General features: G+C 36.2%; 6 protein-coding genes and 2 pseudogenes across 6 annotated transcripts; all 8 read right to left on the reverse strand.

Annotated features, from left to right (window-relative positions):
* Nucleotides 1–7,587: 7,587 nt before the first annotated feature.
* Nucleotides 7,588–8,523, reverse strand: OR5L1 (olfactory receptor family 5 subfamily L member 1). Its single transcript, NM_001388617.1, is given in 1 exon segment — nucleotides 7,588–8,523. A coding segment is annotated over 1 exon segment (936 nt).
* Nucleotides 8,524–16,547: 8,024 nt separating this feature from the next.
* On the reverse strand, nucleotides 16,548–17,489 carry OR5D18 (olfactory receptor family 5 subfamily D member 18). Its single transcript, NM_001388618.1, is given in 1 exon segment — nucleotides 16,548–17,489. A coding segment is annotated over 1 exon segment (942 nt).
* An 8,523-nt stretch (nucleotides 17,490–26,012) lies between these two features.
* On the reverse strand, nucleotides 26,013–27,061 carry OR5D14 (olfactory receptor family 5 subfamily D member 14). Its single transcript, XM_038564481.1, is given in 2 exon segments — nucleotides 26,013–26,347; nucleotides 26,350–27,061. Coding segments are annotated over 2 exon segments (1,047 nt in total).
* A 7,604-nt stretch (nucleotides 27,062–34,665) lies between these two features.
* On the reverse strand, nucleotides 34,666–35,610 carry OR5D15 (olfactory receptor family 5 subfamily D member 15). Its single transcript, NM_001388905.1, is given in 1 exon segment — nucleotides 34,666–35,610. A coding segment is annotated over 1 exon segment (945 nt).
* Nucleotides 35,611–40,338: 4,728 nt separating this feature from the next.
* Nucleotides 40,339–40,438, reverse strand: LOC119864332 (annotated as a pseudogene).
* Nucleotides 40,439–43,075: 2,637 nt separating this feature from the next.
* Nucleotides 43,076–44,026, reverse strand: OR5D13P (annotated as a pseudogene).
* Nucleotides 44,027–56,027: 12,001 nt separating this feature from the next.
* Nucleotides 56,028–56,978, reverse strand: OR5D17 (olfactory receptor family 5 subfamily D member 17). Its single transcript, NM_001388620.1, is given in 1 exon segment — nucleotides 56,028–56,978. A coding segment is annotated over 1 exon segment (951 nt).
* An 8,793-nt stretch (nucleotides 56,979–65,771) lies between these two features.
* Nucleotides 65,772–66,644, reverse strand: OR5D3 (olfactory receptor family 5 subfamily D member 3). The gene is given in 1 exon segment (NM_001388621.1): nucleotides 65,772–66,644. A coding segment is annotated over 1 exon segment (873 nt).
* Nucleotides 66,645–72,089: the final 5,445 nt, after the last annotated feature.

Raw genomic sequence — 72,089 nt, forward strand, 5'->3', positions numbered from 1 at the left:
GCTTGTTTTCTTTCTCTCTCTCTCTCTCTCTCTGTCTCTCTCTGTCAAATAAATAAATAAAATCTCCAAGAAAATAATAAAAAAATAATAAGATTACATCTTGGAGGTGGTATTTGAAAAAAAAAAAAGAACGAACACCAAATAGTACACTTGCTGCATATACGTAGATGTAAATAAAGGTTCCACCCAGAGGTATGAATTCATATGATAGAGTTCTATCTATAATTTACCCACATTAAAAAAGAGGTAAGTGAAAACTCTCCCGGATTCTGTATTGGTTGGGAGAAAGAGTTACACTGTATATCCTATACAAGGGGAATTGAGACTCCGCAAGATCTTTCCTTAAAGAAAAGGCAAACTAACATTGAGGGATTTTATTCTCTGCCCTCCCTTCTAGTCAGCAGGAATATACTCATGACTTCTACACATATGTGTAATGAAAACTGAGGGAAGACGCTCAGGACTAGAAGAATAACTTGGTATTTTCTCCATATATTAAACTAACTTTAAAGAAGTGGGAATATATCACTTTCCTGAAGTCATTTTTTTTCATCACCCAACCAACTACAGAAACAAAACAAAATAAAATATTTGAGTTATTTGATTGCTTCTCAGTCAACAAGAAAATCAACATGGTAAATTTTCTTCCTAAAGTTCTAGGCTGATAATGAGAACCTATTTCATGGCAACCCCAAAACAAATCCAAAAGAAGTCATCTCATTTTCTGAGCAGAGAGAGCTCACAGGTCCTGACTGTCCAAGACCATCTGGCAGGCACATAAATTCAAACCTCCATATTACTATGACAATGAAGGGAGCTCCTCCATCATCATAAATTCTTGATTTCATGACAGAAACTGGTCTGTTAGGAGGAAACAGAAAGAGAGAGAGAGAGAGAGAGAGAGAGAGAGAGAAGAGGGGTACCATTTGCTCATTCTGTATTCTTTCATACACACCCATGTTTGATGTGACAGGGAAAACTGTTCTAAATTCACCATTAACTGTTTCTAAATGTTAAAACACAAAAGCATTTTAAACAGTAACTGCACACAAATAGAAGTCCTGTTAGAACATTCTCTAATTAGAAGAGACATGAGTTCCATACATTTTTAAAATAATTGTTGACATTTCTATTTTCAAGTAACCGGAGCCTAGTTCTAGCTAACAGACCTGAGTGACAGACGTTTTCTCCCTGGTGCTGAAGACGTTAAGACGTGTATATCAGACAGAGACTTCTATGTAGGGAATGAGCTCCTTAGGCCCCCAAACAATTACTAATCTCTATGGAATAACAAAATATATAAAAATGAAGCTGAGACTACATGTGATACAACACAACTAATAATTACTCTCTATGGCATAGCATCAGGAGATTTATTGTTTAAATTATCCCAACTTGGGAAACAACTGCTCAAAAGCAAACATGCCTCTTTCCAGACAGATTTCATGGTGCCATGAGATTACATCTCAATGTCATATGTGTGTGGGACACAGCTTATAAGGCCATTATGAAAAAATGTGACTATTTCTTGGGAATTCTTTCTTTCTTATAACTTGATAGAATCCCCTGGATTCCTGTAGGACACAGTGACCAATGCCACATCAGAATTCCTTTAAATACCATAAAAGTAGTGATCTAACTTGTCAGAAAACTATATGATAGTTCACGCTTATTGAGCCCTTGTTTTGTATTGTAATCTAGACTAAATACTATGCAAGTATTAAATCCTTTTAGTTTCATAGTAACGAGCCAGGAGAGAGTTCTGGGTTTCATGCCAATCTTACATAGGAGATGATGGAGACACAGACAGTTGGCACTTGGATAAATTCAAAATAAATTGCCAACAAAGCAATTGTGGTTTTTCCACTCCTATGAATGTACAGAAGAAAAAACAAAGCCAGGGAGGCTTCTGAGGTTTCATTTTTCCTAGTGCATGTCCAATGCTAGAAGCCATCAAATGAGACTGCATCAATTATCTGTTCTAGGTGTGTTCTTCTGACTTTATAATATCAATCCAGGCCACAGGATTCCATTTGTTTTTGTGTATCACTGGCTGTACACATAAAATTTAAAAAGTATATATGGTCAGAAAGTAATTTCAAGTAAATTAATTTGTATACTCTATAATATGTTCCTAAAATTGCTGTGCCAAGGACTGCACCCAAGGCTGAGGAGATACTCCCTTTGGATCTCTATTCCCAAATCACCTTTCACAATTAACAAAAGAGAAAAAAAATTCTCATCAACTACCTTTTTTGAAGTTGCCCACTAAGTGGGAATCTGTAGGCCAAAACAAAGAGATAATGTGAATATTGGTGTTCTTAAGGTCATCATTCAGGGCACTGGCAAATCAATCAGGCATCTCTCCCTTTTTCCATCTTATACAATTTTTGTTTCAGATTATATCTTCTATAAATGTCAAATCAAATATCTGGCCTATTTAAAAAAATTATTTGCTTTTCTATTCTCTATTTGTAAGTGTTCTTTATGTGTCACGGGCACAAAACCTTCATCAGATATATAACTTGCACTTTTTGCTCCCAAATTTAAGTCTCAGATCTGTTTTGAGTTGATGTCTGTATATGATGTGAGGTAAGATTGAAATTTATCCATTTACTCATCAGCATTTATTGAAAAGACAGACCCAGGAGACTTCCTGGGCAGACTGTCAGAGTCAATCAACCATAAATATCTTTACTTTTGGACTCTCAATTCTATTATGCAAAAATAATATGCTCACCATATATTAGTACCAATTACAACATTTTCTAATTTTCAGGTTCTCAGTAGGAGTCTTTTGTTATATATTTTTCAGCGTTGCCATCTTTCTGGTGTTTTCAGGAACTTATTTTCTTAGTTTTACTTTGGGATTTTGTTTTGGTACTATGAAAAAATAAGATAATTTTGGCATTGGATGCTGTATTTTTTCATCATGATGAATTCATTTATTCGTCCTAATAGTTCTAGTAGGGTGAGTGTATGCATGTGTGTGTGTGTATGTGTGAATTGCTTAGGATTTTCTTCTTAACATATCATGGATAATGTGAATAAAATCAGTTTACTTCAAATCTGGATGACTGGTGGACCTATTGATTTATTAACCTATGTATCTATCTTTCTATGTATATTTACCAATCTATTAATCTCCCAATCTGTTTGTGAGCACTTAGTGTAGGCATCTTGCATAAATTAGTGGAATTTCCTCTGTTTCTACCCTTTTACTTTACCCTCCACAAAAACAGCTAATTTTTTCTTTCTATATATAATTTACTGCACTAATTTGGGCTTTATCCATAAACAGAGTACAGAACAAAAGATATATGAGTAATTCAAGCAAAATTAATGATAGAAGAAAGATAAATATAATTGGTAAAATTTTTGAAATGTAAGGACCTGTGTCTACAAGGCCATCTTATAATAAATATTACTAGTACTAGAGAAAAATTAATCCTTCCTAATAGATACAATAATCGAAGTTTGATTACTTATTTGTTTAGATTATAGTTTTAAATGACAGTTAATTTAAAATGACAATTAAGAAAAGCAAATGACTCTTGAGATTTTTTTTTTACATTTTTGTTTATTTGAGAGAAAGAGAGAGCACCAGCTAGGAGAAGGGCAGAGGGAGAGGTAAAGGCAGATTCACCTGCCCTGAGTAGAGACCTCAATGCAGGGTTCTATCCCAGGGTTGTGAGATCATGACCTGAGCCAGATGCAGATGCTTAACCCAGTGAGCCACCCCAGCGCCCCTGAATGGCTCTCAGTATTTACAAGAAATATATTCAATTATTTTATGAAGACTGCCTAAGGAGTTCTGATGAAGAGAATTGGACATGAATTTGGTCAATTGGCCCTATAATTTAATAATATATCTATGCTGATTGATAGGTGATGAAAAGGAAGGATAAAACATAGGACATGAATATATTTTCTTTGCTTTTGTTCTAAATATTCTGAGAAACAAGCTAATATTTCTAAAATTCTTGTAAATATTTGTATCCTGTGCACTTGCATTCCTTCTGAATTAGTAATTTTATTTTGTGCAAACTTCTAATCCTTCAAGCACCTAACATGATATCTTGTGTGCTTATAGCATAAAATAGTAGCTCAAAATTATTGTTGAATCATTGACTTAACTATATATGCTCACCACTTGAATATTGTTCATGTTCTTTACTTCTGAATAAAATTTGTGTTTTTCTTTTGTTTCTCCTAAAAACTTGCCCACTCTTCAGGATCAAGCAAAAGAGGCATGCAATTATGAGACAATCTCTCTGATATCCACAAATGAGTTTGAGGTGTCTCCTTACCAAACCTATTATGATATTTACTAACAACACTGGCTTGTGAGTTTCTTGAACCTGAGACTATGTATATCTTTCCTTGTCATCTATTTCATTAAATTTAAAATACAAAGGTGCTTATTTAACACCTACAACCTATCCATTAGCAAGGAAGAAAAGAGAATAGAACTAGAATTTCTTGCACACATATAAGCCAGATATGTTGTCTACCTTTATTTTGTTCCACATACCACTTTATGAACTACATCACATACCACTTTTGTAGATAAAGATGGACTCCAATAAATCAACTGGTCTAGCTTATATTATCAGAGCCAGGTATAATTTCTCTGACCTGAAATTCATATTTTTTCCATTGTAAATGTTTTGTCTTTTTTTATTTGAAGTGATTTTTATTTTTAAATGAGCTTGGGGTGCCTGGGTGACTTAGTCAGTTGAGCATCTGACTTTAACTCAGGTTATGGCTTCAGGGTCATGGGATTGAGCACCTGCTCCTAGCTCAATGGGAATTCTTGTCCCTCTATCCACCCCTTTCTCATGCTTGTGTGCATGTGTGTGCTCTCTTTCTCTCTCAAATGAATAAAAATCTTTAAAAAATGAGATTGATATGCAGGTCATTCAAAATCACAGAAAGATGTTCTATAATAACAGAAATAAATATTTACCAGTGCATGCATTCAATATGAAAAAAGAAAAGTGTTTATTATTTCCCCCCCTTTTTTTTTCTTTTTCCTTTTTTTCCCTTTTCTTTGTTTTTGACTTTCTTATTTATCAGGCTGAGATGAGAAGATTCAACATGAGTGTCACCACTGGGTATAGCAGAGATACTACTTTGTGTGCTTGGAGTTTTGGGAGTTATGGCACACAGTAGGAAAAGAGAATGGTGCTGTGCAAAATTGTGAGGGCAGTCAGGTGTGAAGCTGACAGGTCAAGATGATTCTGTGCATCTACCTGCTGAATGCATCTGTAGGCTGGTGGCAATGTAAAACACATAAGACAGATTGAAGAGGACTGTTCTCATCTCTTCATAAGTTGTGGCAGTAAAAAGAAGCAACTGGCTCAGAGCAAGAAAAATACATTAGTGAAGAGATCTAACAGAAGAAGTGATTGATTGTGTTGAAACACAAAAAGATCTTTTCAAAGTAGAACATGTGAGGATCAAAAAATATGTTTGTTACTCCCCATGCACATGATACAACCACTAGCATGGCACAGAGTTTCTGGGACACAGCAACTGGTGTAGTGGAAAGGGTTGGGAATGGCCACGAAGCTGTCAAACACCAACAGAGTAGATAGAATGAATGCAATAACTACAAAGATGATTGAAAAAGAGGTGCATTATGCACCCTGAAAATAAATTTCTTTAATTCTTTTTTCTTCAAGTTTTTATTTAAATTCCAATTAGTTAACATACAGTGTAATATTAATATCAGATGTAGAATTTAGTGAGTTATCATGTACATACAACACTCAGTGCTCATCACAAGTGCCCTCTTTGACACCCTTCACCCATTTATTTTTTTTATTATTTTTTTTAAGATTTTATTTATTTATTCATAAGAGACACACACAGAGAGAGGCAGAGACACAGGTCGAGAGAGAAGCAGGCTCCATGCAGGAAGCCTGAAGTGGGACTGGATCCCAGGACTCCAGGATCATACCCTGGGCCAAAGGCTGGCGTTTAACCATTGAGCCACCCAGGCGTCCCCCCTTCACACATTTAAAGCATCGCCTGCCCACCTCCCCTCCAGCAAAGCTCAGTTTCTTTCCCTTTTTTTTTTTAAGATTTAATTTATTTAATTAAATACAGAGAGAGGCAGAGACACAGAGAGAGGGAGAAGCAGGCTCCACGCAGGGAGCCTGATGTGGGACTCGATTCCGGGTCTCCAGGATCACACCCCGGGCCACAGGGGTCGCTAAACGGCTGCACCACCCGGGTTGCCCTTTTTTTTTTTTTTAAAGATTTTATTTATTTAAAAGCTCAGTTTCTTCTCTGTAGTTAGGAACCTGTTTTCTGGTTTGCCTCTCTTTCCCCCCCATGATCATCTGCTTTGTTTCTTAAATTATATAAGTGAAATCATGTGATGATTATCTTTCCCTGACTGACTTATATCACTTTGCATAGTACAGTCTAGCTCCATTCACATCATTGCAAATGGCAAGATTCCATTATTTTTGATGGCTGAGTAATATTTATATATATATTAATATATATGTATATCTCCTATCTTTATAATATACATCAGTTGATGGACAACTGAGCTCCTTCCATAATTTAGCTCAAAAATTAAATATTTATGTGTTCTACAAATAGATTAGAATTCCACTTCTAGTGGCAGCATCTTATCCACAATGGAGAGTTAGAATGGAGACACAAATTAAAAAAACAAACAAAAAGTGGGATGAGTGACCTAAGTCAGAAATGCAGGTACTGATAGTACTGATTATTCAGTAATGGCAAGTTTATGTGTGTCTGGAGATTTTATATATATCCACACTCATATATACTGTCTGTCTCATAATTTCACTCATATATATGTGTATATATGAGTGTGTGTGAAGTTATGAGACAGGCAGTACATATGTATAGAAGTACAATATAAGAGAGGGAGGGGGAAGAGAAGGAGAACTAAATGTGTGCCAGGGATCATTCTAGGCTCTTTGCACATGACATGTACTTTAGTTTTCCTAACGTTCATGGGAAGTCATCATTAGTACTATCCCCATATTTTCACATGAGATCATATCTGAAGTTCCAAAATCACTGGACACTGCAACAACAACAGCAAAAATAATAACAAAAACCAGATATAGGCAATAAATCTTAAAAAAGATACAAGCATATCATAGACCCATATCCATGTGGAAATCTCATTCTGTACATAAACTGTTGAACAAAGATGTGTACTTCATTGAAAACTAAGAAAAATTCAACCTTGGAAAAGACCAAGGTTCCATAATAGGTACTGAAAGAAAGTGTTATCCTCAAGTGTTCTTCATTAATTTCATGAAGGTTTTAGAGCAAACTAAATGCGTCTGAAGAGTGCATTACTCATATCCATTTAAGACACTAGATTGAAGGAAAGCAAAGAAGTAGGCTTCAAGTTTGAAATGTGGTCAGTCCTAACCTGGAAGCAAATTGAAGAGGCACAAAGGCAAGATAATAAAAAAAGGATCACTCCTACATCCTGGCTCTTCCCTCCACTCCAACATTACAACCCACCCATTCACGTGTCCACCAGCCTCCACTTTGGGACTCTGAGTCCTGCTAAGAAAAGATTTTCTAGGAAAACATTTTGGAGCTCACCACTTTCCTGAGAGCTTCTTTCACATCCTTATTCCTCAGACTATAGATGAGGGGGTTCAGCATGGGAATCACTATGGTGTAGAACACTGTGGCCACCTTGTCAGCATCCATACTGTTGCCCGAACCTGGCCGACAATAAATGAAAAGGATTGTTCCATGGAAGACAAGGATGGCTGTGAGGTGGGAGGCACAGGTGGAAAAGGCTTTGCGCCTTCCCTCTGCAGAGCGCATCCTCAGGATGGTGATGAGAATCAGCAAATAGGAGGTAAGGATGATCAGGATGGTGGTGAGCTCGTTGAAGGTGGCCACGATGTACAGCAACAATTCATTCATAGTGACATCAGAGCAAGCAAGAGATAAGAGAGGGGGTAGATCACAAAAGAAGTGGTTAATCACATCTGATCTATAGGATGGGATCTGAAGGGCTAAACACAAGTGGATCAGAGAACAGGCCGTCCCACAGAGGTAGCAGCAGGACACCAGCTCCATACAGAGATTCCGGGACATGGTGACCATGTACAGCAGTGGGTTGCAGATGGCCACGAAGCGGTCATAGGCCATCACAGCTAACAGGAAGACCTCAGTTACCACACATGTACAAAATAAATAGAACTGCACCATGCAACCGAGGAAGGAGATGACTTTGTCCCTGTTTAAGATATTGGGCAGCATCTTTGGCACGATGATCGTGGAGTAGCAAAAATCCACAAAGGACAAGTGGCTGAGGAAAAAGTACATGGGAGTGTGAAGCTGAGAGCTGACCTGAATCACTGCGATCATGCCCAGATTTCCCAAAACCGTGACTCCATAGATGAGAAGAAACAGCAGGAAGAGGAAGACTCTCAGCTCTGGGGCATCTGCTAATCCAAGCAGAATGAATTCTGTCACACTGGTGCAGTTCTCCTCACCCATGTTTTCACTTTATTGAGGCTGGAGGAAAATATTAATAGTTACTCTCCATTATATGATCCCAAATTCATTTTTTGACTATCTTCTAAATAAAGATGTGATAATAGGTAAGGTAATTAATTTTTGTGCACGTGAAGAAACAGGACATTGCTTTTATAAAGTTTAGGAAATGTGCAGGCGTTGTAGCAAAGATGCATAAGGTCACAGTCTGAGAGATCACACAAAAACATTCATATCCATTACATCTTATATGATTGCTTAAACGAGTCCTACCCAATTTTGAGCTTGAAGTTGAATCATTAGAAAAACATCAAACATTATTGAATTAGCCAGATTGTTTCATGAAATTCAAATCCCTCTTTCCAGGCAGAATGTTTAATGAGTACTGAAAATGTTGAGATCGCAGGAAATAAATTTTTGAAATACACAGTATTCTCTGTTTTCCACTGAAATGATGAAAATTCTTTGGTATTGAAGATTATTAATCCATAAGTGTTCATTTTTTATCAATATGGTTTAGATGGAGAAGTTGCTTTTGTGCTCCATACCTGCATTTTTTTTCTATAAAATTAACATAGTGATTTTGTCAATTATACTTTTCAACACAGGCCATTACTGAGGGAATTTGTGCTTAGATTCAAAGTTCCTTGGGAGGCCTGGGTGGCTCAGCGATTGAGCGCCTGCTTTCGGCTCAGGTCATGATCCCAGGATCCAGGATCAAGTCCCTCATCAGGCTCCCTGCAAGGAGCCTGTTTCTCCATCTGCCTGTGTCTCTGCCTCTGTGTGTGTGTGTGTCTATCATGAATAAATAAATAAATCTTTAAAAAAAAAGTTTCTATGACTCTGAAGCCTTATAATGACCTATATGACAAATGCATTCACTGCTTTAAATTTATTTGAAGAACCAATCAGAGATGTATATATGAAAGCATTAAATATTTGCTGCTGCATTGTAACACTGTTTATGATAGTAAAACTCAGAAATTAAGTGTCAAGTAAAAGGCAAAGGGTCAAAGCTATGACACATATATATTATGGAAAACTATGCAACTATTAAGGTGATATTTTTGAAGAACATTTAATGACCTGACAAGTAACTATGAAAAAATGATAAGTTTAAAAATAGTAAGCCAGATTGCACAGATAGAATATTATATATGTATATATCAGTTTCTTCGCATATTTAATCCTCACAAAATCCATGAACCATGAATATTTTATTTTAATCCTTTAAAAAATGTAGAAACGTACTTTAATTCATGATGAGGAGATACATTGATGATTCCCGGAGGAAAGACAGTCTGCACTAAAATTCAACATGGTCAGATATTTCCTCCTTAATAAAATGATTTCAAAGAAGCAAAGCATATATATGTGCCTTAAGAAATCCCACGGTGAAAACAAATAATTGTTCTGATAATACGGTTTTCTCTCTTCAACAGCCAGTTAAAAAGGAGTTGTCTTTTTCTGAGCTCAATGTTGTATATGATTTTGAAAACATTGCCTGTTTACAAGTCTAAAGGTGAAAAAATCAGACTGTTGGTTATTTGTAGAGAAGTAGTTCTTAACCAGGAGGGATTTTGATCCCTCTGGGACAGTTGGCTCTGCTGAAGACTTTTCTGGGTTGTCACCCTAGGGAGGGATGCTAGTGACATCTAGTGGGTAGAAACCAGGGATACTGCTGACCACTCTTAAGATGCACCTGGCAGCCCCAGCCCTGCCTCCCCCAACCCCACATACCAACAACACACACAAACACACAAATATTATGTGGCCCAAAAGGTCAATGGTACCAAGGTTGAGAAACTTACAATAGGATAATATTTCTAAGTGTGGTGCCCAAAACCAAAATAATTCCTCTCTTTTCTGCTTCACAGGTGGTCCCCATGTCTGTGCCTCTCCACAAACTGGATGGAGGGCCCCTTCCGGCTGCCCTCTGCATCAGAGTAACCATGCAGTCTGCCAGGTTCCATCCATTCTCCATTAAGATTGTTTCTCAATGCACAAAGGAAAAATGTTTTCATAAGGAAGCGATCCAAACATGGCATTTCTTAAAACAATTTCTAATTAAAGAAAGAGCCAAACACATGTTTTTAAAAATATATGTTTAGTACTACAGTCTTGTATACATGACTATAATAAATTACTCTTATAAGAAAAAAAAAAGATAAAAAGCTTCTAACTCCCAGAAAATATTTATCTCCATTCCCAAGGAAAGAGAGTGTAGCCCAGCTGACCTGTGGGTAAAAGTTGCTTCCTCTGTTTCTGAAGATGCTATCAGGGAAATGCTTTATGTTTTTGTGTGTATGTGTCTCTGGGACTCATAATATTCCTTAAGCTTCCCAAAACAATTACTGATCTCTGTGGGATATCAATGAGATCTCAAGAAAACCATACCATCCCGAGACTCAAACAACTAATGATTTCTATGAGATATAAACAGGGAGAAAAGTTATTCCAGCTTGGTACACATTATTATAATCCAACAAAGTTCTTCTCAGAGTTCATGATAAATCGCAGAGCATCGTATGCTGCAACCAAGCGCTGCTCTGAGAAGCAGGGATCATACCGTCATTATGAAATATATGAATAGGTCTTATTGACTCTGCCTGTATTGTACTCAAAAGCTTTTTCCTGGAAGGCGTAGGGTCTGAAGTCAAGTCAGAGTTCCATCAAATACCAGAAACAGGTATTTACTGAGAATATTAAAATATTCACATTACTGGCCACTTTCTTTGTCCTAGGTACTATTCTGAATACAACTATTAACACATTTTATCTTTATAAAATTATAAACAGGTCAGTGTAGTTACACGCCTTTATGATAAGGTCACTGAGGCACAGACTGTTGTAACTTGCCCAAAGTCACACAGGTAATCTCTGATAAAATGAGACCACGTGCTGCTTTTTGATCTGTGCCACCCATATGACTGAGTGAGGAAGAGCAGAACTGTCGATGGTGCTGGGATGGCATCTCCCTGCTGGACACCAGAGTCCATTAAACAGAGTTGGCTCAAGGGTTCTCCTAAGTCTGTTCCTTCACTGGATATATAATGCCTTCTAAACCAAGGGGGTGCAGACTGCTGCCTGTGGTTTGTGCCCTTGCATACAGTCAAGCATTTCAAGAGTTCCATGGATATAATTAGTTAAGATAATCAGTTTTCAATAATGTACATGCATTTTCCTAAGATTGATTCATCTGATAATTCCCTGAGTTTGAAGTATGTTTCTGCATGTCCTTTCCACCTACCACTTTCATTAATTCTTTTCTTTTCAGAAGCAAAGATCCCTTATTTAAAAAAAATAGCAAACTTCCAAAACCTAAAACATAAGAACATTTTGAAATATTGTTTTCCAGGCAGTTCTGAAGTTTGCTTACACTTCAAAACCCATGTTAGGACCTCTTGTTTCTCTATGGCATATATATACCCTTCCAACATCAACATCAGATTTAGATGCAGCTTAAAGCACTTAAGATGCTGCTTATGCACTTCCCTGTTTAATATATGCTCCTTTTCATGATAATTAATGGCTTTAGGACATGTATTTTAACCAATATAGAGATGTCATGAAATCAGACATATAGTAGATCAATGACAATATTTGTTTAACACCTATTCATTTTCTTCTTAGTGCACCCTCCGGCTATTGTCATAAAAATCATCCTCCTGAAGGAGACAGTCTCATGACAGCATCTATAAAGAGTATCTTTGGTAACGATGCTCTACATCATCCGGGCAACCCACTCAGAGGAAAGTGGCTTTATCTATTTTTATTAGACTTAAAGACATGGCAAGTATTTTTTTTTAATATAAAAATTCTAGGGGTGCCTGGTAGGCTCAATTGGTTAAGTCCCCAACTCTTGATTTCCGTTCAGGTCAGGATCTCAGGGTCGTTAAGACCAAGCCTCATGTTGGGCTCTGCTCTGGGAGTGGAGCCTGCTGAAGATTTTCTCTGTCTCTTTCTCTCTCCCTCTGCTCTTCCCTGCTGCTGGTGAGCTCTCTCTATCCCTCTCTTTTAAAAAAATTATTGAAATTGATTTCTTGGTCTCATCCAAAAATTTAATAAAGATGAAGCTCTAAGTTTTTGATGAAGTGTGTTTAAAACACATAATACTATTTTAGTAAACTGGATTGGCGAATTTATTTGTTTTTTTTTTCCTCTTACTTCCCCAACACTCTTTTCTTTCTTTCCTTTTTTTGGAAAAAACATTTTTATTTATTTATTCATGGAAGACAGAGAGAGAGAGAGAGAGAGAGAGGCAGAGACACAGGCTGAGAGAGAAGGAGGCTCCCTTTGGGGAGCCCTATGTGGGACTCAATCCCAGGACCCTGGGATCATGACCTGAGCCAAAGGCAAACGCTCAACCACTGAGCCACCCAGACTCCCTGTATTGGTGAGTTTTAATGAAATCAAATTTCCCAATTTTTAAAATTATATTATTTTACTCAAGGTGCTTCCAAGTGGAAAATGGAAGAATAGCAGACATACTTAACTGTTAGATGAAAAGTCTTGGGAAGGTCTTTGTGGTAACCTTCTCAGAAATTAAGAATGTGAGTGGTTCCATGCATGTATGACAAATCACCCTGAAACATATTAGTTAAAAACAACAACTACTAATTGCATGGGCCAGTATTACCGGAGTCAGTAAGTAAGCTCTGCTGATCTGATCCTGACATGGCTGATCTAGGCTTGGTTGGTTTATGTGTATGATACCAGCTTGGCAGTGTAGGTGATCAAAGAGGGCTGTACGCCCGGGTGAGGTTGTTGGCTGGATGCCAGCTCCCATGCTGAGGTATGGAGATACGTTTCTCATTATCCAATATGCTATTCTGTGTTTGTTCACTAGGCAACTTTATCACAAGAGATTGTGAATCAGCCACAATGCCTCTCAGAGGCACAGTGTCACATCAGCTACCCTCTGTTAACCAAAGTTAGCCATAAAAGCAGACTCCCTTCCAGGAGTGGAGAAATTGATTCCACCAGGTGTTCAGTAGAGCTGTACACGGGCATAGACACCAGGGGACTAGAGAATTTGGACCATGTTTGCAATCTACCAAACTGGGTAACAAATCCTTTTGAAAGATATAATTCCCCCACCTCCCAATTTTTTGACAAAATTGGAGGAACTCAGTCTAAGTTTGTTTAATGCATTGTTTTTAAAAATTTCTGATGAAAAAAAATCATTGTGAGAAATTGGAATCATAACCTGAATGGAGTTGAAAGACTTGAGTGACGTTACAATGATGGAAGAATTCCTGACAGATTCTAGTCTCACTGATCCTTAACGTAACCAGTCTTGGTATTTTCATCTATTAAAAAGTAGAAGTAGAGGTGATGTTAAACCCTCTTGCTCTCTAGAATTAAGTGATGTCTTTCCAAGGATGCATTTAATTAATTGAAATAAAAATCCAAACATATAATATTTCTCATAAAAATAAATATTTGCAAATGCATTTTCTTTAATTGATTAATTCTATTTTATCCAAATTTGCAATACAATTATCTTTTTGATTAGTGGCACAATAATTATTGCAACATTACAAGGTTAGCTTACTCCAGAAAAAGAAACTTTCGATATTGCCAAAAGCTTTATGATTATGGGAAATAAAAAGTATGACTATGATTAATAAAATTATAATATTCATTGGAGGAGAGTAGAAGTTGAACATGAGTTCAGGAAGATGAAAGACACAAATCTGCCTCAGATGTTCTTATTTATGTTTTTTAAATGAATTATGCTTTGCAATGGAAATCACAATTTTTGCTGCTATTTAAATTTATGATGAAATATTTTACATGCAAATTAAATGCTTTCAAAACTGAGAGGCCCATGACCAAAACATGTGTAGATTACTAATATGTCATGTTCTATATAGAAGCAACGGGATCTACCATAAACAGTCGCATATGTGACAGCTTGAAAATGAAAAAAATAGAAGGTTGTATACTAGTGGTTAGTGGGGAAAAAATGCTTGCTGATGTGTCTGGAGTCTTAACTGACTGCTTTAATTCTGTCACCAATTGCTTGTACAACCTTGGCCAGGTCACTTTAGTGTTATGGGCTTTGGTTTCTCCAGAGTAAAATCTAAATGGCTGGTGTTACTTTTACCACAAAATAATCATCCTTTGTCCAACCAGGACAGAAGTAAAATAAAATTCTCCCCAATGAGGGATTACCCATTGTTGATTCAATTTAAGATGCATACAAATAATTTCCTGAATTTAAAGTAACATGAAGGGCAGCCCCAGTGGCTCAGTGGTTTAGCGCCGCTTTCAGCCTAGGGCCTGATCCTGGAGACCCGGGATCAAGTCCCACGTCGGGCTCCCTGCATGGAGCCTGCTTCTCCCTCTGCTCTCTCTCTCTCTCTCTCTGTCTGTCTCTAATGAATAAATAAATAAAATCTTATAAAAAATTTTTTTTAAAAAGTAGCATGAAGAATCGTATAAGTGCAGATGTGTAGTGGAAGATAAATTTGAGGATACTCAGAGAAACAGAAGTCAATAAAAGAGAAAAGCATTCCTTCATCAGACATCTAATATCTAAAACACGGTCTCTTATGTATTTTATCTTTCCATATAAAATGGTTATTTAATTGATTCCTCATTTTAAAAATCATATGAACAGAAATTTTAATAATGATCAAGTTTAAAACAATATCTACATTTCAAGTAACTTAATTGAGCCCATATAAAACTGTTACCCAGATTATTTTTCTCCCTTGCCAGAACACCTGGAAAATTATTTTTATTATATTAATGATTTGTTTGGAATTTTAACTAGCCATATTGAATAGAGAGAAAAATAAACATACAAGGTATTCAAGTAAGGTGAGTTATTAATGTTACAGAGATCTGATATTTTTAATTTGCCAGATTAAATAGGCCTTTATGCTAATCACTATTTGGTTTTTATTGTATTTTTAATAAAGTTAGGTAACCAGTTGGTTTACAGTACTTTTTTTTAAAGTGGGAGTTCAGTTGAGAAGGATTCAGAGATTATGATCATGTTCAGGAAAAAAATAAAGGATTGATAATATTTTTGATGTCTTCATAGGCAGAACAATAGTATGAAATATGGGCGAGGCAGACACTCATTATGTTTACTTTTTGCATATACAATTTCTGAGATCTGGTCTCACATCTTTAAGCCTTTGGTGGAACCTCTTATAGTTTATCACACTGCCACCCTGGAGCTCCTTTGAACACATATTCAGGATACAGACCATGTTTCTCTCATCAACTTTTCACTCATGCCAAGTAACCTATACATACAACACACAACCACACATGTTACATAGTAGTCACTCAATAAAATATTTGTTGGATTACTGACTCAGTATTACATTTTGACCTCCTTGATTTTTGTCGTGGTTTGGTCTTCTGAATAAAACTTGTACCTTGTTTGCTCCCAAAGCTTTGTTCATCCTGTTATCCAAAGCTAAGTTCAAACAGTACCTATTTTTTTAAGGCATTACTCTAAAGTCCCCAAATGGACTTGAACTTTTCTTTCTTTCAAACACTCTATGATACCTTTCATTTTCTACCTTCTACAAGGGCCTCTTTCTTCACTGCCTTACTGTCAACACTGGTTTTGCCTTCCTTGAAGATGAAGACTGTGTCTCATTTTAAATATTTGTAATATTATGAGATAAATTCATGTGATTATTGAGAGCCTAGTCTATTCCAGGTGTTCCATAAGAAAGGGGATGAAATTAATGTTTATTAAGATTTATACAAGGTTTTCCAAATGATATCTATATTAACTTTAGGTCTTCACAATCAGATTAGGAGCTAGCTCATGTTACCATGATTATTCTAGATTGAAAACCAAAGATGGGAGAGATTATTGATTTTTTTCCCAATAAGCAAGAGATAGAATCAAGAGTAGTCTCTGAATCAAAATCTACATCCTTCCCATTGTACATTAACTCTTCATTAATTTTAAAGATATCTTTACAATCAACCAACCTTTATGGGCACACTTTATTTACATATCAGGGACAAATGCTCCTAGAATAAAATGCTCAAAAAGAAAATACTTTAGTACCTATTAACTTACTGACTGTACCCTTGACATCCTTATTTCTCAGACTGTAGATCAGGGGATTCAACATGGCGATCACCACTGTATAAAACACAGATGCCACTTTGACTGTGTGCCTTGAGTTTTTGGAGTTGGGCACACAGTAGAGAAAAAGGATGGTCCCATGGAAGATCGTGATGGCAGTCAGATGGGAGGCGCAGGTGGAGAAGGCTTTGCGGCGACCACTGGCTGAACGCATCTTGAGGATGGTGACAACGATAAATACGTAAGACAAGAGAATGATGAGCAGTGTGCTGACCTCATTAAAGGTGGCAAAAATGAAAAGCAGCAACTGACTGATGTAAGTATCAGAGCAAGACAGGGAGATCAATGCAGAGAACTCACAGAAGAAATGATTGATGGTGTTGAAACCCTGAAAAGATAATTTGACCACAGAGCATGTGAGTATCAAGGAACATGCTACTCCCCATGCATATGATCCGACCACCAGCATGGCACAGAGCTTCTGGGACACTGTCACTGTGTAGAGCAGAGGATTGCAAATGGCCACAAAGCGGTCATAGGCCATCACAGCTAATAAAAAGGATTCAGCTACCACAAAGGTACAAAAGAAAAAGAACTGTACTACACATCCTGGAAATGAAATGGTTCTGTCTTCTGCAACCAGGTTTGCCAGGGCCTTGGGAGCAATGATGGAGGAGTAGCAGAAATCCACCACTGAGAGGTGGCTGAGGAAGAAGTACATGGGGGTGTGCAGCTTGGGGTTAATCTTGATTATAACTATCATCCCAAGATTACCTACAACAGTGACACTATAGATGGCCAGAAAAATCAAGAAGAGAGGGATTTGCAGTTCTGGGTAATCTGAGAAGCCCAAGAGAGTGAATGTAGCCCCACTTTTATTTCTCTCTGACAGTAACATGATGGTTTCTGCTTGTCAGAATCTGGGTCTGTCCTGAAAATAGAAATATTAAGGAGAGTCAGGATGTAAGAATCTTGCTTTACCCTTTACCAAGACTGGAAGAGGAAGCAAAATATCTTTTCATAATTTCTCTATGTGTTTATTATGCAAGATAATGCTAAATGTCTAATATTCTAAAAGATGAAAATCATTTTTAAAATTTTAAGTAAAAAAGCAATATAATTATTGACTTTTAAGTCAATTTTTAAAGTTCTCAACTGTTATGTTTAATATTTACAAATTAGAATATGAGATAAAAGGTTTTACGGTTATTTTAAATGAAATCTTCCTATAATAGTCTCAGCTCTCCTTGAACATTATAAGTTGATAAAAGAAATGGCTAGTAAAGTATGACTGATGACATCAGCCTTATAATCAGTACAGACATGAGGAATTTCCAAACAAATTAATTTTTATACCATAGGTTCACATTGTGACATTAAGAATAAATACCCCTAACACTTTATAGTTGTGCCTTCATTATTAATTTCATATAACACATTTTTTCTGGCTCAGCAAATCTGATATAAAAATTAATATATAAATCTGATATAAAAGAATAAGTCTCAGGCAGCCCAGTGGCTCAGTGTTTTAGCGCCGCCTTAAGCCCAGGGCCTGATTCTGGAGACCCAGGATCAAGTCCCATGTCGGGCTCCCTGCATGGAGCCTACTTCTCCCTCTACCTGTGTCTCTGCCTCTCTCTCTCTCTCTCTCTCTCTCTCTCTGTGTGTGTGTCTTTCATGAATAAATAAATTAAAAATCTTTAAAAAATAATAAATCTTAATTAGTTTTTTCAGAGCTTTCTTCTCAAGTAGTGGGTTCCCAATTGTCAATCCTACCTCATTGCTTGATGAATAACAAAATTAGAATAGATGATAAAGATAATCATGTCTATTCCCTTATTCTGGAGGTGACAAGACAGAAACTAGACAAACCTTGACTTTCCCAATGACATGCAAATAAGGACCAATCTACACATCTGTGACTAGAACCCTGATTAGAATCCCAGCCACATCAGACTCTGATCCATGTTCTAGTAATAGATACTGATATACTTCCTTTATTAATGATCATACTTGCCATTTATGACAAGCCAGGGTCTCTGGACTTATAGGAAAGGGTTGTCTGACAGTGTACAGACCACAGAGCCACCCTAGAAAGCAGCACCAGGATGAAATAAAAATGAAATTTGGGGACGTGTGCTCTCCCAGAAATAACTAAGTGTAGTAAAGACTGATTCTGAAACTTTCAAAGTCAGTCTGGGACGCCTGGGTGGCTCAATGGCTGAGTGTCTGCCTTTGTCTCAGGTGGTGATCCCAAGGTCCTGGGATTGAGTCCTGCATCGGGCTCCCTGCAGGAGGAGGGAGGGCTTTCTGCTTCTTCTCTGTCTATGCTTCTGCCTCTCTGTGTCTCATGAATAAATAAATAAGATCTTAAAAAAAAAAAGAAGAAGAAGGAACTTTCCTTGCCTAGGACTCTGTCTCTCTCTGTCTCTCTCTTTCCCTCTCTCTCCCCTCATCTCTCCTCTCTCTTCAAGATGTGGAGAATATTCATTCTGTCCCAATATTATCTTGAAGGAGAAAATATTCAAAACTTGAGGTAGTAATGCACAATGAAGACATTTTAGGAGAAAATAGTAATACAAAAGAATCGTTATATCTCTTCAGTTGGTACCCAACACCTCTGAGATCCTACCATACAAAGAAACTCTTTTTTTTCTAAGATTTTATTTATTTATTTGAGAGAGAAAGAGAGGGGAGGAGCAGAGGGAGAGGAACAAACAGACTCTGCACTGAGCATGAGCTGGATCCCACGACCCTAAGATCATGACCTGATCCGAAATCAAGAGTCAGATGCTCAACTGACTGAACCACCCAGGTGCTTCCATACCAGGAAACTTGTAATCATCGCTCCAGTAAGATTATCTCTGATCTCACAACCCAAGAAATAGTTTTAGATGGCCCATCAATAAAGATGTCAGATCATATTTGATACTGAGACCTCAGTGGCCCTCTCTGTCCCTATACTCCTACATCTGAGTATTAAAGACAACCTCAAAAGATAATCCATTAGGAAGCCAGACATTCTGATTATTATGTTTTTGGCTTAATACAATATTTAACTTATCTAAAGCATTTAAGAATTTACTTTAAACTAATGTTACATTTAACGTGATGGTTCTTGCATCCCAAATATTGTCGTCAAATTATTAGTAAAAATCTTCTACATCATTGAATCCAAGAAATATAACAGCTAAAATCTTCATACCTATGTTTTCCCCATTTTGTTGTAATTTTTGCTCAGACACGTGTTTCCTGCTTTAGAATCTTAATTAAAGCTGGTCCCTTTTAAATTTTTTCACAAGAGAGTCTGTTTAATCTCGGCTAGTTTCATTTTATTTGAATCACTTTCTTACTTTGCCTATTTCTTCACTAATTTATGGAAACAAGACAAGGCACATCCCCAAAGTTCTCAGACCTCTTCTATTCTCATACCCTAAGTACCTCTTGTTCATCTGAGCCAAGTCCTCTCATACAAAAATGTGTGAATAAATGCAGTTTCTCTTCCTTGCATGTTCAGATATGTTACTTTGCTGTGACTAAATATTTCTCAAGAACCGTCTAGATCTAAAGGGTAAGTTCCCCCTCCCATATTAACATTGAAGTTAATGTCAATCTGTCTCTAGAATCTTAAAACAAACCTGCTGATGGCAAAGGTAAGGTGGCTCCTGGTTGGGACTGGTGGGTATGTTCTTATATGTATAGTACAACCTTTGGGACATGAACTCTAGGGATTATGTCTTGCCCCATTCTCTTGAGGTCATGAAATAAATAATTAAAATTAATCATCTTTTTCTGATGTAATTCTTGAAAACCTGGAGCAGTGTTAGGAGCATTTTATATAAAAATGTATATTTTAAAATCACTTTTCCAATCTGTGATTACTCCCATACCTTCCTACAATTATCAATATTATAGAACTAGTAAAAAATCATCCTTATCAAATATTGAGTGACTACCAAATGTCAGGCATAACCCCTTCCTCCCTACCTCCACTTTGACCATTGCAGAAGTGTAGGAACTCATCTTTTAGATCATTATGACTCATTGAGAGTTAAAGTAGAAATATTTATAAGGTTAAATAGCAAGTTGGGAAAATGATCTAGTCCCTTTGAAATCTTGTCTTATTCTATTACTCTTTCTGCCTTTACCTCTCCCAGCTAGTCTGACCTCTTTGCTTTTATCCCTTGCTTTTTGTTTTTCAAAAAATATTCCCAACTCTTTCTTTAGGGTCTTTCCTACTCATATTTCCTGCATGCTGAAAATGCTTTTCCTTAAGTTTTTGTTCAAAGGCACCTTTTCAGGGAAACCTTCCACGACCATGCTATTTTACTGCAAGAGCTACTCTACTACCCAATTTAGTGTTTAAAGTACTTCACGTGATTCAGATATATTTTTAATCCTTATCTATTTCTTTTGTTGTATATTGCTTTTCTCCAGCTAGATAAAATTTCCAGGAAAAGGGAGACCATTCACTGTTTTGTTTGCTAATATATTCCAAGCTCCTAGGTGAAAGATGAGCATGGTCAGTGTACCATGAGTCTTTATTGAGTAATAAATATGACTTTCCAGAGGAACTGGGAATAGAGCCAAACTATCAGAACAATGAGGAATTTCAGTGCAGAGAGGAGATATTTCACAAAGTATGATAAGCATGCTTCAGAAATAATATTGAAACTGTGCAGTCAAAATAAAACAAAACATAAACAAACCAAAACAAATGCCCACTCCACTGAACTACCTATCTCTAGTCAAATTTATTATATCAGAAATCTTGAAAATTTCAAGATTATGTACAGCATGGTAAAGTTACTGACTAATGGAAAATATCTCAAGCATTCTCCTCTAGAAAATTTTCAGATAGTTTTGCCAAAGTTTTATCACGTCCATCCATTCGGCATTTTTTGCATATACATGAGATGCAAGGTTGCACTATTGATATAAGAATAATATAGAAATTGGTCACATTAAAGCATTTCTTTCAAAAGATATATGATCTCTCTATAATTAATAAGTAATACCATTGAAGAAAAACTGAAGAGTGTAAAGCAGTGACAGTTTTGTGAATTTTGCTTTTTGCTACATGAACCAGGGAAAAGTGGTTGAGGAGAGATAATTATTCATTTATTACAAGCTTATGATGAGCTAGATATTGGGGAAAAAGAGAAAGGATATTCCTTTGTCAACAAATTTCTATTAATGGGGCATACAAATAAATAAATGATCATTTTTCAGTAATTATAAATGTTTAAAAGTATATAATTGTAAGTATCATCTTAAATAGGGAGGTCAGACAATATGGTGAGGTGCTATTTGACATAAACCCTTATGAAGTAAGAGAATAAGTCATACAAAGATTGGGGAAAAGTATGAGGTTTGGGGCAAAGGAAACAGCAAGTACACCTTATTTTCAAATACACACTCAACAAATGGAAAGATTTCATTCTTCTTTAATTGCCAAAAAGATTCATATATATATATATATATGACATATATATCATATATATTCATATATATGAATATCATAAGTATCATATATATGACATATAATCATATATATTCATATATATGAATATCATAAGTATCATATATATGAATATATATATTCATATATATAATATATTATATATTATTCATATATACATCACATTTTCTTTCTTTTTTCCCCAAATTTTCATTTAAATTCTAGTTAATTAATATATAGTGTAATATTCATTTCAGGAGTAGAATTTAGTGATTCATCACTTCCATATAACACCCAGTGCTCATCATAACAAGTGCCTTTCTTAATCCCCATTGCCATCTAGCCCATCCCTCACCTCCTCCCTCCATTAATCCTTACTTTGTTCTCTATCATTAAAAGTATCTCATGGTTTGCTTCCCTCTTTTTTCCTCCTTCCCATATGTTCTTCTGTTTTATTTTTTAAATTCCACGTATTAGTGAAATCATTTGATATATGTCTTTCTCTGAATGACTTATTTTACTTAGCATGATATATTCCGACTCCATCATGTCAATGCAAATGACAAGATTTCTTTTTTTTTGATGGCTTAGTAGTTGCCACTATACACACACACACACACACACACACACACACACACATATGCCACAACTTCTTTATTGTTACATCAAGAAATCTTATTAGTTCTGGGTCACTCTTTTAGCTTCTTTTAGGCAAGAATTCTTCACACATGGTTCTGATGACTCATGTTGCAAAAAATTGCAAAGCACATGTTAACTGATTGTCTGACTTCTTGTGATCCTCAGGCTGATCTGTGAATTCAGGTAGCATCAGCTAGATTATTTCATTTTAGCATTTCCCACCAACATTTTGCTTAATGATTTTAATACTTATTGAAGTCATTTCCTTGATCTTTTTTTAATTAGAATATCAGAAATAGTGATTTTCTAATTCCATCCTATTTTCTGCTTTTATTCTTTCTGAATTTTCCTTCATAAGCTGTTAGCTAACCCTGAAATGCAATTCATAAAAGAAAAGCTGAATAAATATTTATCTCTTTTATTTACCAATTTTCAGAGTAGTGCCTTGGTATGCCCAGCAACCTTTAACAGTAACCAATGACTTATTTTTTTAAATCATCTAGATTTAAATTTTTAGACGTAAACATATTTGATGCTTTTAAATTAATTGTACTCAATGTTCATTTGTATGTTAACTATAAACTAGTTGGATCCATTTCAAATTGCCTCCTTATGTCTTTTTGAAATCACGCAACTAGCTGTTAATAGTGTTCTTTCTTTCTGGAAAATCAAGTTGCTCAAGGTTCATTAACTCTCTACCTCAGACTTCAGATCAGCTTTTGTCAAAAAACTCCAGTTCTATTTAGAAAGCAAATATTTCCTTTCAGAGAAAATTTGGGTATTCATTGCTACTGGGTTGTCATTATTAGTGATATTATTTACAAGAGCGAAAAAAATAGTTTTGAACTAGATTTCTAATTCAAATTAAGATGAAAAAGTTTTTTATTTACCTTTACTTTAGAGCTATAATTTTTCTTTTATGCTGACAACTTTAGTTTCAATGGCATTTTAATATTTACTTATACTAAAATAAACATTGCATAATGAGAAGGTATACTCTAAGTGCTGCCCTTTAGAAAAAAATGTTTTACACCGTGTGATCGATCATGTTTCCAACATTATAAACAGATTCATTATTATCTATTTTCAAGTTTTAAATAAATTTAAAACTAATTTTACTTTTTGACCTAAATGTATGTCTTTTAAAATATGTCCAGTGTCATATTTCCCCTAAATCAAAGCTCTATTATAAGGTACATTCCGAAGAGTTTTCTTTCATCTCTTCCTATCCTTATCAACTTTTGTTTTATCCTTCCTTCTCTTTCACACAAGTTATCATATCAGAAAAAACTTTTCTACATCTTGTCTTTATTCACTTAAGAAAATATACTGAGAATATGGAAAAAGTCCTCTATGGCAATAAATAAAAGCCTTCCTCTTCCCATTTTCACAACCAGATACTTTTTTACCGGGACCCATAGGATATTTAACCACCATTATGTTGGATTGCATCCAGTCTATTGTTATTATGAATAATGCTAGGGAGTACGTTACTTTTAGCTTTTCTGCTACTCTATTTTGGGGGATGATTCCTAGAACCATGAATGTTTGAAAGAGGATGAATGCGTATATAAGTTGGAGCTTCTATCATATAGAACATGTGATCTTCCTGACCCCAATGCATTAAATGTCTATTTCCCTGTGCATTCACTTATAGGAAAAGTCATTAAATTTTTGTATTTCTTTCATTCTGATAGGTGAGAAGTGATAGCTCAGGGCAGATTTCATCTGTATTTCTATTATTTTGAGTCAGCTTGAAAAACTCTTCAAATGTTTAAAGGCTATTTTTATTCCTTTTATATAGATTGTTTATTTTCCTGTAAGATTGTCATTTTTTTCTCTACTATATGTGACATAAGTAGTGATTTTTTCTTAGCTTTTCATTTGTCATTTTAATCTCTTTTTTGTTGTTTTGTTAAGAAGTTGTGTATATTCATGTATTCCAAGTTTTAAACTTGCTTTTAAAACTCTCTTTTGGTGTGTGAAATAAGGAAAAGATCTAGTTTTATCTTTTTTTCCCCATATGGCTCTCTATTTATCCCAATACGACACTGTTTTTAATAACAATAACTTTAAATTTAAAATAAGGTTATCCTTCCTATTATAATTTTTAAGAGATTTTATTTATTCATGAGAGATACAGAGAGAGAAAAAGAGAGAGAGAGATTGAGAGAGAGAAAGAGAGAGAGAGAGGCAGAGACACAGGCAGAGGGAGAAGCAGGTTCCATGCAGGGAGCTTGATGTGGGACTGGATCCTGGGACTTCAGGATCAGGCCTTGAGCTAAAGGTGGCGCTAAACTGCTGAGCCACTCGGGCTGCCCCCTATTATAATTTAATTTAATTTTTAAAGTGTTTGTTACCAGATATTTGTGCTTGTTTAGCCACTCATATAAATATTAGAACAGAAATTTTTAAATGATTCCTCAATATTCCCAGGTAGAACATATATTGCCTTCATCCCAGGCCTAATACATATGAACTAGACTAGATTATGCTTGTAGAGATTTCCAGACCTGATAATACCGGGAACGCAGCCTTCTGAGTAATCCTATCCAAGCATAATGTAGGAATATTGAAATGACTCCAGAGATTATCCCAGATAATCTAAGACAACACAGACTCCTGTGACCTCTCAGACTGATCACCTTAGTCTATTATCATGAAAGCTTACTATCATGAAAGGACATGAAAGTCTATCATGACCAGATTTACAGTCAACAGAGTTGAGATGCTTTGATCATAGATCGATCATTCAGTCATTTCTAGACTAGTTTCTTGAAACTCTGTGTCATTATCTGCATAATAGGTATAATTGTCTTTGCTCTGTAGACTTCTCAACACAAGCTGTTTGAAGTATAAGACCATCCATTCATAGAATACAGGAGACCAGGGAATGAAGGTGTCAAAAAAGAATCAGGATATCCATCTTCATCTTCCAGCAAAGACAATGCTTCAGTGACTACCACACACATGATTTTAAAGGCAAGGAACTCATTCATATGCAGTAACAAATCAGCAAGACCTTCCTATGGTGAGTTAATATGATCCTTCAATAACTTTATTCTCCCACATTGAGCCAACTATTGGGCTTCGTAATATTTTATGTGTTTCTTTTTAGGCAATTTGAAGAAATAGAGGCTTTATGGATCAAAAGAGTTAACTTTTTGAAGAATCCCCTTTTTCAAGGGATTTGAGCTTACCAAGTCACAATGTATTAACATCAAAGTCATATATAAAAACCTCATGCAAATATATGCTAAGGGTTTTACAGAGCTCTGTCCCCATTGTTCATTGGGATTAAAAACATCTTTTGAGATTCGTTCAGTGGAATGGGACTTTTGTGTCTATTAATTTCCGGAGGGCATCTTTCACATCTTTATTCCTCAGGCTGTAGATCAGAGGGTTCAGCATAGGGTTGACCACTGTATAAAATACAGAGGCCACTTTGACAGTTTGCCTGGAGTTTTTGGAGTTGGGCACACAGTAGAGGGAAAGGATGGTCCCGTGGAAGATGGTAATGGCAGTCAGGTGGGAGGCACAGGTGGAGAAGGCTTTGCGACGCCCACTGGCAGAATGGATATTTAGTACAGTCACGAATATAAAAGTGTATGAAGTGAGGATGATCAGCAGTGTACTCACCTCATTGAAAGTGGCAAAGCCAAAAGCAGCAGGTGGGGAATGAGTATGTCTGAGCTGGAGACAGCAATGAGAGCTGTGTATTCACAGAAAAAATGGTTGATTGTGTTATGTCCAGAAAAGTTTAGCTGGAGAGCATAGCAGAGGAGTACCAAGGGACCAAACATACCCCAGAGATACGACCCAGACACCAGCAGGGCACAGAGCCTCTGCGACATGACCACTGAATAAAGCAGAGGGTTGCAAATGGCCACAAAGCGATCATAGGCCATCACTGCCAGCAGGAAGGATTCCGTCACCACAGCAGTGCAGGACAAGAAGTACTGCAACATGCAGCTAAAGTAGAAGATGTTTTTATCCTCCATGACCAGGTTCTCAAGCAGCTTGGGAGTAACGATGGAAGAGTAACAAAAATCAACAAAAGAAAGGTGGCTGAGGAAAAAGTACATGGGAGTGTGAAATTTGGGGTTAATCTTGATGATTACTATCATCCCAAGATTTCCTACCACGGTGATAATGTACATGATCAGAAACAAGAGGAAGAGAGGAATCTGAAGCTCTGGGTAATCCGCGAAACCCAAGAGGGCAAAGGTCATCTCCACACTCAGATTTCTTACAGCCATCACCACAGTGCCCTTGAAAGGAGATTGGGGGTTGGGGAGGGGGGTGTCGGGGAAGAGGTTGCTTCCGTCAAAGAGAAGTTTTGTGGAGTTAGTGACAAAAAGGCATGACATTTTTTGTAGACATAAAAAGAGAAGCAAGAGTTATCCTTTCCATACAGAACATGCCTCATGCAGATCACTGCTAGGGGTATAAGCAGTTTCTGAGCTGAGACTCTGAAATGTCTCGGCATTTCCATCGCACTTTGTGTTTCCGTAAGAAAGAAATACCATATTGCAGTGTGTACATTCACACATTTTCTAGTAGCATAACATGCACATAATTGATAGTAAAAGTTTGCACGTAGATGCATAAACTAGTGAAAGACTCTGAAAAAAATGTGAACAGTTTGCCCTTGAACATATATTGCTATTATACTTTACCTATACACACAAATCAGTTAAAATCTTTAAGAGGGTATGTTTCTTTTCTAAGGTCACAGCAAAACAAAACAAAACAAAATCTAAGGTCAAAGCAAAATGTTAGAGAAATCTAGGAAATAGCATAGCAATCCTATCTTAATATCTTTTGTTTAGTAAAGGCTGCTTCTCTCATCAAATAGGTGAGTTCCTGAGGATTCAGAAGGACAATGCATCCTTTTGACTTGTGAGGGGAACGTACACTTTATTAAGATTTAGACCCAAAATGTTAGCTTCTTTTATAGGTCAGGCATTGTATAGATAAGTCTTATGGGCCCCAAGATTCACCAGGTAGGAGTCCTCTCAGAATTAACACATTCTCATTTTTGCGAGAATGTTTATATGCCAACTTCAGGTGTATTTAAAGAGGATATGAATAAATACCTATTTCCAGCTGGTAAGTTTATTCTATTTTTTTTTTTTTTGTAAAATGATTGGAAATTGACTTAAAGCCAAATGTTTCCATGAGTGTTAACTTTCCATGAGTGCTAATTTCATTAATATTGTTGGCTTCACAATCAGCTTCACTGGCTTACAGTGACTTAATATGAAAAATAAAATAAAAGAAGGCCCTAGTTACCATATCAGGAAAATGATATCCCCACCATTTTGCAGAAAACCTAAATAAACCTACCTGCTACAGAGAAACAGACCACTACCCCCTGTTTCTCTGTAAGCTGAGTATGACTGGGCCACCAAGGCTGTTGTATCTAACCCTGTAGCCCTGGGGACTCAAACTCTAGAGAATCACTAGCAACTTATTCCTCACAAGCATCAAAACAGGTAATTAAGCCAAAAGCCAGGTGATGTGTAGAATTTTTAATGACTAAAATTTCCTTGAAATTACATGGAAAAATTGCAGCTTGAAATTGATTACCAGGCTTTGTTGGCACATAATTAAAATGCCGTCTGGATGAATGAAAAAACTAAGGTGAGATAGTATTTCCCTAACCCTGCTTCAGTTCAGCGAGCTCCTTGATTTTGCAAAGGCCATATATCAATTTTAGGCAAGTTACTCCTACCCATTTACAAAGTTACCCAAAAACCTGTCCTTTTTGAGTGAGTCCTGAAACAAGAGAAAACTCTAACAAGTCTAGTCTGTGAGCCAGCTGCTGTGCTATTTTCACCACATGACCCAACCTACGTAACTACCATTGAGCTGTATTTGCAAACAACGAGTTATTCAGAATTTTGGATAAGCCTCGATAGTGAATTAGAAATCATGTCTTTAAGGGATGCCTCGTGGCTCAGTGGTTGAGCGTCTGTCTTTGGCTCAGGGTGTGATCCCGGGGTCCTGGGATCGAGTCCTCATTGGGCTCCTTGCAGGGAGGCTGCTTCTCCCTCTGCCTGTGTGTCTGCCTCTCTCTCTCCATGTTTCTCATGAATAAATAAATAGTTTTTTTTTAAAAAAGAAATCACACCTTTAGAATTTTAAAGCAAAGCATTAACTTCCTTTGCAGATAGCTATTCACCTTTTGAGAAACAGCTTCTGATTTTTTCTTGGAGCCTAATAAAGACTGAAGGACGTGACAGGAGGCTACCCAGTTACTCTGCAACCTACACTCTCCATCATGAACTGGGTGTTGTCTATCTCACTAATCCATAACATTAGGCATGCGCAGCAGTTAGCAACACTCCTGTTCCTGAAGACAGAAGTAAATTGCATGAGCAAGTGATCCAGATACCCACAGTCCATCCACAGTCCATACTCTTGTTGTATTGCTTTCTCCTTCAAAGCCTGAACTTGTAGTCTCATGAGTCATTCCCTATGACGACAACCCAAATATGGTAGAAAACAGCTGGGCCTTATTTTCAGATGTTTCTGCGTGATATGATACTCGGGCACCACACAGGAAAACAAACCATTGTAGGGCTCCAATCCTGCCCTGTGGTTTTCCAGAAAAACAGCAAAGAAGGAAAATTCATCTAATATTCAGAAATTCAAGAAGTATGCTTGTGACATTGGAGTAGTTTGTTGTTGTTGCTGTTTTTAGACTTGGTTATAAATGGGCAAGCTGTGTTATCAATACTTTAGAAGGCTGGAATAATCACCTCCAGAATGTGTTATGTACTCTAAGTCTGAAACCAGGATACATGGCTATTTCTCCAATAATTTGTGGGACCCAGAATTTATGGGTTCAGGGTAGAAATGGAAGCGGCTTTTATACCTACTATCCTTAATGATCCACCTGCTAAATATATGCTCCTGGTAAGAACCCATGAACTGCAGAAAAAGAATAATGTTTCCACTAGGGAACACAGTCATGGATCCACAAAGCTGGAATTGTGACTCATTTCACCAAAAAAAAAAAAAAAAAAAAAGCACTGGGAGTGATGCTACATAGATTCTGAAGTAGAGGCACAAAGATGCCTTACAACTTCCACCTCCAGGCTCTACAAACTGTACTGAGATCACCACATAAGGAAGCTAGTGTAACCTACGAGCAGATAAGAGCCTCTGTGGGAGAAACTGGGGTGCTGCAGCCAGTCTGCACTAAGTCACCTAATGGAGGAGTGACGTCATTTAAAGTTTTAAGTCCTGCTGGAGCTCCCGAATGATCGCAGCCACATGATGAGCCCAAGTGAGACTGACAGAAGAATCCTGCAGTCAGGAGCTCCTTGATTTCCGCTCAGGTCATGATCTCAATGTCATGTGATCAAGACTGCATTGGGCTCTACACTGGGGATAGAGCCTGCTTGAGATTCTCTCTCTCCATCTCTCTCCACTCATTCTCTCTCTCAAAATAAAAATCCTGTAGTCAGCCCACAGAGTGGTGAGAAAGAACACATTGCTTGTAGCCACTAAATTCTGTGTTGTTCCCTCAGCAAATGATATATGCTTCATGTTATACTTTCAACTTTAAAGCCCTAAGTGGCTGATAAAAAAAAAGTATATATTTGCTTTTTTTTTTTTTGAACATTACATTACAGCTTGGATTAAAGACCCTTTCATAACTTACTGCTATCTCAGCCCCTTCTCTCCCCTGGTTGAAAAATTTCATCTTTAACTGGGTGATTTTCATTCCCACATAATTCATTTTGTACCTATGTGAATACTCATGAGAATACATAGTATTCGTTATACTTTCAAAGTATATAAATGATATGGATATTTCTGAGGTTTAAAACAAACTGGTACATTTTCTCTACTACAATCATTTTAACTTGTAAAGAGTTCAATCATATAATTATAACCATTATTTTTTTTAAAGATTTTATTTATTTATTTAAGAGAAAGAGAGAGCTAGCAAGAGAGAGACAGAGAAAAAAAAAAAAAAGCACGGACGGGGGGAAAGTGAGAAGTAGGCTCTTCATCGAGCAGGGAACTGGATGCGGGGCTGGATCCTAGGACCCTGGGATCAGTTTTGTACAGTTTAGTACAGGATCATGACCTGAGCCAAAGGCAGATGCTTAACTGACTGAGCCACCCAGGTGCCCCTATGACCATTCCTTTTATTTCTAATTAGGCTATTTTCAATTTTGTCATTATATGCCACATGCAACTGAACACTTCTGTATATCTCTTTTTGTGCATATGTGCCTGAGTTTCTCCAGAACAAAATACATCTGCAAAATTGGAAAATGCTCACCTTGATAAGCATAGTTATCATTGTGAGCATTTCACAATGTATATAATTGCTACATCACTATGCTGTACACCTGAAACTAATATAACATTATATGTTAACAATATCAAAAAATAAAATATAGGGGCACCTGGGTGGCTCAATCGGTTAAACTCCCAATTGTTGATTTCAACTCAGGTCATGATCTCAGGGTTGTGAGATCGAGCCCTATATGGGGCTCCATACTGGGGCATGGAGCCTGCTTAATATTCTCTCTCTCCCTCTGCCCCTCCCACACCCCTCTCTTGCACTCTCTCTTTCTTTCTCTATAAAATAAATAAATAAATCTTTATATTAAAAAATTAAAATATAAATATAATATATAGAAAAATATTTATATGCAGAGAGAAAGAATTGCATGCGGTTTAGAAGGCAAGAGAGAACACCAAAATCCATTATCTTTTGTGCACTATATGGACTTCTAAATACTTTCTACCCTTTCTACCCTTTCTCTCATCTCACAGCTTGTTCTGAACATCATCCAGGGTTTTTCTTTTAAAATTTCAATTAGACCAAATCACTCTTATAAACCCCTGCAGTGATTCCCTATTTCATTTGAAGTAAAAGCCAAATTTCTTAAAATGTGCTAAAAAGCCCTGCTTGATCATGTTTCCTACCTTTCTGATTCCCTGTCCTACTCTTCCTCACCTGGCTCACTCTTGCAGAAACTTTGTCTGCAAAGACTTAAGTTATTCAAAGGTATTTTAAAAGGCTAGTATATTAGGACCACAAGATGACAAAACTTTTATTTTTCTATTTAAATGTTTCATATATTTACAAAACTGTGCTCGTTACAAAGTTTGTGCAATTATTAAGGTTTCATAATTAAAATCACTTTTATTTTAAACATAATTAAAATCATTTTTATGATTATTCAAATCGTTGCCAATGTAAGAAAGGAGAAACAGGAGTTTATTTTATAGGCGCTCTATGGGCTCCATACACAGTTAGATATGAGTCTACACCAGCAGAATTTGTTTAAAATAAAATCTGTTGGGCTAAAGTCTTGCTACCCAGACTGTGGTCTAATGGCTGCTATCACCAGCATCGTTTGGACATCTATTAGAAATGCAGAATATTGGGCCCCTAACATGCCCTCTGCACCAAAATCTGCATTTTATACCCCCCCCCCCAGATGATCTGTATGAATAAAGTGCAAAAATCACTAGTTTTGATACCTTTGGCTTAATAGAAGTTCTGGTGATTTGGCAAGATATATGACTAAACTAAAAATAAATAAATGAACATATGTATTTTTTTCTGCCTTTCTCTTCATGGTTGCTGATCTCCTCCTTTCCTCTTTTATTCACAAACAACCTAAGTACAAAGAGAATTCATCCTTTCTTCATTGGTAAGCCAATGTACCACAAAGTATATAATAAATCAATTAATTCTGTAAGGTAGTGACTGATAATGCTTACTTTGTCATAAAGGTTGGAAGAGGAGTGTATTTATTTTGTATCCTTTAAAAACAAAACATTGCACACACATGGAGAAAGAGAATCATACAGTCCTCCCTGGTACATTAAAACAGAAAGTTGTTTCATTTCCCAGAGAAAAACAAACCTTGAGTTGCATAATCTGGAATTTGTGCCATACAGTATATTAGCAATTAGTCAGAATAATATGGTAAAGTTACGTGGAATCTCTAATTTGTAAGTGAGGAAAATTAAAAGTAGGGTACCTACTTATTTTATGTTTCATAATTATTTGTTTTCACATGTAAAACCAAGGTTCTTGTTATGTTTGCAGTATAAGATGAAATTAAAAAGTCATATTTAAGGTAAGCACACTTGCTTTTGGAGATGCAATTATTATTATCTTTAAGGAGATATAGAGCAACAATATTGCATATCTGCAGTGTATACCCTGGGAACCTTGTGTGATACAAACCATGATTAGCAAGAAAGAAACAAACATAGCATTTTTATTTTATTTTTTTTCCCTAAGTCAGTCACTGGGTTAACACCAACAAAGGAATAATTGATTATTTTAAGATTTTATTTATTTATTTATTTATTTATTTATTTATTTATTTGAGAAAGTGAGGAGGCGAGAGAGAGCATGAGGCAGGAAGGAGCAGAGGGAGAGGGGGAACCGGACTCCTTACTAAGCAGGGAGCCCCAACTGGGAACTCAGTCCCAGGAATCCCAGAACACTGAGCTGAAGGCAGACGCTTGCTTGACCAACTGAGCTACCCAGGTGCCCCTGAATAATCAATTTTAGAGAACATTTCAATCAAAGCAGTTGCAACCATGCCATTTTGTCTGGCAGATGATGCAATACCAGCAAGTAACATGTGCAATTAACTAAAGATTAACCTTAAAAGCAAAACAGGAATCATACAAACTATGCTTGAAATGTAGTACAACATTCACAATGTTAGTAAACAGCATCTACGAAATCAGGTTTGACACATCAGGTGTGAGACCTGTGAGATAACTGATCTGATTTTTTTTTTTGTTTTTGTTTTTAGTCCCTTTGGTAGTCCTTTTATAAATTCATGTAAAATAACTTTTACTTGATATTTAAAGTTATCATGTTTCACATCACTTCCTATACTATAATAAAAGTACAAGAGGCCCTTGGAAGAAGGAGCAAAGAAGTCAGCCAGGTCTTAGAAAGAGCACCTCCAGGCTCATTAACTAATTCTTCCATATTTACATTCCTACTTGGCTACCACTTTTCAGAAATCCTCCATAACCTTAATATTCTCAATTGCTTATATAGTACTGAAGAAGAGTTCAAAAGTGATTTACCATGCCAATAGGCAATTCAAGAGATTTGGATTTTATGGTCTGATATTTACCTTTGAATAAGTTTCTTAGAATTGCTGCACTAAATTATCATAAATGTGGTGGCTTAAACCAGTGGAAATGCATTGCCTTCATAGTTCTTGAGACTAGAAGCCTGAAATCAAGGTGCAAGTAGGGCTCATGCTCCCCCTGAAGATGCTAGGGGAGAGTCCTTCCTTGCATCCTCCTAGGGCGCCCTGATTGGTAGCAACAAAATCCCAATCTTCACAAAGCCTTCTCTATGTCTCGCTTTTTCTGTTTCTTATAAGGACATCCTCACTGGATTTAGGGCCTGCCCTAATCCAGTGTGATCTCACCTCAATCATTATCTTAATTACATCTACAAAGATCCTATTTTTCAAATGAGGTTACATTCCTTTTTTTTTTTTTTTTAAGATTTTATTTATTTATTCAGGAGAGAAACAAAGAGAGAGGCAAGAGACATAGGCAGAGGAAGAAGCAGGCTCCATGCAGGAAGCCTGACATGGGACTTCGATTCCGGGTCTCCAGGATCATGACCTGGGCTGAAGGCAGTGCTATACCGCTGAGCCACCTGGGCCTGCCCTCAAATGAGGTTACATTCTGAGCTTCTGGATGTGCATGGATATTTTAAGGGATGCTTTTCAACTCACAGCACTATGTTACTTCACATATGATTCATGGCTCTTTTACTAAACATTTAAGTGAACAGAAATCAAATGACCAAATAAGTGGCTTATTACAACAATAGATTTTAAAATCCAGTGAATTGACTAAACAATTTAAGTCATCTCCTCTACAAGAAGCATCAAACAATTCTCAATACAATAAATCAAACCTCTGATGGAAATACAAATCTTCAACAAACTTGTATTGAGTGATTTATTAACTTCTTGACACTCTCCTTCACGTCTTTATTTCGGAGGCTATAGATCAGAGGGTTCAGCATAGGAATCACCACTGTATAAAATAAAGAACCTATTTTGACTATGAGCCATGAGTTTTGGGAGTTGGGTACACAATAAAGGAACAGGATAGTCCCATGGAAGATGGTGATGGCAGTCAGGTGGGAGGCACAAGTGGAGAAGGCTTTTTGGCGCCCACCAGCAGAAGACATTTTTATGACTGTGACAAAAATGAAAATATAAGTAGTGAAAATGATGACCAGGCTGCTGACTTCATTGAATATGGCAATGACAAAACAAAGCATTTGGCTGATGTAGGGGTCAGAGCAGGAGACAGAGACAATGACAGAGTGCTCACAGACAAAATTATTTATGATATTAGACCCACAGAAGGATAATGTCAGGAGAAAACAGGTGAGTGTCAGGGAAGAGGCTATACCCCATATGTAGGGCCCCGCCACTAACAACGCACACAGCTTCTGGGACATGACAACCGTGTAGAGTAGAGGGTTACAAACAGCCACAAATCGGTCATAGGCCATCACTGCCAACATGAATGTTTCTGCCACCGCACATACACAAGCCAAGAAGAACTGCATGATGCAGCCTACGAAGGAGATGGATCTGTCTTCCACAACCAAATTCTCCAACAGTTTGGGTGTAACTGTGGTGGAATAACAGAAATCGACAAAGGACAAGTGGCTGAGGAAAAAGTACATGGGGGTGTGGAGTCGGGGACTGACCCTGATGATCATGATCATGCCCAGGTTCCCTACCACAGTGACTGTGTAGATGGTCAAGAACACCAATAGCAAGGGAACCTGGAAGTCTGGATATTCCGAGAAGCCCAAGAGGGTGAATGTGGCTCCAACACTCTGATTGCCTTCTGCTAACAACATGATGGTTGTCGGAGAAAGACCTGAAATAAAATAAAATAGTAGCAATGATAACAACAATCGCACATTTCTATGACATTTGCCATGTGGCAGATATTGTGCTAAAATATTAAAATATATTGATTCTGATCTTCCAATAACACTGTGAATTGTAAAACAAGTAGTCTCATATTTTACTTAAGGACAGGAACTTACTAAAGTTAAGGAACTTGTTTGAGGTTACACGGCTTACGAGCAGGGGTTATGAAATTGATCCTGAGTAAAAGAACATGAATTAATTTAGGGACAGAGAGAAAACTACTGTACATTGTTGTAGAAAATATGTATCTTTCACAGTTCTGTCATTCTGAGGATGTGTGCTTTTTCAGTTCACTAACATAACAATGCAAATAAACTTAGCACTCAAAATTTTAAAAGAAGGATCAGAAGTAAAACGTTAGGGGCAATAATACCTCTACAGTCAGGACGTTCAAATGGAAGCTCATAGGGAAGGCAGCCCTTAGAAGCCACCACAAGAATTTTCAAGTTTTCAAAAAATACGGGGATATAGACAGAACATAGTCCTGCCTCCTTATGCTCAAGCTTTCCACTGATTCTATCCAAATGTTACAATAATCTCCTCAGTGTTCCAAAAACAATGTAGTAGCCTGGTAAAATAAATAAAGTTGCATTTGTGTCATGCAGTCCCCTCAGTCCAGCATTTTCTTTCCTACTTAACTATATTCTCACTTAGCGTCACCGATGCTTTCGACACACTCATCTAGATTCCATAATTCTACCTTGTAACTATTAGTATTTAATCTGAAAATGTTATTATTCATAATAATATCAAATACTTGAAGAATATCTGAATTGGAGAGCAACTTAAAATGTGTTTTGCTCAAGCCTCTCCAGCTAGAGAATAAGGCAGTAAACACCTATGGTTACATAATCACCTGGAAAATTTCTAGTGGGGACATTGGTTTTGATTAAAGCCACATATATGATTACCTTGTTGTGAGTCATACAGTCTTTGTTTATTTGTACCTGTTATTTTGAGAAAGCAAAGCACCTTGTGTTCACAAGCAGTTTATAACCACATAAGTATCTTTAATCATTTAACAGTAACTAAAAAAATAAATTAACCAGTAACAGGCACATGTTTGAAATGTTTAGATTTAAAAAGCCTGTATTAGCATGATTCTCATAAATAAAGACACTATTTTAGTTTTTAAAAACTATTACCTCCTTCATCACTAAATGCTATTTGTTGATACTTAAGAAAATGTATTTTCTGTGTGCAGAAAAGGAACGGGTGGGAGAGTGACAAAGAGCTAATGAAAGAAGCATGTGCTTGGAACCTAGATTTAATTCAATTTCAGGGTTTGTCATTTACTATGTAATCTTTGGTGAATTACTCAAATTCTCTGAGCCTCAATTTTGTCAGTAATAATGAAGTGATGATACATATTGTACTAGTGTCTAAGTATTGAATTAGGAAATGATGTTCATGTACTTACCACAGAGTCTGAAAATTATGGAATCCGGGCGATGTGGGTTTATTATGCACTCTCCCTCTTTTAAAAAAATTCTTAGTGTTATGACTAATTAATATTATTAAAAATAATCTAAGAAACAGATCAAGGGCCAAAGTGGGCAACAATAGACACGTGGGTATAATTTGAGACTCCACGGGAAAGCCCAGTTTTCCTTCCTGAGTCTCCTCTTCACCCTGTTTCTCTTATTTTTGCCAATTACCGTCCTTCAGTAAGTTCTCTCTGTTTCCCCCTTTGCTTTCTCATTATTGTCTGATACTTTCTTATCCTCCCTTCCTATTCTCAGGTTGGCACCTGTGGGAATTTAGCAAACTGTCATCATTGCTCAGGCGGATTATAGCCGCCGAGGCACAGCCAGCCTTCCCGTAGTGCTGCTAGCTTGTGTGGCGAGAACATCAAATTCCTCTTCCCTTGATTACTGTAGCTGTTAGGACCCTCTTTAGCTCTGAAAACTCGGATTTCTTTCCATTAGTTAATTCATCAAATCTAAATGTCTCTGCTCAGTTTTCCCTAAAACCTGACCCTAGCCATTCCCTAGCACCCAACCTTGTTTCATGCCAATATCCTCAGCTGATAACACATGGCCATTTATCTGGCTTACTTGATTTTTCTTTGACCTGACATAACCTCTTTTCTCTGGTTTACTGATGCCCCGCTTGCAACAAATGCAGCGTTAAGTGAAAACTACTATCACAAAGAAACCTTTCCTTTTTACTCCAGCAATATTTTCCACCTTCTTGGCATACCTACAGACAGACATTACAGAAATCAAAATTTCATGACCCGTTGTGTTCACTCTTATGTTATACATATGATTCTTATCTCTTTCTATGAAATCTTGAGATGTTGAGGACAATCTCAGATTTATAATATTTTTCTTAAATTCTCCGGTGTGACTATACTATGCTAGGCACATGGTGGATATCCTCAAGGTGAAAATGTGGGTGATACTCTAGAGAAGAGGGAAGAAATCAAAGCTCAACAATATGAGCTTTTAGAAAGATGAACTCCAGAGATACCATAACATTTAGACTAACGAGGAATGTTCCCTGTCTCAAAGGTTGTAGGACTTCAATGTCCTCCATATAAATAAAAGACTACACAAAATATATCAGCCTACCTGAGATCAACTCACCTGAAGATCCTGTCCCTGTTATTAAGAGTATCCAAGAAAGTTTCCACTCAGAATTCAAACATTATTAAAAATATTGAGAAGTTGGTAAATATTGCAGGAGTAGACAATAATGTTTAATTAATGTGACAGGAATGTTTTTCTTTTTAGTATCCAGAAAAACTAACTCAGAGACAGGTAAGAGGGATGGAGGAAAGGAGAGCAAGAGAGAGAGAGAGAGAGAGAGAGAATCTGACTCATAGGAACAAGATGTAGGGTTTATGTATGCCTACATGACCTCAGGGATTCAGACCCTAGAGAATTTGTACTGAACTATTTCTTTTTCACATCAAGAAACTCAGAAATTGGATTAAATGCTAGCTTGTGTGGCATTTTACAAGAATGCAATTTCTTCTAAATCACAGGAGACAATGTTTCATCAAGCCTACCTCATGAATTTCCTCTATAAACATAATTATAGAAAATATACAAATTGACTTAGAAAATATGGTGACTACAGTAAACACAAGAAGGATAAACCATCCAATATGAAACCATTCAGGGATAACTACTGTTAACATTTGCTATGTGATTTTTCTCTTTTTCTCTGCATAATGTGTTTGTCTTGAGATGTATAAACAACATAATTGGGATTCTAGCATTTTCATTTGACATTAAATAATCATTTTTGTCCATGGAAATTCTTATTTACTCCATTGAAACTAAATTTTTAAAATATGGAAAATCTATTCTTCCAAGGTTATATTAATACAATTTTTTGTGTCCATATATTCTTAAAAATCACAAATGTATTTTGAAAGTTTGTTTCTTTCTAAAACCAGTGGGTGTCAACCAATCCATTAGTTCTACTTTACCCAGATGTTACCCTATTAGATCCATTTAACACTTTCCCTGGGCCCCTGACAACCTGACCAACTCTTGGGCCGACTCTACCGGAACCCCAACATAACAGAGGCTATTAATCACAAGGAGTAGAATTATTTACTGTAGATGACATGGTCTTGCTCCAGGATCCCTGGGGTCTTCATTGTTATTCTCCCATTGAGATTGGCATCACTCCTACACTGCCTCTGCTTCCCACCACTGACACCTCTCAGCTCTGGGAATGTGAATTGTTTCTGATTTCCCTTTAAAATTAGAAAGGGGGAGGCACCTGAGTGGCTTAGTCAGTTAAGCATCTGATTCTTGATTTCGGCTCAGGACATGAAATAGAACCTCACTTCCTTAATCAACGGGAAGTCTGCTTGGGAGTTCCTCTGCCCCTCCTCTGCTCACACACATCTCATTCTCTCTCTTTCTAATAAATAAATAAATAAATCATAAAGAATGAAAAATAAATGAAATTAGAAAGGAAAATAATACATTTGGCAAATCAATGATTGCACACAAAGTGTCTTAAGCCATATTTGTCTGCACAAAGGCTACTATTTGATTGTTTTCCATGGTCTGTGGTTATTTTCCAAAATGCATCTGGTTTTGCTCTACTTGAAGAAGTCTTCTTATGACTTTTTTTCCTGACAGTCACAAGCTTTTTCCTTCACATTCAGATTTCTGCTGGTTCTGGGAACAGGCTGAGCAGGTTTGGCCCTTGCAGAGGGACAAGACTGAGAAAATAATCTAGCTGTGCTGTGTAGACACAAGAGAAATTTATCTAATAAATTTATCTAAGAATTTACGATACATTAAAAACTAAAGAAACCCTAAACTCATGACCAATTTTCCCTACAGGGCATTTATTGTGTTCTAGGATTCTGTGGAAGGCTGGGTATCTGAACCAGAATGGTAGACTGAAACGCCCTACAGAAATTTCATGGTGCTTAAGGAAAAAAAATAAATAAAAAAATCTCACTAGAGAATTGAGACCTTCCACAAGGGCTTGACCATCTCACATCTCTCCCTTCATAATGTTTGTCAGGCTATTAAGCTGCATGGGGCAGCAGAAGGAAGAACTACACTCCAATACCAGAAGGATGGAGCACAACTATTGCCCACTTTCAGATCTGAGAGAACTACATACTGCTTAGTTCTCAATCAAAAGCCAACCACACTTGAGGAACAGGGGTGAATCACAGGATGGCTGGTTTTGCGTGTCATCCTTGCACAGGGGCCATGCTAATCCTCTCTGTATCGTTCCAATTTTAGTATATTGCTGCCAAAGAGAGCACAGGATGGCTGATTTTGATGGTTTCTTTGCTAATCACCAGAAGGCTTCTTTTCCCTTTTATATCAGCAGGCCTTCTAGGACTTTTATGACAAATCATTCTTCTAATTTTCCTGTTTAAAGCCAAACATACCTGTTTTCTCTCCCTGACCAATTTACTCTGCCTCTCTCTTTCTGTCTCTCATGAATAAATACTGTCTTAAAAAAAAAAATCTGTTATAAAGTTTCTTAGTGGTAAAAGATACTGCTAAGAAAATAAAAATGTAAGCCACAGGCTGGGATTAAATATTTGCCATATATATATGTGTGCCACATGTACATATATGTATGTGTATATATACATGTATGCAAAGTATTTGTTTGTAGAACATATAAAAAACTCTTTATACTCAAAATAATGGACAATCTAGTTAAAAATGAAATATTTAAGCTGACATGTAACAAAACCAGACATACTAATCATCTATAGATGCAGGAAAAGATAATAAACATCATTAATCATCAGTGAAATTCTTATTAAAAACACAGTGATATACCACTGCTCATCAGTATGGATGCCCAATATAAAGAAGCCTGAAATGTTATATATTGGTGAAAATGTGGAGCAAGTAGTGTGCTCACCCATTTCAGATGGGGGTAAAAGATAGAATGACTTTAAAACAGTGTAGCTGGGATCCCTGGGTGGCGCAGTGGTTTAGTGCCTGCCTTTGGCCCAGGGCACGATCCGGGAGACCCGGGATCGAATCCCCTGTCAGGCTCCCAGTGCATGGAGCCTGCTTCTCCCTCTGCCTATGTCTCTGCTTCTCTCTCTCTCTCTGTGTGACTATCATAAATTAATTAATTAATTAAAACAAAACAGTGTATCTGTGTCTTCTGAATTTATATGAACACTTCCCACACACTTTAACAATTCACTTTCTAGCTATTCATCCATGAGAAATGAAATCCACTGTATTTAACTGAAGAGAAAATTGTTCTGTCTGGTGTATGCATTAATATATGGAATAGAAGAGTAAGTAAAGCAACGTATAACAGATACTTTTGCCCTTTTATAAACTTTTTATTAAAGATTTTATTTATTTATTCATGAGAGACACATATAGGCAGAGGGAAAAGTCTCCCCGTGGGGAACCTGATGAGGGACTCAATCCCAAGATCCCGGGGTCATGACCTGAGCCAAAGGCAGATGCTCAACTGCTGAGCCACCCAAGTGTCCCCACGCTTTCATTAATTTTTTTAACTTTGTTCCTTTCAAAAGTGACTTTTATAGAAGGACTAGCTTTTCTTTCATGAAGAGCTGTCTCTATAGACCTCTCAGAGGTAGACAGGAGATGGCAAGAAAGATGTGGAATATTTTTGTCACATTAACAGGGAGAAATTTATATTGATTTATGTAAAGAAAATATGGTACTATATAGATACAAGTGCTGAAGTATGTAAATCTCCTGCATTTTACCTTTGATGACCTTCTTATACCAAGATTTTGATAACTGTACTGATGAGGCATAAAAGTATCCATGTAATTATCCTTTTGAGATTCAAAGTAAGGGTGCTGTTTGTTTATAAAAGAGTGATTTTCAAATTGTTATTAATTCTGAAAAAATAAAAGACAGACACTGCACAGACCCAGGTGCCCCTTTACAACAGATTTTTAGGTTGATGAAGTTTTTTTATCAGTTTTTTGAAGATCCATCAGTTTTGTATTTTATCTAAAAAAATTAGCACCCCTAATTTCAAACAATATTTTCTTTGTTTTACTCTAAAATTTTCTAGTTTTAATTTTATGTTCAGAACTTTGATCCATTTCACTGAATTCAAGTTAATCTCTGTGTGTGGTATGAGGGAAGAGTTAAGCCTCCTTGAGACGTCTGGGTGGCTCAGTGGTTGAGCGTCTGTCTTACCCTCAGGGTGTGATCCCGAGGTCCTGGGATGGAGTCCCGCATCAGGCTCCCTGTGAGGAGCCTGCTTCTCCCTCTGCCTATATCTCTGGCTCTCTGTGTCCCTCACAAATTAACAACAAAAAAAAAAGAGTTAAGCCTCCTTCATCCTTATGGATATCTAGTCTCTCCGCACTGCATGTTGAAAATCATCATTTTTTCCATTGAATTATAATGACCTATCCAAAGAAATTTGAAGCACCAGATATGCTTGGATCCATTAAATGTTCTCAAATAAAAGTCAGCTTCTACAATTCAATACCACAAATAGCAAAAGTTTGGCTGACATGAGGTGCAGTGAGCTGAAACACTGCTAAAGCCATTTCTAGAATAGGAGCAGCCTGATTGCAATTCTAGGGGAACCATTCTAGATCTGCATATATTTGATGAACTGGCAATTAGTTTTATTTTGGAAACATACATATAAAATTATACAATCTGTTAAAATGTTTTTAAAAATTACAAATATTACATAATACAATCAAATAATTTTATTTTTTAATTTTGTTTTACATGTCTGGAGATATTTCACTAAAATTAATATACACAAAAATCAATATTTGTAAAATGTACAACCATAGACATATTAACTCATAGCCTTAAAAAGTGATTTTAATCATCAACTACACTATAAGAGTTGGACAATCTCTAGCATCGTAAATCAGGTTTTTTTTTCAGAAATAAAGTAACGAATCTAACAATATTATATTAAGTGACAAAGCAATTTTGCTACCACTAGTCTTCTGAATGTGTCTTTCACAGCTTTGTTCCTAAGGCTGTAGATCAAGGGATTCAGCATGGGAATCACCACTGTGTAAAACACAGATGCCACTTTAATGGTGAGCCAAGAAGTTTTAGGATTAGGGACACAGTAAAGGAAAAGGATGGTCCCATGGAATATGGTGATGGCTGTCAGGTGAGAGGCACAGGTGGAAAAGGTTTTCCGGTGCCCACTTGCAGAAGGCATCTTCATAACAGTGATAAAAATGAGTATATAAGACATCAGAATAATCATCAGGCTGCTCACCTCATTGAATACGGCAATAATAAAACACAGCATCTGGCTGATATAAGGGTCTGAACAGGAGACAGAAACAATTACAGAATGGTCACAGATGAAATTATTTATGATGCTAGACTCACAATAGGATAATGCAAGAAGAAAATATGTGAGTGTCATGGAACAGACTATACCCCATGAGTAAGACCCAGCTACCAGCAGAGTGCAAAGCTTCTGAGACATAGTAGTGGTATACAGCAAGGGGTTACAAACTGCTACAAAACAGTCATAGGCCATCGCTGCTAACATAAAAGTTTCCGTGACTCCAAATAAGCAAGCAAAGCAAAATTGCATAATACAATCAGAAAAGGAGATGGTTCTGTCTTCCACAATCAAGTTCTCCAACAATTTAGGTGTAACTACAGTGGAATAACAGAAATCTACAAAGGACAAGTGGCTGAGGAAAAAGTACATGACCGTGTGGAATTTAGGATTGATCTTGATAATTATTATCATGCCCAAATTTCCCACAGTAGTGACCATATAGATAGACAAGAAAACCAGGAAGAGAGGAACCTGGAGTGTTGGGTATTCTGAAAAACCCAAGAGAATAAATGTGGGTATGATACTTTGATTTCCTTCAGGTAACATCATGATTCCTGTTGAATAAAGAACCAAAAGTTATTTCTGAAAAGTAGAACTGAATGGGAAGGTGAACCAGAGAACTAAGAGGCTTCATATGCCTCTGTGAAGTTGATATAGGATGGTGACTTTCAAAGTATGGTCAGTCCCCCAAATCAACAGAAGCATGAGCACCTGACAAGTTGTTAAGGCTGCAAATTCTCTAACCCTATCACCAGCACTCTGAATCAGACACTCTAGGATGGGGCTCGCTATTCTTGATTTAACCAGTTCTCCAGGTGATTTTGATGCCTGCTAAATTATGGGGATCACTGGTATATGAAATATATATATATATATATATATATATATTAATCATTTTATTATTTAAAATTCATCCCTTGTTAGTATCATTACTGCTGAACTGAAATATAAATTTAGAGCATGAAAGGAATTATACAAAATGGGAGGGAGAGAGGCAGAAAAGTAGCACAGAATACTTTGTTATGGTTCTAAGAATTATATCAAGGGTCAAGATCACTTGGCATTGCAAATGGTGCCACATAAACCTCAGTATTAATGATTTTTATCTATTTAGTGTTTTCTAGGCATTATCCAGGATTAAATACTCCTGGAATTTAGGAGTTGGAATAAACCTTAAAATGTATCTAGTCTGTACCATCCACCTAATGCTTGACAATCCATTACAGACCTATTCATGAATGAGCATCTGGTTTCCATCAAAACTTCCACTATGGGTGTCCTGCCTCCAGAAGCAGTTTTGTAGGTCTCCTATTAACATTTTGGTCAGCATGTATTTGTTTATTAATTAAATTTAATTCATATTTCATGAACTATTAATGTGCCTTAGGTCATCCATTCTGTTATATATTTTAAAATCATAAATACATAATTAAATTGTATATACATACTTTTTTGAGAAACAGAAGTATCTTATATTCAGTAACAATAGCTCCATATAAAATATGTTCTATGACACAATGAAAATTACACATGTTTTTGACCAATAGAAGTAAGCCCTCTCTTATAATGAGGCAAACTTGGGAAAAATTAGGAAGTAAGAGAAGTAGGCACACAAAGTGAAAGGTCCCACGTCTATGTCTTGACAACAGAATTAGGTGAGTTATCTGTGTCATCTTAGTTTGCCTGGAAGAATCAGGTTCCAGACTCAGCAACATGAGTGCCTACCTTTACACGTACCTCAAGAAACCCTACACATGGAGTATCCATCATCAGCATATTCTTTCCAGCAGTAGGTGGGATAAGGCAGATATAGTCTAAACATCCATTATTATTCAGACTATTTTAATAAATGTGTTCCCTTCAACATTTGACCATATTAGCAAAACCCTGGTTTATTAGGGAGATTGCTACTACCGTTTTGGCTTATTGGCAAATTATTAGGTCAATAACAAAAATATGTTCAAGAAAAAGACTTGGTATCCCAACCCTAGCATTTTCAAATGATTTTGGTGAAAATCAATGCGTTAAGATTAGGTTTATCTTCAAACTGAGACTAGGCCTGCAGGATTACAAAATCAACAAATACTCCATAATTTTCTGTAACTTCACCATTGCTCACTGCTGCCAGTTTCTGTAATACAGGATTTATTCATCAGGAACACTTTATGGCTTGTTAGTGAACATTAAAATGTCCCTGACCACAAAAAGGGACTGTGTATAATTCTTGGAATAATCTATATGAGCTGGAGCTCCATGTTTTCCACATAAATTGAAAGCTACCGAAAAAAAGAAATGAACTGACCTGAAACCAGCAGTGCTTATTTAACTTACAGAGAATTTCTTCTTATGATTAATGAATCTCAGGCATTTTTCTTCTTAGTAATAAAACATTCTTTAAAATAGCAACAGGCTTGAGGTTTGAAATAAAATAGCAGTATATTTTAATAGGTATGCCAGTAAAATGACATTTTATTTCCAGGACATAAGAAATCTTAGGAAATACAAAGAAAAAACCTGAAAGATAAATCCACAATCTAAACTCTTGCCGAACTCTGGTTCTTATATCTGCCTCCATGTCTATGAAGATAGAGACCACAGAGAATTATAATTGGAGTGTTCTTCAGTGTACTACAAAACATACAATCAGTTAAAACTCTGTCTCTTGTGTCATTGTTGTATATGCATTTTCTTGTAAAGCATTAGGGATAATTACATGACCACATCTATTCCACTAATTGCCTTTAGAAATCAAATTATTAAAATAATATGTATTAACTGAAGAACACATGGGCTATTGAGCTTGAAATAAGAAAAGAGAAGAACAATCCAGAAATAGCTGTTATTAACTCAACTGCATTTCAAATTAGTGTGGAATATTTGGACAACACTACCTTAAGAAAAAGGATGAAGGTGACCATCATCAGTGATGTATTGAGGATATCATTTACCCCCTGAAGCCTTGTGATGACAAAAGCTTCACTTTTTAAAAAAATTTTTTTTAATTTTTAAAATTTTTTTTGTTTTTTTTTAAGCTTCCTTTTTTCTCACCTTTTTTCTCCCAAACTCATCATCCCAGCTTAAAGTGAAAAATTCATGATGCAAACTTGTATTTGGAAGCATTCTACAGGATATCTAACCAGTATTCATTAGAGTTGTCAGAGTCAAGAAACAGAAGAAAAGAGTGAAAACCTATCACAGACCAGAGTAGACTGGGAACACACAATAACTGTATGCAATGTGGTAACCTTGGGTTGGAACTCAGACATGAAAGGGACCATTGAGGAGGTAAAAAAAATAATCTATATGAAGTTTAGATTTTAGTGACCATAATATACTAATGCTTTAAAAAAAGAGGGTTTTAATTAATCAATCAATTAATTAATTAATTAATTTATAGTGTGTACCAGCAGGGGGAGGGGCAGGATGAGAGGTAGAGAATCTCAAGCAGACTCTGTGCCAAGTGTGGAGCCTGACATGCAGCTCAATCTCAGTACATTGAGACAAGGACCTGAGCCAAAATCAAGAGTCAGTTGTTCAACTGACTGAGCCACCCATTTCCCCCAGTGAGGTACAATTCTTCTTTTCAAATTTTTCATTTTATTGTAGTAAGAACACTTAATGTGAGATCTACCCTAAGAGATTTTTAAGAGTACAATACATATTGTTGACTACAAATACTATTTTGTATAGCAGATCTCTAGAACTTACTCATCGTTTTTAACTGAAAAATATACCCACTGATTTGTAACTCCCCTTTCTCACTTCCCCTAGTCCCTAGCAACTATCATTCCACTCTGATTCTACAAATTTGTATTTTAGATACTTCATATAAGTCAAATTTATTTTTTGTGACTAGCTTATTTAACTTACTTAATATTCTCAGAGTTCATCCATGTGGTCACATATTGTGGAATATCCTTTCTTTTTAAGGCATAATTGTATCCCATTGCATATCTACCACATTCTCTTTCTCCACTTATCTGTCCATGGATATTTAGGCTGTTTCTGCATCTTAACTATTGTGAATAGTTCTGCAATGAACATAGGAATGCTAAAATATTTTTGAAATCTTGAGTTCAATTCTTTCAACAAAAATCCAGAAGTAGCATTACTAAATCACATATTAGGTAAATTTTTAATTTTGTGTAGAATTTCCATACTGTTTTCTATAGCAACTGTACCATTTTGCATTACTGTCAATAATGAATAAAGGTTCCAACTTCTTCACATCCTAACCAACACTTATACATATACATATGAGAATTTTATTGTTTTGATTATTTCTATTTGCATTTCCCTGATGATTAAGTGACATGGAACATTTTTTTAACATATCTATTGGCTATTTGTATATCTTAGAAGACATGTCTAAATCAAGTTCTTAGTCAACTTTCAGGTTTGGTTCTTAGTTTTTTGTTTTGTTTTTGTTTTGTTTTGTTTTTGCTATTGAATTGATGAATTCCTTATTCATAAGAAATATAGATTAATCTTTTATAAAATATATGGCTTCTAAATATTTTCTCCCATTCTTTAGGTTCCCTTTTTATGATTTATTATTCCCTTTGTTGTGCAGAAGCATTTGAAAATGCATTATTGTAATTTCATAAGATGTTAGCGATGTGGATAATGAATAAGATGTGTATGGAAACTCTGAAGTATCTTTGCAATTTATTTTATAAATTGGAAATTATTAAAAATTTTAAAACTTATTTTTAAAATGTCAACATTCATATTAAATAGGCCCATTTCATTGACTCTCCACCATCACAGCCATTGCTGCTTTATGCCAAGACACTATCACCTTAGACCTGAAATAGTATAAATGTAACAAGTAGCCTCTCAATATCCACATTTGCCTCCACTTTGAATTATTTTGTTATACCATTTGCCACTTTGTTTTTAGTGTCTATGGCCATGGAAATGGGGGTTGGAGGTCAGAGGTGTAAGGGGTAGTAAATAACATTTTCAAATTCTTAATTACTAACAAAATATAATTTATTTAGTGAATTCAAATTTACATGCAATATTCTAATAATACACATGTATCACAAAAAGGTAAACTAAACATAACGTATAATTTTCCAAGTCACAAAATTGATATGTATAAAAGTCAGGATTCAAATCCCAGTCCTTCATGTAAAGAGATCCCACAAAATTACAGCTAACTAAGGACACATTTCATTATAGCAATTATCTTAAGGTTGTGTTTTGATTGTTTTTCTTGTATATCTCCTTATTGACACTTTCAGCTCCCAGTGCATTTTATTTAGTGTATAGCTCAGTAATATATTTAATATTTGTGAAATGAAAAGAAAATTAACATCTCATAGTGTTGTTTTAGCCATAAACTTACAAACTAAAATTACAACTTATAAAGCAATTCTATACATATCATCTCAGTTGTTTCTTGAAATAAAAAAAATGGAATTATCATGAGATTCTAATGTCTACCTGGTCATAAAATGTGATTTTCATATAGATAATTGGATTCTGGATATTAACAATCTGGTAATTATTGTAAGTACTCCAAGACTGTGTTGCTAATTAGAAGTAGGAATTGGACCATTCCCCAGACCATTAACTCTCTATAGTATTTGAAACCCCCTATAACTCTTCACACAATAGAGCACAATGGAAAATTTCTGGAAATATAAGTCAATTATAAGTAGTAAAATAACCAAAATCTGAAAACAGATTGAAAGTTCATAATTTCATGAAATAAGCTAAGATTGATATAAAATATCAATATTGCCAGAAATTGTTAAAATAAGTATTGACTCAAAAGTGATGCATCATATTACAGTTCAAGGAAGACAATAGCAATTCTTCTAAACTTATGGAATAAAAGAGTGATGATAAATCTTAATGAAATTTTATTTCAATTTTTACAGGTTCAATATAATCTGGCTCTCAAAGTAATATATGGATATTTGTAATATAATATATTTACAATCTGAAATGCATAGATCAATTATGTAAATATTGAAATACACAAAATACAAATATATTAACGTATATTTATATCTATTACTTGTATAATGTGTGTTTTTATCTGTGAATATAGGCATCTACCATCAATCTACGTAAAGAAAAAACTAGAAGCAGATACCTTGGTGATTGCAAAATTGACAGACCATGACAACATTTTTAAACATCAATTTCTTTTTTTTTAAGATTTTATTTTATTTTTTATAATAAATTTATTTTTATTGGTGTTCAATTTACCAACATACAGAATAACACCTAGTACTCATCCCATCAAGTGCCCCCCTCAGTGCCCGTCACCCATTCACCCCCACCCCCCGCCCTCCTCCCCTTCCACTACCCCTAGTTCGTTTCCCAGAGTTAAGAGTCTTTATGTTCTGTCTCCCTTTCTGATATTTCCCACACATTTCTTCTCCCTTCCCTTATATTCCCTTTCACTATTATTTATATTCCCCAAATGAATGAGAACATATAATGTTTGTCCTTCTCCGATTGACTTACTTCACTCAACAATTTCTATATTAAAACCATTTGTGATAAATTAAATGTAATGGTCTTTCATTAGATAATATTTACCTAAGGTGATTTCAAAGATAGGATAAAAGAAATCTCCCTCATGCTTCTGCCTGTCAACCCATCAGGTTTTCCACATGCTACCTATTTTTGTTTATTTGTTTTGGATCATCAAGAAAGCGTGCATTTATATATTCATATATACAGAGATATGCAGATGAACTCCTTACATAAATGAAGTTAAATTAGGACTACTGTGTGGTTCTTGCTCAATTTTTCTGGAACAGTTTATTTTGTCAATATGAGTATATATAAAAATGACAACACTTTTGGGGCACCTGGGTAGCTCAGTCGTTGAGCGTCTGCCTTTGGCTCAAGTGAAAATCCTAGAGTCCTGGGACTGAGTCCCCCTGTGGGGAGCCTGCTTCTCCCTCTGCCTGTGTCTCTGCTTCTGTGTGTGTGTGTGTGTCATGAATAAATACATAAAATATTTTTTAAAAAAGACAGGATTTTTAATGGTTACACAGTATGTTCTTTTTTAAAAAATACTATAATTTATAAGCCAAACACATACCAATGAGTATTTCAGATTCTTTAGTCTTTTGCTATTATAAATAATGCTTCAGAAGTATCTACATGTATATCTCTCTACTTTCTTTTTCAAAGTATCTCTAGGATAAATTCTCAGAAGTAGTATTGCTATGTATATTTTCTTAGAATAACTATTACCAAACTACTCTTTAAAGTAATTCTGCTAATTTCTACTCTTACCAGCAATGTGAGAATGCTTGATCCACCACCCCTCCCTTCTTGTTGTGGTGGGCACAGAAATGCACCATACAAATCCCTCTTCAAGGAGGGACTTATTCTCCCAGCAGTGAACTCCATCAGGACTGACCTCAGCTATACAGAGCCAACGTGCCCACATGATAGTTAAGGCATGGGTATAGGATCTGGCCCAGGGGATAAACTCTGGTAAGTGATATGTTTGCTAATATTTATTGGAGTTTTTGTACTTCACTGTAAGTAGGAGCTCTTTCATAATAGCTATTACATGTATCTCTCGTAGATGTTCCAACAATGTTTTCCATTCTATATGAGGTTGATTTTCCACAGTAGCAGACCTTAAAACAAGGATTTGGATGCAAGTAGTTTATTTGGAAAATGATCTTAGGCAGCACCTGAAACTAAGTAGGAAAAAGAGAGACAACATTACATGAACAGGTTATTTGCGTGGACAACTGGGTCAGTCCCAATGAGGACTCCTGGAAGAACATGTAGAACCTAATTTATATTTGCCACCCTGCAAAGGAATGAAGAAATTGGGGTATTTATGGACCTACTACCATTTACTACCATTAGTTGAGAGCTATTCTTGGAGATGTTAACTGCTTGGCACTTTCAACCTGGCCTATGTGTGGACTGAAGATACTCCCACAAATAGTAAAGAAAAAAAAAAGAGCCTTCAGATAGAGTCACAAGTATTTTCAGTAAGAAAGCATCTGAAGAAAGAAAAAAAATTAAAAAGCAAAAACAGAAGAACTTAATAAATAGTATATATAAAATATAAGGGATAAACAAATCTAAAACTGGCTGTTTAAGAAAACCAATAAAATTAAAGTCTCATATATCTAAACAAGTGAAAGAGAAGGCAGAGATAGCTAATAACTAGTATCAGCAATGAAAACTGATCACAACTATAGCTCCTTCCAACTTTAGAAACTATTATGAAAAAAGTTGTGCTGCTGACTTTGAAAACAGCAAAAATGAATGAATGAACTCCCAAAAGTGAAAACAAAACAATGAAACTGACTCAAGAAGAAATTGGGATTAGATTTTCTTACCACTATTTTTAGAAGGGCATTCATAATTGAAAACATTCCTATGTGATCAAAAATCCTCTTGTGGGGACACCTGGGTGGCTCAGCGGTTGAGCATCTGCCTTCAGCCCAGGGCGTGATCCTGGAGACCCGGGATCGAGTCCCACATCAGGATCCCTGCATGGAGCCTGCTTCTTTCTGTGCCTGTGTCTCTGCCTCTCTCTCTCTCTCTCTCTCTCTGTTTCTCATGAATAAATAAATAAAATATTTTAAAAAATCCTCTTATGTTTCAGTGAATTCTATTAAGCAATATTTTTCATTGAGTTAAATAAGAAGACATTCTTATCAGTTCATCTGAAGAGGCTAATATGATTTTGATGCCAAAAACTAACAAGGGTGGTACAATAAAAGAAAATTACAAAACTATTATACTCATGAACATAGAATTTTTAATTATAAATAATATATGGACACAAACTAATCAACTAACAGAATATTCTATTATATAACATTTAAATTCATGCTCTCAGTACAAAAACCACTTGATTTAATAGTAGAAAATTAAAAAAATGTAAGTTGCCACATGAAAATATTAAAGGAACTCAGATGAAGAAAAAGCAACTTAATGAAATTCCACATCTATTCACCAAAAACCAAAATATTGCAAAAACACAGAGAAAGCAGATAACTTTGTTAATCTGGAGGGAGGAAAGTACAAAAATCTATAGGAAACACCATTTATTTTTTTTAAGATTTTATTTGTTTATTTAGTACAGAGAGAGAAAGAGAGAGCATGAGTGGAGAGGTGGGGCAGAAAGAAAGGGAGAAGCAGACTCCCCACTGAGCAGGGAGCCAGAGCAGAGTTCCATCCTAGGACCCTGAGATCATGATCTGAGACATGACCTGAGCCAAAGGTAGACACTTAACTGACTTGAGCCACTCGAGCACACCTAAAAAACATCATTTTAAATATGAAATATTCAATGCCTTCTTTGTGAGGTGAGGAAATTAAGGATGCCTACTTTTACTATATTTATTCAAAATTATGCTGATATTCTTAGACAGTTAGCAAAAACAAAATAAAACAAAAAAGTAATTAAAAGGAATAAAATGGAAACAACAACATCAAAGTATGTTTAATTGGAGATTATATGATATGCATGTTGAAAATCCAAACTAATCTACAAAAGAATTATAAAATTATTATGAGATTTTGGTAGAGTGGCCCAAAGTAAAATCATATAACAGTAAATTAGATTCTGATCTAAAAATAACATGTCTTACAAATGAAACTTAAAATAGTATGATAAAGATCACATACTCAGGGATTAGTTTCACAAAATATATGCAAGAACTTTACAGAAAAACAATGTAGTAAAATGTTTATTGCAAAAATTGAAGTAAATCTAAACAAACAGAAAGATATAGCATGCTCATGATTTGGAAAACTTACAGATGCAAATGTGCTATTTCTTTCCAAATGGATCTATACTTCTACTGTAATTCTACCTAAAATCCAAATAGGAATGACTAAAATGTGTTTGAAAAGGTGAGGTTCAAAAGATATCTCAATTAACCTGAAAGAAAAAAAGTAACTTTTCAGGAGTGGCTTTACTGGATACCATACATTGTTAGTTATGGATAGGTATGGCTATAAAACAGAGAGAGACATATAGAAAGCTTGTATGCTAAACATATAGGGACATTTACTTTATGAAATCCTGGCACTATGGGCTAGTGCTAATGGAGTGACTTTACAATAAAGATTGCTGGGAAAATATATATCCATAGGTTAAAAAATAAAATCAGCTGATTTTCATATGACACCAAAATTTAATTCCAATTTGATCTTGGAAATAAATTAAAAAATCAGTGTAAAAAGAAAAAAAAATAAAATCTAGGATCCAAGAGAAGATAGAATATAATAGAAAAGACATAATAATGTATGAAATTTTTGGGACAACTTAGCACATAAAATATGGGAATATCTTCATTCATTTAGAGGAAATAAATATATCATGAATAGGATATTAGAAGCATATCTCTGTAAAGGAATAGTTCAATAAACCCTGCTTCAGTAAACATTAGGAAATCTGTGGACCTAAATACATAATCAAGAGAGTGGACAGCCATACACTAGGAGATAATAGTCATGGTACTTTTATCAAACAAAGGATTTTTATTTAAAATGTATTTAAAATGTATTTTATGTAATTTAAGCTAAATAAAATGTATTTAAATGTATTTTATTTATTTAAAATGAACTAGATTTTATGATAAAAGACCAACTGCCTAATAGAAAAGTGGGCAAAAAACTTAAATAAGCATCTCACAAAAGAAAAGACTCAAATGACTACGAATAACCATATTTAAAGAAATTCAAGGCATGCCTGGGTGGGTCAGTCAGTTAAGCATTGGACTCTTGATTTCAGCTCATGTCATCATCTCATGGGTCATGAGATGGAGCCCTGTGTCCAGCTCCGCACTCAGCAGGGAGTTTGCTTGAAGAGTATCTCCTTCTGCCCCTCCCTCTACTCTCTATCTGTCATAAATAAATAAATAAATAAATAAATAAATAAATAAATAAATAAATCTTTTTTAAAAAAGAAATTCAACCACATCAATACTAAGAGGCATTTAAAGTATAACCAAAATGAGATACCACTATTCACCTACCAATGCTGAAGATATTAACATATCTAATGTGACAATATTAAATGTGGGTAACTGGATGACAGGCACTGAGGAGGGCACTTGATAAGATGACCACTAGGTGTTATATTATATGTTGGCAAATCGAACTTCAATTAAAAAAATGTTGGCAAGAATGGGCAATAATTAGAAATCACACACTATATACGGGGGATTTAAATTAATACAACTTTGGAAAATCATTTGATGCAATATTACACAGCCATTAGAAACGACAAATACCCACCATTTGCTTTGACATGGATGGAACTGGAGGGTAATATGCTGAGTGAAATAAGTCAATCGGAGAAGGACACACATTATATGGTCTCATTCATTGGGGGAATATAAAAAATAATGAAAGGGAATAAAGGGGAAAGGAGAAAAAATGAGTGGGAAATATCAGAAAGTGAGACAGAACACGAGAGACTCCTAACTCTGGGAAACAAACAAGGGGTGGTAGAAAGGGTGGTGGGCCGGAGGTGGGAGTGACTGGGTGACGGGCACTGAGGGGGCACTTGATGGGATGAGCACTGGGTGTTATGCTACATGTTGGCAAATTGAACACCAATAAAAAAATAAAAATTAAAAATTAAAAAAAAAGCATCTAGTAAAAGAGAAGAAACCAGCTCCCTGCAATCCAGAACTTTCAGTCATAGGACGCATCCCACCAAAAGAATGCTTGCTCATGTGAGGGCAGCAGATGTCTGTGCAAGGATGTTCATAGCATTTTCATAAAACCCAAGAAGAGTAAATAACTAAAAGTCTATTAACAGAATAAATAAACCAATCGTGGCATATTTATTTTATGGAACATTCTTCACCAATAGAAATGAACTACTATTACAGCTAATAACTTCAACATCCATTTAAAACAAATGTTGAGCCAAAGAAGCCAGACATAATGGAATATATACTCTAAGGTTTCACTTATATGAATTTCAAAAGGAGGCAAGGTTAACATTTATACTCTAATAACCAATTCATAGGGCTTGTAGCTAAACAGAAAGAGTTCTGACTGTCACAAACTCCACAGTGGAGTTTGCCCCTAGGGATGCTGAAGAAGCAATGATTAGAAAATGCTTATGAGTATTTTGAAAGTTGCGGATAATGTTTTGTCTTTACTTTCTTGGAGAAGGTAATGCACAGAAAAATTATTCAAAATTGCTTCTCTATGTGTTGTTTGTCATAGTTCATTATTTGAGAGAGGAAGAGAAGGGAAGAATAAGGAGTGAGGGGAGAAAGGGAACATGGAAGGTAACATATTCACTGGTTCTGGGAGGTAGGACAAGGACTTCTTTAGAGGCCCCTGATCTATGCTTTGGGAGTGGAACTTGAGCAGAATTTTCTTTCTTTCTTTTCTTTTCACCTGCGAGTGATTTTTTTTTTTAAGTGCAGTGAGACTTAATAATCACAGATGTATATAAATTAACTAATTTCCTGAATAAATTTTCTCCAATTATTTGAAGAAAAAATTAATAACCATCAATGCAATGTATAAAAATATTTAAAGTGTGTGTGTGTGTGTGTAAAAATCAAAATCACATTGAGTGAGAAAGCAGTTTGGTATGGATTAACTTCCTGGCTGTGTCTTTCACGTCTTTGTTCCTCAGGCTGTAAATAAGGGGGTTCAACATGGGGATCATGACAGTAAAAAACACCGTGGCCACTTTGACCAGGAGCCACGAGCTTTTGGAGTTGGGCACACAGTAGAGAAGAAGGATTATTCCATGGAAGATGGTGATGGCGGTCAGGTGGGAGGCACAGGTGGAGAAGGCCTTCTGGAGTCCACCAGCAGAAGGCATCTTGATGATGGTGACAACTATGAATATATAGGAGGCCAGGATAATCAGGAGGCTGCAAGCCTCGTTGAATGTAGAAATGACCAAACATGTCATCTGACTGAAGTAGGGGTCAGAACAGGATAAAGAGAGGATGGCAGAATACTCACAGCCAAAGTGATTTATGATGTTGGAACCACAGTAGGATAGTTCCAAAAGAGAGTATGTGAGTGTCAAGGAACATATGCCACCCCACGTGTAGGTTCCAGCTACCAAGAGGGCACAGAGTTTCTGAGACATAGCAACTGTGTAGAGCAGAGGGTTACAGACAGCCACAAATCGGTCATAGGCCATTACTGCCAACATGAACATTTCCGTAATTACAAATGCACAAATGAAGAAAAATTGCACCATGCATCCTTTGAAGGAGATACTTCTGTCTTCTGTGACCAAGGTTTCTAATAGTTTCGGTGTAAAGACACTGGAATAACAAATATCCAAAAAGGATAGGTGGCTGAGGAAAAAGTACATGGGGGTGTGGAGTTTGGGATTGATCCTTACGACCATGATTATGCCCAGATTCCCCACCAGAGTGACCGTGTAGACAGTCAAGAACACCAGGAAGAGGGGCATCTGGAGGTGTGGGTATTCTGAGAAACCCAGGAGAATGAATGTGGTCACAGAGCTCTGATTTCCTTCATCTAGTTCCATGGCTCTTGATTTTAAAAGACGAATAAAGGAGAAGAACAGAAAACTGAGCAGCAGAACTTGAGAAGGAAGAGTAGAAAGAAATTGGGGCAGGTCTGTGTAAGGCAGGGAAGGCAATATGGCCAGCAGGTTCTCATGGGTGCTCTGCTTCACTTTAGAATCTTACTTAACAACTTACTGACTTTTTGCGGAATTAGCTGTATCATTCAGGGCTTTAGTTTCTTCATCTGGAAAATAAGGAATAAGAATAGGACTTATCAGTAGTATGTGACATAAATGATCTGTAAATATATATGATCCTGAGCCCCTTGAATGGCCCCATGATAAAATAGAAGTATATGAGTACAAAGGAAACAGCAAAATCAGGAAACAATTGAGCGTATCATAGTAGTCATGTGACTGCAGCAGAAGTGGCTTTGGGAAGATTAAACATTTCTTTTTTTTTAATTTTTTTAAACATTTCTAATACATAAAGAAAAACAGAATAGTAAATTTTGGGGGGGGAATACATCATCAGATAATCACAAATATTTATTGATATATTGAATGTTTATCTATTCTCAGTATATCTTATTATCAGGGACTCACAAAACATCTACTTAAGAGGCCTCTATACTTGGTCTGGTAAAAAATTTCAATAATAACTATGTTCTGTCAATTACATCCCCATCAGATGGTCATTTTTAAGGCTCAACATGCTTAATCATTTAAAACTGTTTTTAGAAGCAGTGTCTTGGAAATAAGTCTTGAAAGCTTCACATAACTATCTTCTGTTGGTTATGCTGTCAGTAGTACAAACTGTATCAAAGTGGAAAAAAGTCTGCTTATTTACCAGTGATTATAACGTGTGCACACACACACACACACACTCTCTCTCTCTCTATATATATATAGTACTGAAAAAGAAATATCTCTTACAACAACAACGCAAAGCCTTTTTCTGATGCGACAAGACTGAATGGTGAAGAATGGGAAAAAAATGCGTTAGATTAAAAAATATGAGTATTTTGTTTCCATAAACCAACAGAAGTTTAAACATTACACATTTCACATGAGTAATTTTTTTAAAACTTCACATGATTAAATCTAGAAGTGGACATGGAGACACAGTGAATATGTTGCTGTCATCTTGAACACATCTGTGAACTTTCACAAAGTTTAGCTTTGTCTGTAACCAGCACCAGCTTATCGTTAAATCTACCACTAATCAGGAGCAAAGCATCAGGTACATGATCACATTTTCCGTTACATAGAAGATTGGGTTGACCTGTAGTGAACTTCATGCATTTAGTTATGGGTATCTACTTAAAAAAAAAAATGGCTCTCTAAATTCAGGAACTTTGATGGCTTTTATCAGGTCACGTTCATGCAGGTTAAAAATTCTGAGATAGAATCTGCTATAACTGCCAAGCGCTAGAGGGAACCATTACCATCATCTTTGGCAAAGACTCCAAATTAAATTAAGACAAGACCTGATACAGTTGAAAAGTGGAGAATTCCTGAATATTTTCACATGTCTTTAGTTTAGTCTTCTTTAGTAATACTTCCACTGCCCCCTCCTTATATTAAAGCTTCTTATCACATCTAATGATCTCTTTTCAGCATCAGTCAATGGAAATTACCAAAGCAGTAACCACCATAGTCAATCCTCTCTTTGAAAATTTATCCTGAGCAGTATAAATCCTAGTGTATTTTTCTGGTGCTTTCCAGATCCAAATGGATCTCTTTCTCTCTTTTTCTTTGGAATTCTCAGAAATTAAAGCTAACCCTCTCCATCAAGAGACTTTTCAAATATTTGAGGACATTAAAAGAGATCTCTTGTTCTCTTACCCTCTGGATAAGCATTTTTAAAGTTTTTGTTTTGTTGTGCTTTGTTTTTCCATTTTCTTCCTCATACTGATTTCTAAATACTCCTGAGGGACCTACCTACTCAATATTCTGGGTATCGATAGCATAGACTCTCTGAGCTGATATTGAAACTAAGACTAATCTTTTCAGGGTTACCTTGCCAAGCCAAAGGCAATGAACTCTGCAATCTGCTTCCATATGTTATATATCTAATAATAATGCCTGAGTACTTGTAGTCAAATATTTGAACTGTGTTAGGTCAATTTACTGCCATGTCAAACTGTGTCCAGGATTTACCAGAAAGCAACAAATCTCACATTTGTGCGCTTGGAATGTTCACAGCTGAGGATTGTGCATTTGTTATTCAATTTCATGCACTGTCGACTCCTTTTTCTCTCTGCTGCTTGCACGGCCTTTCAGCCTAACTGAATTGCTGAAGACCACACTACTGCTTGCCTTTTCTCGGGCCATCTGTCTGCCCAGAATGCCTTCACATTCCATTTGTATCACCAATCACTCTCGTTATTATTTGGTCTATTTGTTAAATTTTTGGTAAATATTCTTTTGCTTTCACTTCTGAAGAGTGAACGTACTGTATTCAACATGTGCCCCACGTAAACTTTAAATAAAAGAAGTAACAGGATGTCTTCAGGACTAGAAGAGCTCAAGGGCACTTACAATGAACGTGAGACTTCTTCACCCATTCCAAAATCCTTTTGAGGACCAGGCTTACATTATATATTTGCTGGTTTACAAAGTATGCAGGTACAAAAATGCACAAAGAAGGTAATAATTGTTAATATTATCTTAACAATAATGTTATGGTGATGATTTTATCAAAGCAATATGAGTATTTTTAACTAACTTAGCCTGGTATCTGGAAATATGATTGGGGTTGAATAAAGAAATTGTATCCATTACACCACAGAAAATGGAAAATAAATTATCCTACTTACCTTTTTTTTAAAGGTTTTATTTATTTATTTGAGATAGAGAGTACAAATGCAGAGAAGCATACTACCCTGTTGAGCAAGGACGTCAACACGGGACTCCATCACAGAACTCTGGATAATGACCTGAGCAGAAGGCAGTCACCCAACCTACTGAGCCACCCAGGCAGCCCCCACTTACCTTTTCTTATCAGAAACTTTTCTTATAAAACTGTACTATCAACCTTTTCTGTTCTCTACATTCAGAAGAGGCTATTTTGAATGAGTGGAGAAAAGGCAGTCTCACATCCTTGCTATTTTATAGAGCACTTGGGGTTAGGAAACAGATTCCATTAGTTCATATTCAGCCTATGTCACATTTCACATAAGCTTCTTTAGCAAATTGCTTAATTTTATGAGCCTCAATTCTGTCATCTATAAAACGTGGGTAATAACACTATGCTAGCTCACTTAATGTTTAGCGTGAACATCTCAACTGAGAACTAACTTTAGAATATCTGGGAACAAATCCTGCACTTGGTTAAGGCCTCCACAAAACCAGTTTCCTTCCATCTGAATTGTCTAATGTTAGAATTAATCTCCATGAAATTAGTATGAATTCTGAGTTTTGAAATGTCTTTGCACTGCATATTTGGAAAGTTATTTTTAAAGGATTATATGGGGGAACCTGGGTGATTCAGTCCATTAAGTATCTGCCTTGGGCTCAGGTCATGATCCCAGGGTCCTGGGAGTAAGCCCCATGTGAGGCTCCCTGCTCAGTGGGGAGTCTGCTTATTCCTCTCCCTCTGTCCATCCCTCTGTTCATGCTCTTTCTCTCACTCACTCACTCTCTCTCAAATAAATAAATAAAACATTTAATTTTTTTTTTAAGTTTTATGTCCTGGACTCATCTTAATTTTAGATTTTTCACTGAGTGTGGGATTCCCAATGATGTATGTTTCTAATCCAGCAACATATAATCTCAATTTTCCTTTGCTTTCCTAACCCTTTCTGTTCTTTCTGACTCTTCTGCTATCTTGTATCTGTGACTGTGGGAAAGGCAATCAGGAAAGAAGGAAAGAGAGAACAGTCAAAGTCACCTTCTTCATTTTTACTATATCTACTATCCACTCATCTGGATATGAGTCAACTGTCAAACTATAGTCCAATCTATAAGATTAACTTTTGTTAACTCTCACTTAGCCTGGAACGCAGCAGTATAAATATTTTTGAGGGCATTTTATACTAAATGAATCACATTGAAACTCTTCTGCCTAGATGTCTTTAATATCTCCTGGCATCCTGCAGCCACTACAATACTTTTACATTCATAGTAGGTTTTTTTTTTTAAAGATTTTATTCATTTATTCATGAGACACAGAGAGAGAGAGAGGCAGAGGCATAGGCAGAGGGAGAAGCAGGCTCCTTGCAGGGAGCCTGATGTGGGACTTGATCCCAGGACTCCACAATCACACCCTGAGCCAAAGGCAGACACTCAACTGCTGAGCCACCCGGGCATCCCCTTAGTAGGATTTTAAATCTTTATTGTACAAAAACAAGCATTTGTAGTTTCTGATCCGCTATTCATCCCTCTGAAATGGCATCTTTACCCTTGTTTTATATCCTTGTCACCATTTCATTAGGTACCACAGAGCTTCCAAGAAAACTGCTGGTTAATCTAAATGTCTTTTCTCTTATTCTATGTTCTTTCCACTCACATTACCACAAAGCTTGTGCAATGCCTGGCACATTTGCTACATATGTGTGCATGAGTGCATGTATGTGTGCATCAGCTTTTTCCCTGAAGAATATCACTTCTTAAGAATAAGACTCACATTTAACATTTTCTTTATGAACCCCTAATGTGATTAGCTTAACCAGTGGAGACATATTTTCAAGTTCAGGATAATGGTCCTGGGGATAATGCAAGCAGAATGCAGCCGGCTGAGTATAAACATAAACCAAGTAGAGATGGCAGTTACTACTCAGTTCAGGTAGGTTGTTCCTCCTGCAATGTGCTGGATTCCAGTGTCTTTCACAGGAGAATGAAAAGGTAATCAGGAGTGCCTGGGTGGCTCAGTGGTTGAGCATCTATCTCTGGCTCAGGTCATTATCCAGGGTCCTGGGATTGAGCTCTGAATCAGGCTCCCTGCAGGGAGCCTATGTCTCCCTCTGCCTATGTCTCTGCCTCACTCTCTATGTCTCTCATGAATAAATAAGTAAAATCTTTAAAAAAGAAAATATAATCAATCCTAGGTTGTTGAATGAACTCACCAAAAGCCAGATTTTCCTGATGCATTTTAATTGAAGGCTTCCTTGCCAGTATGAATAAACTGCATATGCTTTCTGTCTCAAAATTGAAATTTTTGTTCAATAGTTACAGTTCTTTAATCAGAAGGTTGATAATTTTGGCAAAATATCATTGAACAAAGATATCAAGAATGTCATTTTTTATGAAGGTCAAGAGATTTTGGAGGGAGTACAGAGATATACTTCAGGAGTAGACAGACCTGAAAACTATATGCCATGATGGTGTTGGTTTTATTCTAAGTATATAACCTTGGGGACACAGACTCCAGAGAATCCTGACAGCATGTGCAGCCATTAGCTACAAACAAAATAATTAGAGAGAATTGCTCTTCTGCAACTTGGACTATAATTTCTTCCAAATCATTGACAGATTGATCTTTACATCTTAAAAAATAATTTGCTCCTGGGCCTCCTGGGTGGCTCAGTCAGTTAAGCATCCAACTCTTGATTTTAGCTCAGGTCTTGATCTCAGGGTCTTGAGATGAACCCCACATAGGGCTCTGTGCTGGGCGTGGAGCCTGCTTAAGATTCTCTCTCTCTCCCTCTCCCTCTGCCCCTCCTGCTTGCACTCCCAAAAATAAAATAAAATAAAGATAATAAAATAAATAAAATAAAATAAAATAATAATTTGCTCCCTATCAATGTTATACTTGTTAAAATTATGAAAAAATTAGAGTCATATCTATCCCAATGATCCCAACATAATTATGGTTATTAGGATAACACTACATGTGTTAACACTTGCTAAGTCTCTTAATTTTGCTTATGTGATCCCATTTGGATTTATATAGAAGCACATTTAACATTATACTATAGATATTTTTACATTCAACCATTAAGGCTTATTTTGCTGATATGTTTGCCCTCGGGGGGTTGGGAGAGTGGAGACATGTTAGTTATCCTGATCTTGGCTATAGATCCAGCTGCAGTCTTCAGTTCAATCACAGAGGTCATAGTGTTGATATTTTAACCATTTGTACCTGTTTTGTCACAGGTCTTGGAGAAGAAAAAGTCACACTTATGCCTACTACATCCAAAATTTTAAAGGAAGAATAATATATAAATCCATTGGTAGAAAAAAAAAATAGCCCGTAACTATCACTGAACACAATCATTAGTGAACTAGCATATTACCTAACATTCATTTAGCTTCATGATTAGAATGTCAACTTTCAGGTTGAAAGTACAACCTGAGGCTTTTTGAAAAGAATTTTGCATTATATTTGTGTCAATAAAGCTGCATATGCAAGAACACTTACCAAATTAAAGGAACATCATGTTTTAAAGGATTCTGCAAACTCCTTACTTTTTCTTGTTTTATTTTCCACTAAAAGACAGAAAACTAAAGTATCAAACTCCAAGTTACATACCTTCAAAATCAGTATTTAAAAATAATATATTCAGAGGATCCCTGAGTGGCTCAGTGGGTTTAGCACCTGCCTTCGGCCCAGGGCATGATCCTGGAGTCCCGGGATCAAGTCCCAAGTCAGGCTCCCTGCATGAAGTTTGCTTCTCCCTCTGCCTGTGTCTCTGCCTCTCTTGCTCTATCTCTGTGTCTCTCGTGAATAAATAAATAAAATCTTTTTTAAAAATCTTTAAAAATAATATATTCTAATTTTTTAAAGATTTTATTTATTTACTCATGAGAGACACAGAAAGAGAGATGCAGAGACATAGGTGGAGGGAGAAGCAGGCTCTATGCAGGCAGCCTGATGTGGGACTTGATTCCAGACCCTAGGATCACACCCTGAGGCCAAGGCAGGCACTCAACCACTGAGCCACCCAGGCATCCCAATATATTCTAATTTTTAATCTTAGAAAACATATTGAATATACCAAATATTCAATGATATATGCTCAAGCTTCCTAACTTATTTTTGTGTTTCAGAAAGATCCTTCTTAAGCTACATACACACATACACACACACACACAGAGGCATACACACTTTAAAGTTATCTGAAAGGATCATTTACTTATGATCACTGGTTGACAATTAAAATTAAACTAAATCCTTTGTTACTGTTGCAATATACCATGAGTATTGATAATTTTTACATATTCTTAATTACATAAGATATTTGATTCAGCATAAAGCATTATGGGAAAGAGCAGATAATTTTCAAATGAAAATAAGACTCTAAATTACGGAAGGAAATAAGTTAATGATTAAATGGTTGAATTAGACCAGCCACACAAGAACATCTCCCTACTCTTTGCTTGTAAACCTTAATCATGATTAGTAAGACAGAAAAGAAAAGGTGAGTTCTTATATTTAATCTCAACCAGTCATTTCCTTAAAGCAATCCAGTGACCTGTCAACTGTTAGAAAACTTGGGTGAAACCTACCCCAGTCATGGGTTATCTGTTATTGGCCATAAAATTACCTGTCATTATCAAGGAGGAATGTGTTCAATGAGGTAAATGTTTTCATCAATCTTTGGTAGATTTTGAACCAGATTCTTCACATCTCCTTATACCCTGACTGTTGACTTATAACTTAACAGTTTCACAAGAGGCAGATACATTGCTCACACCTTGACTTTGGGCTTAGCCATATGATTTGCTTGAACTCATAAAATGTTAACAGGTAAGACACAAACAGGTGCTTAAAATATGCTTTTATTTTTGCCTACTTTATTGTGACTCTACTTACAACAGAGATCATTAGTTGAATAGTCCAATAAAGATGACCTACAAACAGGCCAAAGGCTGAAGGTTAGCTGATATGGTCAGCTCAGTATTGACACCCAAGTGACCCAGGTGGTATCAGCAGAGCTACTTTAGTCAAGTCACTGGTTCTAAAGGATTGCTTTTGTTATGACCCTCTGGGATTTGAGATTTTTTTGTTAATAAAATATTGATGCACAAGCAAGATCTGTACATTGTATCATTATTAATATCCTGGTTGTTGTATTATATGATCAGAGGGAAAACTGGGAAAAAATAATTGGAATCTCTTTATCACTTCTTATATTTTCAGATCTAAAACTATTCCAATAAAATTTTGAATAAATGAGTAAAGGACAACCACATTGACATAAATAGAAAAACTAGGGTAATGGATATATATTTTCAAAATGTATATTATTTTCTTGTGCTAGTACATAGAAAATATTTTATATTTGGTTATACTACCAATTATAATTTACATTGTATTATGGACTTTTTAAGGGAGACATATTCCTTATTTATTTTTGTTTTCCTGGGAGTCTTCTAATACCAAAATGGTTCTTGTGGAATTAAATATATATATTTAATTATGTAATATATATAACATATATATATTAGAAATTTAGGAATTATATATAATATTTATATTAGAAATTTAGAATTTTGTGTTAAACAGCTTTTAATGTTCTACTTTTATAAACGCTAACTCTTTTATAAGCCATAACTCTTCAGATCATCTCAAAAATATCACACCTCACATGACATGAACTAAACTGAAATTTGGCCTAGGCAATTAAAAAGTCATGTACACTGACATAGAAACTTTTGTATTCCAATTTATGAATCAAAAACTTCGAGTTTAAATAGCTTAATCTTTTATCCCTAATATCATATGTAGTATTAAAGTTACTTTAGTAAATATTAGAGTGAACAGATAATGGACTTTCAATGGCAAGATTGTCATACACGTATGTACTGATAGAGCCTTGAACAACTCTTACCAATACTCTCCAAAAGAACTAATTAATATTTCTGGCTTTATATTTTGTCACAGAACAATTTAACATTAATTAACTTCTTTACTGTCTCCTTCACATCTTTGTTCCTGAGACTGTAGATCAGTGGGTTCAGCATGGGGATGACCACAGTGTAAAACACAGAAGCCACCTTGACCATGAGCCATGAACTTCTGGAGTCAGGTACACAGTAGAGGAATAGGATGGTCCCATGGAAGATTGTAATAGCAGTCAGATGAGAGGCACATGTTGAGAAGACTTTGTGGCGACCTCCAGTTGAAGGCATCTTCATGACAGTGATAAAGATAAAAACATAGGAGGTAAGAATGATCATCAAGCTGCTTATTTCATTGAACGTGGCAGAGACTAAAATGATCTTCTGGCTAATGTAGGGGTTAGAGCAGGACACAGAGACAATGGCAGCATGTTCACAGACAAAGTTATTTATGAAGTTAGTCCCACAAAAGGATAAGGTCAACAAAAAGTATGTGTATGTTAAGGAGCAGGCTATACCCCAGGAGTATGATGCACTCACCAATAAGGAGCAAAGCTTCTGAGACATGACAACTGTGTAGAGAAGTGGGTTACAAACTGCCACAAATCGATCATAGGCCATCACTGCGAACATGAATGTTTCCGTCACCACAAATATGCATGCAAAGAAGAATTGCATAATGCATCCTATAAAGGAGATGGTTCTGTCTTCCACAACCAAGTTTTCTAATAGTTTGGGTGTAACTACTGTAGAGTAACAGAAATCAACAAAAGAAAGATGGCTGAGGAAGAAGTACATGGGGGTATGGAGTTTGGGATTGATCTGGATAATCATGACCATGCCCAGATTTCCCAAAACAGTAACTGTGTAGATGGTAAAGAATAAAAGGAACAGGGGCATCTGGAGTTCTGGATATTCTGAAAAGCCCAATAGAATGAAAGTGGCTTCAGCACTCTGGTTTTCTTGATTCCTGTGGACAATACAAGAAACCTGATTTAGAGAAGTGAGACGCAAAATCTGGATAAAACAAGTTAAAATGAGGAAATGATAAGAAACTTAGTGATTATCCAGAAATACTATCATAGAAAATACTTGATTTTGACCTCTATTTTTAAAGGTGGAAATAACATATCTGCTAAAAGTTAGTATCCAAAATATATAAAGAACTTACAAAACTCACTACCCAAAAAACATACAATCCATTTTAAAAAAAAATGGGCAGAAGACATGGACATTTCTCCAAAGAAGAAATAAAGATGACCAATAGAGGGATCCCTGGGTGGCGCAGCGGTTTGGCGCCTGCCTTTGGCCCAGGGCGCGATCCTGAAGACCCGGGATCAAGTCCCACATCAGGCTCCCGGTGCATGGAGCCTGCTTCTCCCTCTGCCTATGTCTCTGCCTCTCTCTCTCTCTCTCTCTGTGACTATCATAAATAAATAAAAAATTTAAAAAAAAAAAAAAAGATGACCAATAGACACATGAAAAGATCCTCAACATCATTGATCATCAGAGAAATATAAATAAAAACTACAATGATATATCACCTCACATCAGTCAGAATGGCTAAAATTAGCAACATAGGAAACAATAGGTATTGGCAAGGATGCAGAAATAAAGGGGAACCCTTTTACACCTTCCACTATTGGTGGAAATGCAACCTGGTGCAACCACTATTGAAAACAATATGGAAGTTCCAAAAAAATTAAAAATAGGACTACCCTCCAATTCAGCAATTGTGATTGGGAACAAAGGGCTAGCTGAGGACAAAACACATCGACAAGTCCTTGAAACAGGCAGAGGGACATTCCTCTATGAACTCAGCTGGCTTGATGTTAATACTCTGCTAAGGGCAAAAGGCAATCTTAGCTTGACCCCCAGGATCCTGTAAGTCTACTTTAATGTACAAAAATTCCTTTAGAAATTTCCTTTATCTCTAAACCCCTTCAAGATACGTGTTGGCAATCATCCCCCAAGCACATGGCCCACTGATATATCTGAAGATCTCATTATTAAGATTTTATTAGACAATAATAAGTGAACTTTTCCAAACAATAGCTAGCCCTTCAAGGTCATGGCAAACCTTGCTTCCAAAATTCCTTAGAAAGTATGCTATCCTCAAACCCTTCCCAACTCTTAAGTGTATAATCATCCACTCCTCAAAGCCTAGGCAGTAGCTCTTCCTGCCCATGGGTCCTGTCCCCATGCTTTAATAAAACCATGATTTTGCACCGAATTCTTTCTGGGTTGTCAGCTCCAGACCTCACCCCACCAAACCTCACCTATATTCCAAAACTTCATCAACATCACTATTACATATTTACCCAAAGGATAAAAGTACTAACTCAAAGGGATACACGTACCCTCATGTTTATAGCAGCATTATAACAATAGCCAAATTATGGAAAGAACTCAAATATCCATTGAGTGATGAATGAATAAAAAAAAAAAGTGATCTATATACAATGAAATATTACTCAGCCATAAAAAAGAATGAAATTTTGCCATTTACAACATCATGGATGAAGGCAGAGGGTATTATGCTAAGTCAAATAAGTCAGAGAAAGACAAAAGATTTCACTTATATGTGGGATTTAGGAAACAGAACATATGCTCATGGGGATTAAAAAAGAGATAAACAAACCAAGAAAACAGACTCTTAAATGACAGACAACAAATGTGATTACCGGAGGGGAGGTGGGTGGGAGGATGAGTTAAATAAAACAGACTCTTAATGACAGACAGCAAACTGGTGATTACCAGAGGGGAAGTAGGTTGGGAGGATGGGTTAAATAGGTGATGGGGATTAAAGAGGGCATTTGTTGTGATGAGCACAGAGTGTGATATATAAGTGTTGAATCACTAAATAATAAACCTCAAACTAACATTACACTGTTAACTAACTGGAATTTAAATAAAAACTAAAAAAGCTAGAATTTACTAATATCTAACATTGCCATTACAAGGAAAATATGAAATTTGTGCAAATAGAATAGTAAAAGAAGGCAGTCAAGAGAGGAAGAACAAAAATAGAATTGTTTTTGATATATCTAAAATGATCACACTCCATATCCTCATAAGCAGCTGACTTTGAATAAGGGACAAGCAGGCCTAGGTAGGGAGAGATAGATAGGGGGCCATGGAATCAGGCTCACAAAAAAATCCCAAAATGTGAAGATGAAGGAAAACCAGAGATAAACCAGACTATCCTGTCCCAGGTGCCAGACGTGGGGTCTTATTATAATAGCTACTTGTGACCAATGAAGAATTATTTGACCCCAACAAAAGAAGTAAGCCATTAAAGATGTCCTCACAAGTCGTTACTCAATGATAATATCAATAGAGATGTTAAAAGGATTTACGTTCCCTGGTTAGCTTTCAATAAAAGACCAACCCTCAGTGGCAACCCTGTCAGGACCCCTCTCACTTCTGAGAGCTTCCTCTGTATCTTCACTTAAAAAACTTTTATCACTTTACTCACTCTCCTTTGTCCACGAGATTCAGCCTTTGACTCTGTGAGACAAGAACCTATACCTCTTCTGCTTCTACTTCATGAGAAGAACAAGTGCAGCTTTTCTCATGAAGTAGAGTGTAGTTAAAATGCTTGTCTTGGAGAAAATACATATCATAAATTTCCATAATCTCTTCCCTGCCTAACCTGGTTAAGCATGAGAACTTAGAACTTGAAAAAAACATTAATGACCCAGAGAAATGACCAAGTTACTTCTTCTTCTTTTTTTTTTTTTTACTATTATTGCTGTAATTATTTTTGAATATCTTTTCCAGTGGACTTATACTCAGTCACATATTTATCTCCCCATATTTTAGCTATGTCCTACAGATGAATAATGCACTTATCAGCCATACTTACCTAATTATGAAATACTGTAAAAATCTATTGTCCTTTCTTGGTGTATTGCAGTATTAAGTATATAGCAAGATGTGCGGTAGAAACAAACTTAATTATGCTATGTACAGACTATTTTTATTGTGTTGGAGATACTTCTGTTACATTATCATCAAAATCTCTAAATAAGGGCCACTGCTTCCTAAAGTATACAGTGTGTTTGTTATTTGACTAGGGAATTCTATTTTATTTTTTTGGCATTGAACTGGTTTCATAAACCTAAAGTTAATCCTTCCAATACTTTACTTTCTCATCTTCTTGATGTCTTACAATAACTTTGCCTCCACTTGATCCTTTACTCATGGCCAGAGTCATACTCTTCCTGCTATTATCAAAAACTGTAAGCCTCAAAAATACAGATTTCACCCACATCTGTAACATACTCATATTTTATTTATTTTTAAATCAATTGCCATTTTATCATTGCCTGTTCCACAGCAAAATAAAATTTGTGAAAGTAAATTTGGGATATTAAAACAAGAGTGAGTACTCAATAACATTTATTGAATGAATAAAATATGAGCATGTGAATGAGTAAACTCTAGGCATATAATATACACATATTGGGGCAAAAGCTTATAATAATGCTAAAGTTAGGCTTGCCTATTAAATCAGCCCCACACATAATGCACTGAGACACAGCTTGAGTCCTACAAAACAAGTAGAAATAATGAAAAGCCAAGGCACTTAAACTTCCTGAATTTGCATGAAATGAAGACATTTGAAGGAATAAAGGAAGCATTGAATTCTTTTCTTAAATTGTCCCATATGCCTTCAAAATGCCTGAACTACCTTCTCCTACCAATGTAATTCGTTGTTCTAAAAGCCACTTCCTGATCTCTTATTGAAATCTAATGTAAGTACAAGGAGGAGGACCTGGGTAGCTCAGTAGTTGAGTGTCTCCAATTGCTTTTAAGAGTCCTTGGGGTAAATCCCCAGCAGTGCAATTGCTGGGTCGTAGGGCAGGTATATTTTTAACTGTTTGAGGAACCTCCACACAGTTTTCCAGAGTGGCTGCACCAGTTCACATTCCCACCAACAGTGTATGAGGGTTCCCTTTTCTCCACATCCTCTCCAACATTTGTTGTTTCCTGCCTTGTTAATTTTCCCCATTCTCACTGGTGTGAGGTGGTATCTCATTGTGGTTTTGATTTGTATTTCCCTGATGGCAAGTGATGCAGAGCATTTTCTCATGTGCATGTTGGCCATGTCTATGTCTTCCTCTGTGAGATTTCTCTTCATGTCTTTTACCCCAAAGATACAGATGCAGTGAAACGCCGGGACACCTGCACCCCGATGTTTATAGCAGCAATGGCCACGATAGCCAAACTGTGGAAGGAGCCTCGGTGTCCAACGAAAGATGAATGGATAAAGAAGATGTGGTTTATGTATACAATGGAATATTACTCAGCTATTAGAAATGACAAATACCCACCATTTGCTTCAACGTGGATGGAACTGGAGGGTATTATGCTGAGTGAAGTAAGCCAGTCGGAGAAGGACAAACATTATATGTTCTCATTCATTTGGGGAATATAAATAATAGTGAAAGGGAATATAAGGGAAGGGGGAAGAAATGTGTGGGAAATACCAGAAAGGGAGACAGAACGTAAAGACTGCTAACTCTGGGAAACGAACTAGGGGTGTTGGAAGGGGAGGAGGGCGGGGGGTGGGAGTGAATGGGTGACGGGCACTGGGGTTATTCTGTATGTTAGTAAATTGAACACCAATAAAAAAAAAAAATAAGAGTCCTTTGATACATGTGACTTAAGGTCCCACCACATTTATCATAATTTCCTGAAAATAGTTTTCAATTTAATAGAAAACTCATTAAGTGCAAATTCCGTAACTGAACATGCTTTTTCCAAAATCTGTATTAGTTCTATATGGCTATGGTAAGAAAGTCTGAGAAACTCAGAATTGAGGGAGAAACCATCATCATGAAAGAGAAATATAACTGGAAGTCTGTATCTCCCATTCCCATCATCCATTTTGTTCATACCTTTCCCTCTGGCAACCATCACTTTGTTCTCTTCATTTATGGGTCTGATTCTGCTTTTTGTTTGTTTACTCATTTTTGGTTTTTGGATTCCACATATCAATGACGTCATATGTTATTTGTCTTTCTCAGTTTGACTTATTTTACTTAGAATAATACCTTTTAGGTCCATCCATGTATAATACTGTGATAGCATTGTATGGTGACAGATAGTAGCTACACTGTGGTGAGCGCAGCATAACATATAGAGATGTAGACTCTGTTGTACAAGTGAAGCTATGCCAATGGAACATTGTGTGTCAACTGGACTCAAATAAAAATATTAAATAGACAAATATAATTTCTGATGTTTATTTAGCTCATTCTTACCCACATATCTTTTCCACACATGTAGCTTTCCACTCCACCTCCCACACTCTGTATTTATACCAACAGACTTGTG

The sequence above is a fragment of the Canis lupus genome, chromosome 18, assembly GCF_011100685.1.
Source record: "Canis lupus familiaris isolate Mischka breed German Shepherd chromosome 18, alternate assembly UU_Cfam_GSD_1.0, whole genome shotgun sequence".
Taxonomy (NCBI): Eukaryota; Metazoa; Chordata; class Mammalia; order Carnivora; family Canidae; genus Canis; species Canis lupus.